Source organism: Schistocerca serialis, chromosome 5, assembly GCF_023864345.2.
Source record: "Schistocerca serialis cubense isolate TAMUIC-IGC-003099 chromosome 5, iqSchSeri2.2, whole genome shotgun sequence".
Taxonomy (NCBI): Eukaryota; Metazoa; Arthropoda; class Insecta; order Orthoptera; family Acrididae; genus Schistocerca; species Schistocerca serialis.
Window position 1 is genome coordinate 665,439,880 of NC_064642.1, and position 72,089 is coordinate 665,511,968.

At 42.1% G+C, this 72,089-nt stretch overlaps 1 protein-coding gene across 1 annotated transcript; it reads right to left on the reverse strand.

Moving 5' to 3' along the window:
* Positions 1-17,148: 17,148 nt before the first annotated feature.
* On the reverse strand, positions 17,149-57,492 carry LOC126482166 (putative gustatory receptor 28a). Its single transcript, XM_050106144.1, has 3 exons — positions 56,758-57,492; positions 24,819-24,995; positions 17,149-17,502 (listed from the first exon to the last, which is right to left on the reverse strand). The coding sequence occupies exons 1-3, from the start codon at positions 57,490-57,492 to the stop codon at positions 17,149-17,151; spliced, it is 1,266 nt and encodes a 421-aa protein (XP_049962101.1).
* Positions 57,493-72,089: the final 14,597 nt, after the last annotated feature.

Sequence of the window (72,089 nt, forward strand, 5' to 3'; positions counted from 1 at the left end):
CGGTCCATATACAGTTCGCAAAATTATTCATGATAACACTGTTGAAGTAGAAACTCTTAAATCTCGACGCTCTAAGGGAATACATCATATATCGAAAGTTAAAATTTTTGTGGAATGACATACTTTTGGGAAACTAACAGTTATACGTAAACACACGGAGAGTACAAGGATACCGCGCCGTGTTCTGGCGGCGGCACATACTCAAAGCAACAGTAAGTCTGCGCGTCGCACAAGGCAGTCGTTGACCGCAAACAATTACTTCGTACGTCACGCGTAGCTACAGCTGATCGAGCGCTGAGTTCGAATGCACTGACAGCCGTAAACAAATACACAGCCTAATTTCTCTGATTAAATTCAGTATAAAGCTATAGTGACTTGATAAATTATGTTACTAACGTTCAGTATTTTTCAGGATACAGTTGTATAAAATATTTAAGAACTTCAGGTTAATTCTGTGTGTGTCCGACGTTAAGAGGACTTGCTATCGAGAAATTTTCAGGAAGAATGTAATTTCGAAGAAGAAACTAATAAACTAAAAAGGTAACTATTAATTGAGTTTATTTTTCAGGTAACATATTTCCACTTAGGTACGTACTTTAGACGTAATTTGCTGCTCGCGATTACGTGATTCATACTTTGTGCTAAATTTAATGTTCTATGAATTTACTTGTGAAGCGACGTGCTTGCGTACATTAACTGATTTGACAATGATTGATTAACGAACAGGGTTGTTGTTTGTGTATATTATGCACTGCATGGCTGCTACGCTTTTTCACTGATGTCACATTTTTTAAATTATGTGCCTGCTGTGCTTATTTATTTAAATTATAATTGTCACCTGATTAGTTGTGCTGATATGGTTATGTATGTAAGTTATACATTGTGATTTATCTGCTTGCGCCTTCATGTTTACCTAATAAGATTACATATGAACATTTATTTGCTTATGCTGATATGATGCTAATGACCTGTTTATTATGTAAGATATATATATTTGCGGCTTTGCGTATGGATTGCATATTTACACATTTCTGTTTTGTTGTCATTACTACTCTTTAATTTGGTATATAGAAAAGCTGATATACTGTGTACAAACATAGAGTTTAGGTCACATTATGGTATTAATTATAGATTGTTCGCTTGGCAGAGCCTCGTGGTAGGAATTGTGCTGCATCCACTTGTTGACATTATGTTCTCTACTGGTATATTGTCTCGCTATTGCAAGTTTTGCTTACGCTCAGTGCTTTATATTTTAAGATAAGAAAATTAACTGCTATAATTCTACGAACGACATTGGTACAAGAAACTTCATTGAAGTCACATGAGCTGGAGGTTTTATGGAAGCTTTATAAAGTTATGCTAATAGGAATGAAGCTAACGACATGACATACTAACACTAGGTTTAGACCACTGACAGTAATTACACTGCATTCTTCGTGAGCAATTGAAATAGTAAGTGACACTTGACACAAGAAATACTCCACATGTTTGCTTCTGTTTTGCCATGATTCTTGAAGTGGTGTACACACTGTGAAATATTAAGATCATTCACATTCCGTACTCGTAATTACTTACTGACAGTTATTCAAACTAAAGGCTGTTAGAGGTCACGTATGCATTTCTTTTATTTAATGATGGACAAGGTAACCAAAATGTATTTTATAATTCATAATGAGTAGAAGATTTGTGTCAGATGGATTACACAGAAGTTGTGTGTGGACATTGTGTCTTTGGATTGTATGGGATGATGAATTGAACTTTGCACTAGGATTTTATCTGTACTTGTTCGAGGAGACTGACTAAAGGAAAGAGTTGTTATGGAAGTGAAATGATATTGGCGATAAGGTTTGTATGTGTCGACGTATTGAAGAGGTATTATTGACGTACTGAGATTGTGTGAACTTGATGATTATTGGAGTTTTGGTGGACAAGAGGTAAGGTAAAAGATTTTGATGATAAGGTTTATATCTATCGACGTAAGAGGTATTATTGAAGTATTACGATTATGTGATGCTGATGATTATTGGAGTTTTGGTTGATAAGAGGTAAAGTAAGTGAGGAGCATATTTTTTATGTTGGTTTATATGGAACAAGGAGGATGAAGATGGCAGACTAGAACACCCAAGTGGAAGGAAGATTGTCTAATCACACACTTTGTTCAATCACTAAGCAGTATATACTTTCTTTTGGAGAGAGGAAGCATCTGCATATCTTGGCACATTGACAGTTGTTCAGCAACTGTACATTTCATTTGGCTTGGCAAACATTAGTCTTGACATGATGACTATGACGTTGACTACTTATTATTGACTGTTATACATTGCTGCCACTACTACTTGATACACATGTCGAAAATCAAATCTTTGACAGAATTGCATTTACACAGTTACAGAGTAGTACTTAATGTGGATGAAAGATGAGTGAGTGTGTTTTGTGGGTTTTCCTTTCCTAATCCCAAATAATTGGTACCGACCTACCTCCTAAATATTATTTTACTTGTTTGTTGTGACTTGCACTAACACCCATAAATATTATAGGTTTACTGATATTGATGTATTTGTAGTATTTAATATGACAATTATCTGATATCATTTGTGTGTTTATTATTATTTGTATGTTTAGTGTAAGAGCATTGATGATAATTTTGTAAAAGCAATTGTGTCTTCAAACTGGTGCACGTGCTTGCACCTGTTCAACATGATGGGTGCCACTTGGAAATATTTAATTTCTACTGATAAACTCTGATGAACTGTCTGATTAGTGATAGTGAATATTATGGACTGTTACCTGCATTTGTTCAACATGATGGGTGCCACTAGGAGATGTTTAATTTCTGCTGAGGAACTCTGATGAACTGTCTATTTAGTGAATATTATGGACTGTCACCTGCACCTGCTCAACATAGCTGGGTGCCACTGTTGGAAATGTTTCTACTGACATAATGTCACTTGTTGCTGTCTGCACCTGCTCAACATTGCTGGGTGCCACTGATGGAACTACTTATACTGAAATGATGTCACTTGTTGGTGTCTGCACCTGCTCAACATTGCTGGGTGCCACTGATGGAACTGCTTCTACTGAGATGATGTCACTTGTTGCTGTCTGCACCCGTTTAACATTGCTGGGTGCCACTAATGGAACTGCTTCTACTGAGATGATGTCACTTGTTGCTGTCTGCACCTGTTCAACATTCCTGGGTGCCACTGATGGAACTGCTTCTACTGAAATAATGTCACTTGTTGGTGTCGGCGCCTGCTCGCCATTGCGGGATGCCACAGTTGGAGCTGTTTAAATACTGCTGATGAAATGTTATGAGACTGCTATTTGCAGCTGTTGACCATTGCTGGGTGCTACTGTTGGAACTGTCAACTACTCTGAGGAGTGCTACTTGTTTATTGAACTATTGAAAGGATATTATGTGAACATTTGTATAAACTGATTTTGTTGTGTATTCACTTTTTATGAAATGTTATGAGACTCTTGCCTACACCTATTCGTCATTGCTGGTGCCATTGATTGAATGATACTTGTGTAAACTATTATGTAAAATCACATGTATGCAAGCATTTGTATTCCTTACTGAATTTTATATATTAGGTTATTGAATGGTCAGTGCAAAGCCAAAATTTATCTAGTTATGTGATATTTACTTATTAATATTATCTTTAATTCTTGTCTGTATTTTTTTAACGAATTTGGTGGTATTTTCACCACCAATGCTGGCAAAAATACCATCAAATTCTAGCCTGTGGAGGAGGGGCATATGAAATGTGGCTACACTGAGTCACAGCGCCAGAGATTGCGCCAAAGAGTGTTATTCCGCCGACTCCACTGGCAGTGCTTGTTCAGAAGTTGTGGTGGTTAGTGCTTTGCTGAGAGGATGTTGATAGCTGTACTATTTGAGGCCATGTCGTGTGCAGTTGTTTTGATGGGCTAGACAGCAGATGTTGTTCGAATGGAGATGTTGTAATGATCAGAGTGTATTTTTAGTCAATATATACGAAGGTAAAAAACATTTTTATTATTTTTTTTATTTTTTGTTAAATTTCCTAACGAACAATGCCTCTTGTTCACAGGTTCAGTCAACAAAGCATCTGGCTTGTTTTCATGTATTAGACTGTAATTCGGGTTTCTGTGTGCAATTATAGTATTTCAGTTTTTTTAATTAATTAATTCAGTGTAAATGGTATTTAAAATACCTTGTCTTATTGAGGAAGAACCGTGCCAGATATGTACGTTGAATCACACTTCCACACACAGAACAGTTACAAATGTGCTTTGTTGTTCGTAGTTTTTGTTTCGTAGCTTTTATAGTTGCTGGGGACTTATTTAATTAATTGTGGTAACGGAAATTTCCTTTCATTCTTTGTTGTTATTCCATGCAGTCAGATTGCGGAGTAATAATAGTCAGGGCCAACCGGTCATGAGACTGCGTAACCGGACAGACAGCGACTAAAATTAAAATTATTTGCATTCTATTTAATTAAGCCCCCATGCACCATGCACCAAAGCTTAGTCGTCACAATGCTGCAAGATATAAACAAAATGGAGCAGACCGTTGATAAGCTGCACGTGGTGTGGCGATTCCTTTTCTGCAGTTGAAAGGGAACATCCCATGCTGAGTGTTTGGCAATGTAAGAAATTTAATTTCTTTGAGCTGATAGTATATTCTGTGATTACCCTTTCTTAAGATTAGTGGTAACTACCACTTCTTTTAAATATTAAGGGCTAATACAAGTTAGCAGTAAGAAATACTGTGAACACGTGGGGTTAGTAGAGAGGTAATCTAACACCGTACACAAATTGCTAACAGTCCTTCCAAAGTGTTTGGAATTTTATCAGCAAGGACTAACAGCATATGATAAATTGAGAGACCAACTGCTTGGACTGTAACGAACTGCCCCGGCGAAAAAGAATTCTTCAAAGAACTTTAAACATTCAGGAGAGGAGATGACGATGTTTTCGGGACACCTGTTTTTCAGGCATACATTGCTACAGTGGTGGAGTGTGCTTTGTGTATTGCATCATTCGCGAGGGTATGTGCTAGCGCCAAAGTAGCAGAAGAGCATAGTGTCCCCATCTGACTCATCAAAAATGTCACATACATTAAAATATTCCCAACTGCGAATATGGACCGCCATCATCTGTAGAACGGAATGATGACAATGAAAATTTGTGATGGACCGGGTCTCGAACCCGGATTTCCCACTTATCGCGAGTGGTCGTACACTGCATCGTAATTCCGAATAACGCAGGCGCTGCAATATCGTAACCGTATGTGCTCACCACATGAGATCCAGAAGAGAGGTTTGAAATTTGGTCTAAACCATTGGAGCAATGACTGCTGATCAGCAATTTTACGCCACCATTTTCAGACAAAGAATGAAAGTAAAAATTTCTTTTTTTTTGTCAAAGGGTAGGGAGGCGGAGGTGTAATTCAGGCCTGGCGATGTTGCCCCCTGACCTCTTCACGGTCGGATAATAGGGGTCTGCATCTCTTAGCTAGGATGGAGTGGCGGAGTTTCCCTTTTGTTTATTTATTTAATCCCAGATCGGACAACGTTGGAGAAGAGGTTAAAGTGTTCTGGTGCTAGTTTATGTGGGCTGCATAGGTCGGCAGTGAGATGCGCTCGTCCATATGACATCCCCAGAAGGTGGGGACGGAAACTGCAGAGGCAGCGAAAAGACTGGAAGACACAAGCAGGGGAGAGACAAGGTCCATCAGACACCAAATTGATTTGGCGGGAGAGGTGGTTAGGAATATTCAATGCCATTAGTTGACGCACATGGTCTGGTAAATGGGTCGCGCTCCAAGGCTGATTTGGCATCCTGTAACCTGCACCAAACGCCAGGGCCTACTTTGTCATCGTCGCCGTAGAGGTATCCAAATTATGGACTGGTTGTGGCAGCTGGGAAGTACATTTGCTCTGGAGAGATGCATGTCTCAGGTAACCATTGTCAGAGAAATGTGGAGATATCAGAGGTCAAAGATTGATGGGCATGTGAGGTGATGGATGTCGTAATGGTTGGTAGGCGGGACACAACAGGATATACAGTTGCGTGTAACTTCTGTTGTTTGGCAATTTCTCCATTGGTAACCTAATACCATGTTGCTCGAACATATGTGGCGAGATAAATTTTGGGGGTTATGGCCCCATACATTTGACCAAAGGACTGAAGAGTACTTGGACTATGTTGCATGACATTCGTCGCAGCGGGGTGAGATAGATGGCTTTGGCCGTATTAGGATGTGTGGTCGGGGGTACAGGATGCACATGACAGTAGGCTGCAATTATGGTCAGAATACGTGACATGGAGGTATGAATGTGACCAACCGGCACTGGTGGAAAGACATGCTCTGGCTTGAAGACGTCTAGCGAACTGAGTGTATCAGATTGTAGCCGAAGGCCACTTGCGAAAGGAGTCCAATCGTGGTAATCGCGGTGCAATAATGGCAGGAACTGTGTAACTTGCAACTGTTTCGATGCATCATAGCGACTGATGCATACCACTCAACTGAGAGAGTTGAGAAGGCGGAGTAGATTGTTGTAGATTTCTGCGCGCTGAAAATTAGTGGCTGTCGATCGGAATGAATAGGGGGTGAAGACATTGCCCAGATACACGATGGTCTCCTGCCTTGTAAACAGTGCTCATTCGGTATGTGGGACGCCACGTCCTATTGGCAGCGCTACAGATTTATTCACGTTTATCGAGCTGCCTGTCGCTGTGCTGTATGTCACGACTGCTTCAATGATCAGTCGTGTTTCCACTCCAGAGCGGAGGCCGACGAAGGAAGACGTGCTGTAGTTATGTCATTCCCATCAGCACAGATTGCAGGTTCCCAGTGACAGCTTCCATCACGAAGGAGTATAATAGGTTTGATATTGGACAGCCTTGACATACAGATCGCACTATCGGAATTGGACACGTTAAGCGACTGCAATCGTGTATGTGGGATCTAACTCTGTCATGTACGCCATGTACGACGATGAGGAAGGGGCCATCTCAGTGAATAGGAAACTGTGGTATGCTTTGTCGTATGTACTATCGCGGTCGTTTGCAACCATAGCTACCCGGAGCTGGCACTTCGGGCTAATGCTACATCTCCATGACCATCTCCGGTTGCAGTCTGCGTAGTCACCTGACCACATCTTGTCGTCTCTTGCAGTGAAAGGGTGCTGAGAAGAAGCGGACGAAGGCGCGCCGCCAGATCGCTGGCAAAGATTTTATAATCTGCATTAAAGAGGGTAAGTAGGCAGTAATCAGTGAGCGCTACTCCACGTCATGGCTTATGTGGAGGAAATGATTGTGCCCATGATGAAGCCGAGAGGAATTATGTAGACTTTTGTGTAAGGTTCTGATACATGCTGGTCCATCTTCTTCCAGAAGACATGATAAAACTGTACTGGTAAATCATCCATTCCGGAAGATTTGTTAAACGCAACCTTGTCAATGGTAGCTTCCATTTCGTCCCTGGTAATCAGTTGCCTCAAATGCGTAATCTCCATCGAGATGGTGAACGTGATGTAGGGCAAGACCGGACCAGTGGCTGTCCCATCAGCAATCCCGATTCCGTAGATGTTCCGGTAGTGATCGGCGAAAGTGGTGAATATTTCAGATTGCTGGGTGAGAGTTTATGCCTTTTGGATGACGATTTTGGTTATGAGCTGTTGTTGCCGTCGTCGTCGGTTACGGGTTGCGGTATGATGCGTGGTAAGTATCTACTGGTACAATGGGTCCTGTAGACGCATTCTCACGAAAATTTCCTGTAGACGACATCGGGCAATCGTTACTATGCGCACCATAATCCGCTGCTGAACTCTCTAGATGACGGCGATGGATCCTTTGGTGTCTAAGTATCGTAGGATGGCGTAAAAGTGTTTGTCGGTGTCATTCCGCCATGTCCTTCCCGTATTGCATAACGGCTTGGCAAATAGGGCATGACACAACGTTATCACTACTCTAAGAAAAAGATTGAATAATCAACGAAAGGATAACGTCCTACGAGTCAGGGCGTGGAATGTCAGAAGCTTGAAGATGGTAGGGAAACTAGAAAATCTGAAAATGGAAATGCAAAGGCTCAATCTAGATTTAGTAGGGGTCAGTGAAGTGAAGTGGAAGGAAGACAAGGATTTCTGGTCAGATGAGTATCGGGTAATATCAACAGCAGCAGAAAATGGTATAACAGGTGTAGGATTCGTTATAAATAGGAAGGTAGAGCAGAGGGTGTGTTTCTGTGAACAGTTCGGTGACCAGGTTGTTCTAATCAGAATCGACAGCAGACCAACACCGACAACGATAGTTCAGGCATACATGCCGACGTCGCAAGCTGAAGATGAACAGATAGAGAAAGTGTATGAGGATATTGAAAGGGTAATGCAGTATGTAAAGGGGGACGAAAATCTAATAGTCATGGGCGACTGGAATGCAGTTGTAGGGGAAGGAGTAGAAGAAAAGGTTACAGGAGAATATGGGCTTGGGACAAGGAATGAAAGAGGAGAAAGACTAATTGAGTTCTGTAACAAGTTTCAGCTAGTAATAGCGAATACCCTGTTCAAGAATCACAAGAGGAGGAGGTATACTTGGAAAAGGCCGGGAAATACGGGAAGATTTCAATTACATTACATCATGGTCAGACAGAGATTCCGAAATCAGATACTGGATTGAAAGGCATACCCAGGAGCAGATATAGACTCAGATCACAATATAGTAGTGATGAAGAGTAGGCTGAAGTTCAAGACATTAGTCAGGAAGAATCAATACGCAAAGAAGTGGGATACGGAAGTACTAAGGAATGACGAAATACGTTTGAAGTTCTCTAACGCTATAGATACAGCAATAAGGAATAGCGCAGTAGGCAGTACAGTTGAAGAGGAAAGGGCATCTCTGAAAAGGGCCATCACAGAATTTGGGAAGGAAAACATACGTACAAAGAAGGTAGCTGCGAAGAAACCATGGGTAACAGAAGAAATACTTCAGTTGATTGATGAAAGGAGGAAGTACAAACATGTTCCGGGAAAATCAGGAATACAGAAATACAAGTCGCTGAAGAATGAAATAAATTGGAAGTGCAGGAAAGCTAAGACGAAATGGCTGCAGGAATAATGTGAAGACATCGAAAAAGATATGATTGTCGGAAGGACAGACTCAGCATACAGGAAAGTCAAAACAACCTTTGGTGACATTAAAAGCAACGGTGGTAACATTAAGAGTGCAACGAGATTTCCACTGTTAAATGCAGAGGAGAGAGCAGATAGGTGGAAAGAATACATTGAACGCCTCTATGAGGGTGAAGATTTGTCTGATGTGATAGAAGAAGAAACAGGAGTCGATTTAGAAGAGATAGGGGTTCCAGTATTAAAATCGGAATTTAAAAGAGCTTTGGAGGGCTTACGGTAAAATAAGGCAGATGGGATAGATAACATTCCATCAGAATTTCTAAAATCACTGGGGGAAGTGGCAACAAAACGACTATTCACGTTGGTGTGTAGAATATATGAGTCTGGCGACATACCATCTGACTTTCGGATAAGCATCATCCACACAATTCCGAAGACGGCAAGAGCTGACACGTGCGAGAATTATCGCACAATCAGCTTAACAGCTCATGCATCGAAGCTGCCTACAAGAATAATATACAGAAGAACGGAAAAGAAAATTGAGAACGCGCTAGGTGACGGTCAGTTTGGCTTTAGGAAAAGTAAAGGGACGAGAGAGGCAATTCTGACGTTACGGCTAATAATGGAAGCAAGGCTAAAGAAAAATCAAGACACATTCATAGGATTTGTATACCTGGAAAAAGCGTTCGACAATATAAAATGGTGCAAGCTGTTCGAGATTCTGAAAAATGTAGGGGTAAGCTATAGGGAGAGACGGGTCATATACAATATGTACAACAACCAAGAGGGAATAATAAGAGTGGACGATCAAGAACGGAGTGCTCGTATTAAGAAGGGTGTAAGACAAGGCTGTAGCCTTTCGCCCCTACTCTTCAATCTGTACATCGAGGAAGCAATGATGGAAATAAAAGAAAGGTTCAGGAGTGGAATTAAAATACAAGGTGAAAGGATATCAATGATACGATTCGCTGATGACATTGCTATCCTGAGTGAAAGTGAAGAAGAATTAAATGATCTACTGAACGGAATGAACAGTCTAATTAGTACACAGTATGGTTTGAGAGTAAATCGGAGAAAGACGAAGGTAATGAGGAGTACTAGAAATGAGAACAGCGAAAATCTTAACATCAGGATTGATGGTCACGAAGTCAATGAAGTTAAGGATGTCTGCTACCTAGGCAGTAAAATAAACAATGACGGACGGAGCAAGGAGGACATCAAAAGCAGACTCGCTATGGCAAAAAATGCATTGCTGGCCAAGAGAAGTCTACTAATATGAAATACCGGCCTTAATTTGAGGAAGAAATTTCTGAGGATGTACGTCTGGAGTACAGCATTGTATGGTAGTGAAACATGGACTGTGGGAAAACCGGAACAGAAGAGAATCGAAGCATTAGAGATGTGGTGCTATAGACGAATGTTGAAAATTAGGTGTACTGATAAGGTAAGGAATGAGGAGGTTCTACGCAGAATCGGAGAGGAAAGGAATATGTGGAAAACACTGATAACGAGAAGGGACAGGATGATAGGACATCTGCTAAGACATGAGGGAATGACTTCCATGGTACTAGAGGGATCTGTAGAGGGCAAAAACTGTAGAGGAAGACAGAGATTGGAAAATGTCAAGCAAATAATTGAGGACGTAGGTTGCAAGTGCTAGTCTGAGGTGAAGAGATTAGCACAGGAAAGGAATTCGTGGCGGGCCGCATCAAACCAGTCAGTAGACTGATGGGGAAAAAAAAATTGGCCGTTCTATAGGTGAGAAGTCATCGTTTACAAGTTTTGCAAGACTGTCGACAACGGGACAACGGCAGACCGGTTGTGATCAAAGGAGAATCGTGCAGCTGTATGCACTGTGGTCGGAGAAATCCAGCGGCACAGTTCAGCGTCTTGGACATCAGATGCTGCATCCTAGCAGACGTAAATTCTATGACGTCGACCTACCGAATGGCTTTTTTAATGTATGGGGCCGTGACCATTGCCAAGCTTCTCTTCTCATATGTCACTGAGTCTGAGGTCTCGGACGATCGTGTGGATTTCTTCTCAGGTACTGAAGTGAGAGCCTGATATTTCTGTTTGCAAAATACAATTGAATTCGACTCATAGTATTCAGCTATCGTAATACCTCAAGAGCACTGTCTTCGGACTAGAACGGCTCTCTTCCGCCAGCGGATGATACCAGATGGTGCATAGATGTCGATGATATGCATGTCGATAGTGGTGAAGGCCATGCCTCGTCATGTTGGAAGAATGGTTCCTTAACGAACATATGCAGACACACCACTGCCAAGACATCACCAGAAGAGGTATGTGGAAAGTATTCAGCAACGTGAGACCGACCTTCAGATCTCTGCGAGATCAGGGAGATCTCCACCATCATCGATGCACAGCTGTACTCTTTCCACCACATTCGGCAACGTTCCGTGTAGTGTATACCGTCCCGTGTTGCTTATTTCATGTGTAATTGCCTCACCGAGATCTACAGTTGTCTGTGGTTTTCTACACCCAGCTTTTAAGATACGCCCACAAGAAAATATCTAGAGGGGGTGGGAGGGGGGTGAAGGGATGGCGGTGGGGGGGGGGGGAGGAGTTGTGTCAAATGATCGGGGGACCACCATTTTTTTTTGTGATTATTTGGTCACGAAACAAACTGCTTACGAGTTGCGTGGAAGCGTTAGCCGTGTGACACGTTGCTCTATCCTGTTGTCTCTGAGTTCGACGTAATCCAGCTGCTCCACAAATGTACTGAAGATGCCCGTATAAACTATAATGTCTACGTCGTATAAAAGAGAAAGAGCTAACAGTACTGGAAATTAAGAAGGCTTACCACACTCTGACATTCTCAACATTCAGTTATGCTTCGCGGATAATATGGGGGTTTACACCACCCCAGTATCTGCTGTTTTGTGTGTTAGTGTAACCTGAGAGTTGATGTAACTTGGTGTAACCTGGGAGCCTCATCCGTGAACCGTATTATGGAGAGAATGTCTGGACCTTGAATATGAAACCCATGGAACCATCGACAGTTACACCTTCTTTTCTCATGAGCTGTTTCTTGCATTGCGTGCATCATGTGCGCTCTTTGTGGTCAAATGCCGATTTCCTCGCAGTTCTAATATGTGCCATAAGATATGCCCGTGTCCTGGCTCAGTCAATGCAATGAATTCCTTGGAGAGTTTTTAAAGCGTATTCTAACATTATGAAGTCGATAGTGCACACTGAATTTTCTCCGGATTATCCGTTCTGCTGTAATCAATGAGTCGGTCTTCCAATAAGTTTTCACAATTTAAAAAAATCACAAACCACGGCAGGTGAGGCTACGAACGAACTGACATGAGTCGAGCGAGAGCGGCATTGTACTGAACAAAGGACCTCAAGTGCAGAAAGAAAGATCAACTTTCCAACAAATAGCGGTACTTCAGATTCTCCCAGAATTACTGAGATCATTTGTACAAGCTTTCGGAACGATAGTTTGACCCATTGAAATAGTTCAGGTTTATATTCATCGCTCTTTAGTAGTCGGATACTAGCCGAGCGAACGTTTCTCGCACAAATGAAGACCAGACTACTGCTATAAACGGCACTATGTAACAAGTGACCTGTACAATTTTCCATAGTGTAATAGACAAATGGGGAGCTAAAATTTCATCTGTATTTCTAATTGTTCTGTTTGAATGAACATTTACCAACATAAGGTTCTTCCACTTAAAATATGATTTGGACAGGACTGGTTGCACAATGATCTACAGAAAACCTACGGCAGTACCTCAGTCAATGTCAGGAGTAAAACTAGATGGAAAAAAAGGCAATGAAAATGAGAGTAAACTTTTGATGGGCACGTAGCTGAAAACGGGAGTGTTTTTTTAAATGAGAGGGATTTTCTTTAACTCGAGAGCTGTGATGACTATCACTGCAGGTTTTAACATAATTTTTCCCGTTATGCTTTAAATTGATTGTAAATTTTGCTGCAGTACCAAACATACTGGGTGATCAAAAAGTCAGTATAAATTTGAAAACTTAATAAACCACGGAATAATGTAGATAGAGAGGTCAAAATTGACATACATGCTTGGAATGACAAGGGGTTTTATGAGAACCAAAACAAAAAAAAAAAAAAAGTATTGGTAGACGCGTGAAACATCTCTTGTGCGCGTCGTTTGGTGATGATCGTGTGCTCAGCCGCCACTTTCGTCATGCTTGGCCTCCCAGGTCCCCAGACCTCAGTCCGTGCGATTATTGGCTTTGGGGTTACCTGAAGTCGCAAGTGTACCGTGATCGACCGACATCTCTAGGGATGCTGAAAGACAACATCCGACGCCAATGCCTCACCATAACTCCGGACATGCTTTACAGTGCTGTTCACAACATTATTCCTCGACTATAGCTATTGTTGAGGAATGATGGCGGACATATTGAGAATTTCCTGTAAAGAACATCATCCTTTCTTTGTCTTACTTTGTTATGCTAATTATTGCTATTCTGATCAGATGAAGCGCCATCTGTCGGACATTTTTTGAACGTTTGAATTTTTTTGGTTCTAATAAAACCCCATGTCATTCCAAGCATGTGTGTCAATTTGTATCTCTCTATCTATATTATTCCATGATTTAATCAGTTTTCAAGTTTATACTGACTTTTTGATCACCCGGGACATCAATTAATATCAAATTTCCGCCCCTCACTCAGACTGTGTAGAATAATTTCAGACACATTACACTACAGCCCAACAACACAAATTTCCGTAACGAAAATTGTCTTATTTCTAGTCATAGGAGTGAAATTGAGCATCTGATGAGCAAAGTGAAACGCTGTGTATAAGAATTCTTAGGTGGAACTGAATAATCTGTTTGTGTTACGGAACTTTTAATCAGAAATACACTGACAGACCAAAACATTACGACCGTCGTTGGACGCCGCCTGACGGCGTTGCGGGCACGTGACGCGGTAACAAAAGTATGTAAGCGGAGCAGACACGGACAGGGTATCACACAAGCGAAGATATGAGCTACAAACGGGGAAATCCACTGAGATAAGCAACTTTGAAAAGGGGCAGATTATGATTATGCAGAGCCTGTTAACGAGTATCTCGAAAACGGTGAAGCTGGTCAAATATTCAGAGGCAACTGTCGTGTCTACGGAAAGAGGTAGGACAGCGAAACTACCATTAGGAGCTAAATGGTCGGACGCCACTCTTCACAGAACGTGGGGATCAGAGGCTTGTGTGCTCTGTAAAGTAGGATAGATGGTGATCTATGCATAATGCCGGTGCCCCCACAAGTGTTTCGGAATACAGCGTTCATCGTACCCCTAACCAGCGACATCGTCTATTACGATTGCAGTAGACACGGGACCTTCGGGAACTGACTGTTGATCAATGGAAACGTATTGGCTCTTCGGGTGAATCACATTTTTGCTACACTATGTCGATGGCCGTCTCCAAAACACCGTCTTGTAGGTGAACAGCGCTTCAAAACAAGCGCTGCGCCACGGACGCCAACTAGTGGGAGACTTTCTCTTGCATTGCATGGAACCTGTGGTAGTAATCGAAGACACGTTGACGGCTGCAAACCACCTGCATCCCTTGATGCTTAATGTCCTACTTAACGAGTATGTCACAGTGCAGCAATATAGTTATCCCTTTCTCAGAACCAGAACCATGCTACAGTGGTTTGAGGAACGTTATAGTAAACCTACCTTGATATCTTGGTGACCAAATTCACCTGATGTAAATCCTATGGAACCAGTCAGGGCGCTCATACGGTGCCATCACCGCGTACACAAATCGGCGCTCCATTATTTACACGAATTACCTGACCTGTGCATGGACATTTTGCCACATACCTCCACACAACTACCAAGGAACTGTCGGATCTATTTCGTTCCAAAGGCGGACAGACAAGCTATTAAGCAGGTGGTGGTAACGTTTTGCCTCACCAGTGCCAATATCTCATGTTTTATTTGACTCAGACATTTTTAGTACACTATAACATGCTTGCTTTTGTATGTCCATCCTTTTAGCAGGAGGTCTCTGGGACGACGGCCGTTTACTATCGTGACAAAAAATAAAAACATCTACAGTAGTCCTTATGATTTTACCTTATTTTGTCGCTACCAGTTTCAAACGCTTTATTTCGTCATATTCAGGGTGTTTTGGTGCTGTACAGGTTGATACGATCCCCATGCATAACCCATCATTATCTGTGAATCCTGGAATGTTGGCAACTGATGAGTTATGCATGGGGATCGTATGGACCTGTACCGCACCAAAACAGCCTGAAGGTCACGAAATAAGCGTTGAAACTGGCAGCGACAAAATAAGATACAATCATATGGACCGCAGTAGATCTTTTTACTTTTTTTCACAATAACTTATGTCGTCTTGTTGAAAATTCCATTATTGCATGTAGGAGAGATGGGATTGTAGTTTCACAGAACTCTGGATAACAAACTGCGAGTCAAGCTTATAGGTTAGCATCTATGCAGGATGAGAGAGAACACTGTTCTTCAAATTGAAATGGAGGTCATTTGAAAACTGACCATAATGCGTTACAGAAAGTTGAAACAGGAAACAGCTAGGTCGAGAGAGAAGTGCGGCTGTGTCTAGTATGGCGCGTGAATCAAGCAATGTTGCAGATATTTTGTAAAATTTGTCAGCTGTAACAGTGAATATCCTTTAATATAATGGAACTTTCAACAATGTGCTCCACTGCACACTTATATTACAGTCATCATGATAATATCATATGGAACCAATGCATCGGGAGAGTTCTGTTCCTTTCAAAGACATTGTTCCTCAGTGTTACACCACTGATAAATACTTTCATTTTCGTTATTGGTGGAGGTTCGCACAGGCAACACTCACAGTGGCAATATTTTAAATCCTTAAATTAAAGTCTAATAAAATTAGGGTACCTTGGGCTGTGGTAGACTACACGTTGACATCACTATATTTAATAAACCATACTCTAATATTGTCATCACGTAGTGGCATACTGTGTTTGAGTTCTGAAGTGTCAGAATGTGGCACTGCAATGGTGGCAATATCAGATTCATGTTGTTCCACATTTGCAGACTGTTAGCTGTGCAGACTAATATTCAATTGATATCACGCAGAAAAACCCACTACCACAAAATATCGAACGAACCCACAAAGGCAGTGTGTGTGTGTGTCTGTGTGTGTGTGTATGTGTGTGTGTGTGTGTGTGTGTGTGTGTGTGTGTGTATGTGTGTGGCAGTGTTTCATTATTATACAATATTTATATGCCTTATTTATAAACCAGCATTTAGGACAGAAGCAAACAACAGTATACACGTTGAGATATTGTTTGGACTACAATGTAATTTATTGAAAGGGTAATTTTAGATTCATCTAAAAATTTGCGTTTTAGGGAACATCCAGCAAACTAGGTTTTCGTTGCATAGGATATTGTTAACAGATCATTGCTTCGAGCTATATCCAGACTCAGTAACAGAATGTCTCATTCAATGCTGTAGATGTAAACAGCTCTATGAACAACATGGAGAAAAGCATGATACAAACTGTCCTGTCTTACGGTACATTTATTCACTGGGTCTTGTGCTTGAGCAATGGTGATGTGCACTTACTGCTGATACATGTTTTCAACGTTGGTATCTGCTTGGTTAACCTGGTTTTATGGTGTCAAGTATCATCTCCATATTTTGTCAAGTCAACAACAGCATATACCTTTATGGTTAATTAGCACTTATAGCACGTGAGGTTGTTACAATAGATATTTTTCCACTGTGACTATGGTCCATGATCGAAAAGGTTAGTGAATAAATGTGTTGTGAGGCAGCACATTGTCTATCACGCATTTTTCCCAGTACATTAACGCTGTTGAGAGTTGCCTGAGGAAAAGAATTTGACATATGAACAACACTAGTATTTTCAAGTTGATTCCACCTTCTAGTCCTGATTGTCCACGTGTGTATGAACATCTACAAAATTTGAGTACTGCTATACATCAAACTACTAGTATCAATTCCATTACGAGAGGTATGAAGGCCCTTATATATTTTTGGTATCGTTGAACTGCAAATAAATCACAAGGTAGGTGGTGATGGCACCTGCCATGGAAAGGAGTATGGTGAGGTCAACCGTGAAGACACCGGCAGCGGTGAAGCGGAGACGGTGGTGCAGCAGCTGCTGCGAGAACAGCTGCAGCTGGTCGCGCAGCTGTGCGCCAGCCGCGCCGGCGCCCGCGTTCGGCAGCAGCGCCTTGTGCACCAGAACAGCTGTCTGGCGGGCCTCGGCGACAGCGGAGCTGCAGCACCACGTGACGGCCAGCACACAGCTGACGTGCAGCACCACCCAGCTCAGCAGGTTCAGCATCAGCAGGTCCACTTGGCTGGGGGGGATAGGCTGCCAGTGACACACAAACTACACTGAGCGACACTGCTAACCTCTCATACGCCCGACTTAGGAACTATGAGTTTTTCAAAAGGAGAGGTCACAATGACTGTGACCCAAGACAACATTGACTATTATTAAATAAAACCTACAACTGTACCTTAACGCTGTGTTACTTTCCAGCGTATTAATTGACATATTGTCTGCCAGACTTGAATCACCCAAGGTTATGTACTAGGCCGAGGCCTTTTACAGTGTGGACAATTGTCAGAGACATGGCCTGTGAAGTCAATTTCTTCAGTATCGTTCCTGTTTCGCTATCATGTACAGGAATTATGCAAATCTTTACTAACAAATCAAGATACATTTAAGCATTTCAGAAAAATGGCGTTTATTGTTTGGAAGAATAAAGCCAAAATAATATAAATGCTCAATATATAATACTGGTTTACAAATTCACAGCAGATGTAACAACATAGTTGAATTATCTTATAGATTGTATGCTTTACTTTACAAATGTGAATAATGAAAAGACAATCCTATGACGTAACCATTACACGAATATCGGAACAAAACGTGCGCTGCCTCTCCAGCAGGCCTCGGCAATTATATACCCATCTGAACTGAATGTAGCTGTGTGTACGTCTTACATTCACCTTCTCAAATGTGTTTATCAATTTGCTTCATTTAGCTTACCAGGGAAATCACCGTGTGGAACAGTTTGATACACATGGCAGCCATGTGTCAAATAAGACTCAGTTGTGTTCCCATCCTCCAAACGCTTTCCAATCTCTTTCACGTAGAAGTACAGACAACAATTTTCAGAATGAAATGGGAACCAAGTCCTCAATAGTCGTGTTTTATGACAAAGACAATACTTTTTTAACTTTTGTAAACAAACTGTGAAGCTTGTATTTGAGTTTTAATAGTTGGGTGAGGTGGGAGAAGACGAAAAAGAAAAGGTAATGGGCACTTTTCAACAGAACTCATTTGAAAAAGAATCCGGGAATGTGGATTCATCTTACATTTTCTGACTTATGAACTGGACAAAATAAAAATATAAAAATGGGCATAATTCCATTTAAACGAACTCAAAATCCGGTCCTATAAACCACTGATTTTAAGTTCTTAAAGTCAAATCGTTCATTCTTCCGCAGCAATGCTGCCTGCGGTATAATGGAAGAAGAAAGTAAAAAAAGCAGTATATTCACATTAACTGGAGATCGAATGGCAGTGATGAAATCAACATAGAAGAATAGGCATAAATTTATAATTATTTTCACGTTATAATAAGAATCTAAGCACCAAAATTTCGGAAATCTCCGTAGTTAGTATCGAAGCGGATATGCTATGCCGGTTGGTCGACTGAAAGAATATACAATGACCTGAAACTTGAAAACGACTTTCCCAGTTCGATTAAATTCAAAGAAAATCTCAATGATCTCTATTCTTCCTCTCGAAACATTAATCTGGAAGAGAAAGGACAAGAAAGACCTATGCAGACTATAGCAAAAGATTGTACATCAAGATTCATTCCTTAAGTCCGAAAGGTTAAGTATGTACACGAAAAGCGATGTGAAATCGCTATGGCCATATGTGTCACCACGAGTACCTCGAAATCATTCTAGTAGATATGAGTTCACCCTGCAGCATGGCAGAATGAGGATGACGGTGATGTAATGCCCAGAATATTGAGAAAAATTGTTAAGTGCAGTTAGGACAGCTATAATGATATTGCAGGCTTTATAGACACGATTTTTGGTACAACTGAATCTATGACTGTATCTTAATATAGAAAGATATATAGCTGTATATTCTATTACATGAATACTATACTGAGTATAAATCTGTTTTGAAATATTTTCCTGAAATGTAGTGGAAAAGTTAACCAAGCCCTAGAAATCATTACATTTTACCGTTCCAAACAGCAAATATGATGAGTTTGTGAACACAGTATAATACAATCGTCAATCTACACAAGCTCTCAAAACTGACAGTAATGGACTTGGTTGTATTTAGTATTGGACCCTCCGAATTGTTTTAAAATGTAGCAATACAAAAACGGTAGTTCTGTATGCTGAAGTTCACTGGCTACATTAATTTCCCTACAGATAAAAAATCTGAAACGACCCATTAAACATGAAAACGGAAAGACCCAGCCTACTGACACCTGACAAACAGACGTCGCGCGTAAAACGGTTGAAGGGGAGGCGCAGGGAAGCAGTGGGGTAACGTGACTACAGCAGATAACTCAGAAGTAGTGACTGTAATCAGGAAGCAGGAGTATGGGACAACTGTTGCTGGTAACAGAAATCGAAGAGGACAGAAAATATTAATGTCTTAATTTTCTCTGTATGATGAGTAAAACTCAACATGTCAAAAATAAAAGTAACCGAATTAGGTAGCGCATTGTTTACCACACTGGATTCGCATCAAAGGCCTGGTAATAGCTTGGGTGGAGATTCGTATCTGAATCTCTTCCGTGACCCTATCAGAATCCACAGTAAACCAACATGTATACACGCTACGTCGCAAGCTCAAGATGAAGAGATAGAAAAAGTATATGACGATATTGAAAGGGTAACACAGTACGTAAATCTGTAAGTCATGAAGAAACCAAATGCAGTTGGAGGGGAAGAAGTAGATGAAAGGGATACAGGAGTAACAAGCTTGGCACAAGGAATGAGGAGAAAGGCTGAGTTCTGTATAAATTTTAGCTGTTAGTAACAAGTAGTCTGTTAGAGAATCACAAGAGGAGCAGGTATACGAGGAAAAAGCCGGGTGATACAGGAAGACTTCACATAGATTACGTTATGATCAGACAGAAATTCCGAAATCAGATACTGGATTGTAAGGCGTACCCAGGAGCGGTTGTAGACACAAATCACAATGTAGTAGTAATGAAGAGTAGGCTGAACATACTAGTCAGGAAGAATCAGTACGCAAGAAAGTGGGATACGGAAGTACTAACGGATGACGAGATCCTCTTGGAGCTGTCTAAGGCTGTAGATACAGCAGTAAAGAGCAGCTGAGTAGGCCGTACAGTTGAAGAGGAATGGGAATCTCTAAAAAGTGCCATCACAGAAGTTGGCAAGAGAAACATAAGTACAAAGAAGGTACGTACAAAGAAAACATGGGTAACAGAAGAAATACTTTAGGTGATCGATGAAAGAAGAAAGTACAAAAATGTTCAGGGATATTCGGGAAAACAGAAATACAAGTAGCTGAGAAATTAAATAAAGCGTAAAAGCTAAAGCGAAATGGCTGCATGAAAAAGTGAGCAAATCGCAAAAGAAATAATTGTCGGTCGTACTGACTCAGCATATAGGAAAGTAAAAACAGACTTCAGTGAAACTAAAGTAGGGATGGTGACAGTAAGAGTGCAACAGGAGAGAGTGCATAGTTCGCAAGAGTATATTGAAGGCCTCCATGAGAGGGAAGATTTGTCTGATGTGTCAGTATAGAAGAGATAAGGGATCCAGTAATACAACCAGAATTTAGGATAGATTTGGAGGGCTTAAGAACAAATAAGGGAGAACGGATAGATAACATTGCATCAGAATTTCAAAAATCATTGGGGCGAGTGACAATTAAACGACTATTCATGTTTGTGTGTAGAGTGTATGAGTCTGGCGTCATAACTTATAACTTTCAGAAAAATATCATCCACACAATTACGAAGACTGCAAGAGCTGATAATTGCGAGAAATGTCGCACAATCAGCTTAACAGCTCTTGCATCCAAGTTGCCTACAAGAATAATATACAGAAGAACGGAAAAGAAAATTGAGGACGTGTTAGATGATAATCAGTTTGTCTTTATGAAAGATAAAGACACAAGAGAGGTAATTACGTCGTTTCGGTTGACAATGGAGGCAAGATTAAGGAAAAATCAAGACACTGTCATAGGATTTATTGACCAGGGAAAAGCATTCAGCAATGTAAAAAGGTGCAAGTTGTTCCAATTTCTGAGAAAAATCGGAGTAAGCTATAGGGAGAGACGGGTCATATACAATAAGTACAAGAGCCAAGAGGGAGTAATAAGAGTGGACAACTAAGAACGATGTGCTCGGGTTAAAAAGTGTAATCTTTCCCTCCTAATGTTCAATCAGTTCATCGAAGAAGCAATGATAGAAATAAAAGGAAGTTTCAAGAGCGGAATTAAAATTCAAGCGGTTAAGGTACCAATGACACAATTCACTGATGACATTGCTATCCTGAGCAAAAGTGAAGAGGAATTTCTTGTTCTGCTGAATGGAAGGGGCAGGGTTATGAGTACAGGATATGGACTGAGAGTAAATTGAAGAAAGACGAAAGTAATGTAGCAGTAAAGGGAACCGCGAGAAACTTAACATCGAGCTTGATGACCACGAAGTAGATGAAGTTAAGGAATTCTGCTGCCTAAGCAGTAAAAAAATAACCAATGACGGACGGAGCAAGGAGCACATAAAACGCAGTCTAGAACTGGCAAAAAGGGCATTCCTGGCCAAGAGAAGTGTACTAGTATCAAATACAGGCCTTCATTTGGGGAAGAAATTTCTGAGAATATGCGTTTGGAGAACACAATTGTATGGTAGTGGAACATGGACTGTGGGGAAAAAGGAGCAGGAGCGAAGCGAAGCATTTGAGATGTGGTACTACAGACGAATGTTGAAAATTAGAATGACCGATAAGGTAAGGAATGAGGAGGTTCAGCACAGAATCAGGGGCGAAAGGAATATGTGGGAAACACTGACAAGGAGAAGGGACAGGATCATAGGACAAACTGTAGAGGAAGATAGAGATTGGAATATATTCAACAGATAATTGAGGGTGTAGGCTCCAACCCTACTCTGAAATGAAGATATTGGCACAGGAGAGGAATTCATGGCGGCACGCATTAAACCAGTCAGAAGACTGATTGTAATGGATGAGGCTGGCCTCTCTCTAATCCTCTGGCCTTCTGTGTCGAATAGCTACCAGCAAAGAACTTGGCGCATCATTGGTTTTCGAGCAAATGAAGCCTCTGGTTCATAATAAGTGAATGCTATGTTAGCACTGTGTGTACGATTCCACTTACTGTGCATAACGCAGTTTGAACTCGACCTGTAATGAAACGTGATATTACTCACCAAGGGTTTGGACATCAGAAGAATAGCTGCCATCAATGTATCTAAAATATTCCACTGAGGTAGGGAGCGGACCTATGACTTACAATAGACAACTATTCCCTGTAATTGTATTTATTGCAATCACTTTTGCATATGCTGGATCATTACAGTGCACAACAGCAACCTCAGGTATCGCCTGTTCAGATAATGATATACTGGTATATCAATCAATCAGTTGGAGTTAAAAATGAGAAATCAATAACAGTCAAACTGAAAAAGGCGTTAATATAGAATCTCTCTAATAGAAGTTTACCGCAACAAGAAACATCCGCTTTGCATACGGTGGTCGGTCGGCAGAATAGTCCTCAGCGTTCCAGCAACCTTTCGACGTCAGTGAGTACAGCTATTAGAGTAACCTCATCTACACCTTCTGTTTTATCCTTGAAGATGTATGTTTCATCATAATCTTAGTTCGAAAGCATTCCTTCAATCCTTAATATCCTATGTAAAAATTACACTACTTGCCATTAAAATTGCTACACCAAGAAGAAATGCAGTTGATAAACGGGTATTCACTGGACAAATATATTATACTAGAACTGAGATGTGATTACATTTTCTCGTAATTTGGGTGCATAGTTCCTGAGAAATCAGTACCCAGAACAACCACCTCTGGCCGTAATAATGGCCTTGATACGCCTGGGCATTGAGTCAAAGGGAGCTTGGATGGCGTGTACAGGTAAAGCTGCCCATACAGCTTCAACACGATACCACAGTTCATCAAGAGTAGTGACTGGCGTATGGTGACGATCCAGTTGTTCGGCCACCATTGACCAGACGTTTTCAATTGGTGAGAGATCTAGAGAATGTGCTGGCCAGGGCAGCAGTCGAACATTTCCTGCATCCAGAAAGGCCCGTACAGGACCTGCAACATGCGGTCGTGCATTATCCTGTTCTAATGTAGGGTTTCGCAGGGATCGAATGAATGGTAGAGCCACGTGTCGTAACACATCTGAAATGTAACGTCCACCGATCAAAGTGCCGTCAATGCGAACAAGAGGTGACCGACACGTGTAACCAATGGCACCCCATACCATAACGCTGGGTGAAACGACGAATACACGCTTCCAATGTGCGTTCACCGCGATGTCGCCAAACACGGATGCGACCATCATGATGCTGTAAACAGAACCTGGATTCATCCGAAAAAATGACGTTTTGCCACTCGTGCACCCATGTTCGTCGTTGAGTATACCATCGCAGGCGCTCCTGTCTGTGATGCAGCGTCACGGGTAACCTCAGCCATGATCTCCGAGCTGATAGTTCACGCTGCTGCTAACGTCGTCGAACTGTTCGTGCAAATGGTTGTTGTCTTGCAAACGTCCCCATCTGTTGACTCAGGGATCGAGACGTGGCTGCACGATCCGTTACAGCCATACGGATAAGATGCCTGTCATCTCGACTGCTAGTAATACGAGGCCGTTGGGATCGAGCACGGCGTTCCATATTACCCTCCTGAACCCACCGATTCCATATTCTGCTAAAAGCCATTGTATCTCGACCAATGCGAGCAGCAATGTTGCGATACGATAAACCGCAATCGTTATAGGCTACAATCCGACCTTTATCAAAGTCGGAAACGAGATGGTACGTATTTGTATTCCCTACTCGAGGCATCAAAATAACGTTTCACCAGGCAACGCCGGTTAACTGCTGCTTGTGTGTGAGAAATCGGTTGGAAACTTTCCTCATATCAGCACGTTGTAGGTGTCGCCACCGGCGCCAACCTTGTATGAATGCTCTGAAAAGCTAATTATTAGCATATCACAGCATCTTCTTCCTGTCTGTTAAATTTCGCGTCTGTAGCACGTCATCTTCGTGGTGTAGCAATTTTAATGGCCACTAGTGTATTCACTTCGCTGCGGAGTGTGCGCTTATACGAAACTTCCTGGCAAAATAAAATTGTGTACCAGACGAGGCGTATGATGTATTTCAGTAAGTAAAGGTGGTATGGGGAGTAAAGGGGGGGGGGGGGGAGAGGGGCGTTCCTGACTGTGTTTGGGTAGCTCAGTCGGCAGAGTAATTGTCAACGAAAAGTATATGCTGCGAGTTGGAGTCTCTATCCACAACACAGTTTTAATATGTCAGGTATAAGGTAAATGAAATATGTAACAAATTTTAAGTGCCTCTATAGGTCGTGTGAAACTATAACAGCGCTTAGCTGCTTAACGCATCTCACCTGGTATTGTAGCTTGAGCGCTAGTATTAGGTTGAGCAGCGATACGCAGTGGATGAAGTGGGCGGCGACAGCACTCAGTACTGGCAGGCCGAACGCTTCGTTAACGAGTCCTGCTGTGTCGAACAGCTGACCGTGCACTTGGCGCAGCAGATGAACCTCTCCAGAGTCGTCAACGTTCTGCGGGCAGAGGCATTTATATTCTTAACACCAGATTCATTATAACCTCACCATACCGTATCACTCCCAGGGTGGGCGTTTGAATCATTGGGAAATGCTGACAGAAATAAGAAAATATTCTACTACACAGCCCGTTTGCTTAACTCGGACGCCACTGTATTACAGAACCGTTGCTAGACAAGCCATATACAAGTGGGAAGAAGGCTTTTCCCATTATATTTAATCTAGACAGAAATAATCTAAAAGGAGGTACCAGAAAGACAGTATTCCTTATAAAAATTCGCCATATAATATTAAAGCAGTCTGTAATACATAAATGCTAGTTATAACTCTTCTCGCTTCTCCTTATGTAGGATCAACCACGTTTGTCAACAGAACAACTAGTGACATCTAGTATAAATTTGAACAACTGCTTACATTTAAAAAATTATAATGGAATGGGGCTATGTGAATCAGTTTTCGTAGGTTTTTTTTGAATCGGAATATAATATGTATTTCTTCTTTATTAAAGTATCCATGTAGACTAATTACAAAGAATAATGTCTCAAACATCACTGCAAAAGTATGTCTTAGCAAAATTTTCGACATCGCTCGTAGACATGGAGCTATTGTAGGAAATGCTGTGAAGGGATTTGAGTGCATGAGAATTTTCCCGTCATTCCAAACAAATAACCGTCACACAGATTCCTTTCTTCACGCACATTCCTAAGTGACCAATTCTCTTCTGCTGTCACAGGATCAGAAGTAAACCCACGCTCTCCAAATATTTCTAATCCTGCAGGTAATACGGAAGTCGGAGCTCAGCAGCATCATCTTCTCTTGTTTGGCCAATCCCAACAAAAAACACCGAAACACCGCGTGGGAGGAGACAGAATAATTCAGCATGTTATTTGATTTCACCATTTCAACTCAATCTAGCAAGAGGGAAGAGAAAATTGCATTATGAAAACTACTGATGAAAGGAGAACAGTGACTGCAGGAATCGTGGGATTTTCAAGGGAAACCTTCGAATTCAGATGAAAACCCATCTTCATCAGCACACGAAAACGGAGGAAGAAAACGAACATCATGCATTCTGAAACATCAAACGTTATGATCCTAGATCTATCAAGGAAAGGGGCCGGCCGAAGTGGCCGTGCGGTTAAAGGTGCTACAGTCTGGAACCGCAAGACCGCTACGGTCGCAGGTTCGAATCCTGCCTCAGGCATGGATGTTTGTGATGTCCTTAGGTTAGTTAGGTTTAAGTAGTTCTACGTTCTAGGGGACTAATGACCTCAGCAGTTGAGTCCCATAGTGCTCAGAGCCATCAAGGAAGGGGAATCGATCAGGTGTGATAAGTGCAAGGTGTGGTTCCACGAAATTTGTGAGGTGGGTGCTGGTAATAAGCAATCCCACTCCAGACAACTCACGTTAGGGCTACTGGAGCAGTTAAAAAACCTAAACTACCGTATTGTAGTTAAGCGTGTGACAGTTTACAATGATCCACGTTGCCCCCATTTACGACACAAACAGCTCCACATACTTTTAACTGTTCCACGGTGCCAACATTTTGCTGTTTACAATGAAGAAGTGTAGACCTCGAAGCAGTGTACCGTTATCACACAAAACCTGTTCACTATTACAGTTTAACGTGTGTAGTAAAAAATTTATTACCTGTATGAGGCCCAACAAATTGAAATAATTCACTTGGCTCCACCTTACCCTATGTTCAGTAGGCATTACCCAGGAATTACGCTTGAGGGAACACTTTGTATGTCATAATAGTAGATAAACTGAGGATCATCACTTTGCTAGGTAGAAAATGCTGTTGAAATGTTCAGAAAAAACATTTCAGAACATGATATCAAATAATGTAAGCCGTCTCTACCGAAATCATGTGTCATATGTAAAATATCTCCCATGAACCATGGACCTTGCCGCTGGTGGGGAGGCTTGGGGTCTCAGCGATATAGATAGACGTGCCGTACGCGCAACCATAACGGAGGGGTATCTCTTGAGAGGCCACACAGACGTGTAGTTCCTGGAGAGGGGCAGCAGCCTTTTCAGTAGTAGCAAGGGTAAGAGTCTGGATGATTGACTGATCAGGCCTAGTAACATTAACCAAAACGGCCTTACTTTGCTGGTACGGCGAACGGGTGAAAGCAAGAGGAAACTACAGCCATAAATTTTCCCAAGGACATGCAGCTGTATGGTTAAATGATGATGGCGTCCTATTGGATCAAATAATCGGAGTTAAAATAGTCCCCAATTCGGATCTCCGGGCGGCGACTACTCAAGAGGATGTCATTATCAGAAGAAAGAAAACTGGCGTTCTACGGATCGGAGCGTGGAATTTCAGATCCCTTAATCGGGCAGGTAGGTTAGAAAATATAAAAAGGGAAATAGATAGGTTAAAGCTATATATAGTGGGAATCAGTGAAGTTCTATGGCATCAGGATGAAGACTTCTGGTCTGGTGAATATGGGATTATAATTACAAACCCAGATAGGGGTCATCCAATAGTAGGTTTAATAATGAATAAAAAACAGGAGCGTAGGTAAGCTACTACGAACAGCAAAGTGGACCCATTATTGTAGCCAAGATAGACACAATGCCCACGCCTACCACAGTAGCAAAAGTTTATATGTCAACTAGCTCCGAAGATCATGAAGAGATTGAAGAAATGTATGATAAGGTAAAATAAATTATTCATATAGTGAAGGAAGAAGAAAATTTAGTAGTCATGGGGGACTGGAATTCGATAGTAGGAAAAGAAAAAAACGGTAAAGTAGTAGGTGAGTACAGAATGGGGATAAGGAATGAAAGAGGAAGCCGCCTGGTAGAATTTTTTGTAGAGAGTAACTTGATCACAGCTAAAACTTGGCTTAAGAATCATGAAAGAAGGTTGTATACGTGGAAGAGGCCTGGAGACACATGAAGGTTACTGATAGATTATGTAATAGTAAGATTGAGATTTAGGAACCAGGTTTTACATTGTAAGACATTTCCAGGGGCAGATATGGACTCTGACCACAATCTATTGGTTATGAACTGTAGATTAAAACTGAAGGAATTGCAAAAAGATAAGAATTTAAGGAGACGGAACCTGGAGTTTGCAGAGGGTTTCAGAGAGAGCATTAGGGAACGATTGACAAGAACTGGGGAAATAAATACATTAGATGAAGAACGGGTAGTTTTGAGAGATGAAAGAGTGAAGACAGCAGAGGATCAAGTGGGTAAAATGACGAGAGCTAGTAGAAATCCTTGAGTAACAGAAAAGATATTAAATTTAATTGAGGAAAGGAGAAAATATAAGAATGCAGTAAATGGAGCAGGCAAATAGAAATACAAACGTCTCAAAAATGAGATCAACAGGAAGTGCAAAATGGCTCAGCAGGAATGGCTACAGGAAAAATGTAAGGATGTTGACGCATATTTTACTAGATGTAAGAGAGATACTGGCTTTTCTCCACGCTCAAACAACAGGGAACTGACATGTATCGAGATTAGAATATAGTGCATTGATAATGGCTAGGCACTATACGAAATCTGGATTTGCCAAATAAAATCTGCAAAAAATGGACGACTGATTGCTAACGTGATGGTATTCTCATCTTTTGTACTGATGTCAATGGCTTAGTTATTCCTCAATGCTTAGAATCAACGATTACGTGTCTAAAGGGGCACCGTTACAACATTGCTGAAAGTTATTAGCCGAAAGAAAAATCGTTATTAAATGTGGTTAGTTTATTGGTCAATAAACTTATTATTTAATGTTTACGCAAAAGCTATGCAACATCCGTTTTCGTTGCGCTTGTTCTACGTAACAGTGTGCGTGCCTCTGTGTTTATTCAGGTTAATATGAAAAGTCAGACTTCGTTTCCAAAATACTTTTTGAGGTGTATAAATATTCATACTTACTGCAGAATCGAAAAGCTCAGGGTTTTACCTTCACTGTTCACAGGAGGAATTCACGTATCCAACACACACATCTATAAAACAAAAACATTCAGAAAATATCTCGAGTGTAGCACTTCGCATCTGGAACAGAACTACCGTCTGTTCTTTGCATAGTTGAATATCCCGTCGCCTTTGTAAAAACTGACCTTCGGCTTTTTCTTATTTTCGTCATCCAGACGGTTTTCCTCCCACAAGTTAACAGAATGATCATTACACATCCGCTTAGTTCAGGCACATCTTCTTTTTCTTTCCTCGTCTATTCACCATCTGTTTCCCACTTCTCTGAGCTCCTCTGGTCCCTCTGTAATCTATCTTTCACTCTCTCTGACGTCAGCATTTTAAAATTTCACTCTATATTTAGTGATGAGCCAAAATACTACCAGCCAAATTATTGCCACAGTGGATACATCGTTTCCCGTCAGATCACTGAAGTTAAGCGCTGTCACAGATAAGACTGTCCGTAAGGCTTGTAAGCTCACATGACATACCTGAAATGTTACCACTCTCATTATTACGTCAGATAGGTAATGCACGTAGTACGTCCGTCGTATTCATGATTTCCTCTTCAGAGTAACATACTGTACTTGTTATTTAACACAAAATGACATTAAAAGTTTAAGTTACTGATGAGCAGCTAGTTGAGAATACGTATGAACTTAAAATGACACGACGAACCATCTCGTTCTGCCTTTGGATTTAAACCCAGGTGATGCAGACTAAGATTTCATGACTGACAGAAACTAACAGTCATTCCTCACTAGGCATACAGAGAGTGATATACCTCGAATTTAGACAGTATCACTTAGCAAATGTCAACTTTAAATTACATAACGTAAACATTTTTAACGAATGCGAGTTCCTGCCCAGCATCTATTGTCCCTGTTAACGAACTATGAGCCGGCCGGAGTGGCCGTGCGGTTGTAGGCGCTACAGTCTGGAACCGAGCGACCGCTACGGTCGCAGGTTCGAATCCTGCCACGAGCGTGGATGTGTGTGATATCCTTAGGTTAGTTAGGTTCAATTAGTTCTGAGTTATAGGCGACTGATGACCTCAGAAGTTAATTCGCATAGAGCTCAGAGCCATTTGAACGAACTACGAGAGATGTTAAATATTGCTTCTTCACAAGTAACTTTTTTGAAATGGCGTGATATAAAGCTTTGTGTTGGACAGGGATTGGAATCCAGAACCTAATCGGATTGCTATCGAGGCACAATCAACTGTGACATATCGGATTTTCTCGGCAGTAGCTAGACGTTTTAACTGAAATGACGAGACGAAACATTACTTTTTTCCTTCCCAGGACTCCAACGCGGCACCTATCGCTGTTATATTCTAGAGAAAGCGAACGTTAAATATGGGTTTGTTACACCAGCAGCGACATATGAGCATGTTTGAACTAGAAATAATATGACGGAGAGTACAGTGCTGACTGGGAATCGAACTCCACACATATCTTTGTTGACTACACACAAAGAGACGTCAGCTACCGAATTTGTCGCCACCAGCGGCTCGGAATAACATCCTTGAACTTACAGTGATCTCTCAAATAGTTCTGTGTCTCACTGGGAGTCAAAACCGTCAGATATGGTTAGTGTTGACAAGTAATGAAAATGCATTAAAAATCAAATTTATTAACCATCAGGAGATAGGTGTTCTCATGCTAGAGCTTGATAATACGTAATGAAAACTTTAGTGCCGGGCCAGGAATCGACCCATTTACGTGCAATGTGTTGATATGTTGAGGAGTCTGCAGTTTTGAAGAAACAACAGACAGTAGTCGACTGTATGGTCACGAAGGGATCAAATTACACGTTAAGGGCGGTTTAAGTTGCATTCCAAGTTCAGAACCAATTTTATCGGCATACAGAAGCTCAAATAAAAGATAGAATAAGCGCCCTGTGACCCTACATAGCGTTTGTTTCGTCACTAGAAATAAATAACTAGTATAAGAAAGGTTACTGGTGATAGAATTCCCACATTTCGCCACTGTTGACTTTATTGGGGTTCAACCTAACGTCTACTTGGTAGAGAAGGAATATCATGTTTAATGTGAATTTCAGACCACAATGCGATTATAACTTCTCCGTTGGCGTAACCAGAAGAGAATAGAATCTGTATCTCCCTATTAAAAATCATTGGAAGACGTTGGAATCGAACCCAGACCATCACCACAGCAACCTATCGTCAATCCAACAGACCACCAAAGCCTCTTCTCTGAGAGTCATTTTCTATCATAACACCGTTGCGGCACACTCGATGAGAATTCTGAAACACAGGCTCCCTGTAGCGGTTTGCAGCATGTTCAGTACATTCATTTACTTGGTTGACCGAATCGCCATGAATTAGCTGCCTCAGCTACCCTGTGCAAACATTCGACTCCATTTTGTAATCACGAAATGAAATCAATTAACTGTCACCTACACATAACTGCCAACAGTGCAGGATGCAGTAATTTAAATAAGAAGTGTTCCCTTCTATTTGAGCTACTCTATGGCGCTATCTGTTTGTTGAAACCGTCGTGCAGTGGAAAAGAAAAGCTGTAACTGTCTGTCTCTCACAAGTATTGACCCGGCCATATGTATTATCTCACAGCACTGTGGAATGCGGAAGTTCTGGAGGAACTGTTGTCGACTTCTGGAGCTGCTGCAGCTGTATGACAACTCGTAGCGTAACGGTAAGTGTTGCGCACTGTAGGTAAGGCGTCGTGAGTTCTATTAAACTACTTGTAACATTTTTGTAATACGCAATTCTGCTGTAGTCTGCTGAAGTTATCAATCTATTGGTACTTTGAACATAATTCCCTTCACTTCTCAACCCAAAATAGTCGCATGTGGAAAAAGGACTAACTTCTGCGACATTTTGTTCTTTTCAAGTTTAATAGATGACCAGGCAGCAAGTGCATCTCGAAGCTTTTGTATTATGTATGGGGAGAGCACATCGTGCCAAAGTAGTCGGAAAAGTATTTTCTACATTATCTGTCGTCTGGTAGTGGCATTTTAAATTTCTTCAATCCTTGTTTGACAGCTTTAACTCAGAACAAGTTTTCTACATGCATGTAATCAATAAACTGCATGTGCATTGTCAGACTGTTATAGATAACATCAGAGAATTCGCATATATCGTTGATGATTAATTTCTCTCTCATGTTTAGTATTGTTTTAACAACACTAATAGAAACCTTACGAAAATTGGGCACTGTATTATAAGAAATGAAATAAAACTACCCACGATAACCGTACGACGAAAGTCTGTTTTAATACAACTGAGTATCTGCACACAAGCGTGCCTCTATCGGCACGAATTAGTAAAATTCTTCTCACTTAGATTGCGATTGGGACTGTGTTTAATTGGTATGCTGTGTCATACTCAACAGGTATGCAAATATGGCATTTCATAAATAAAGTTATGTATTCCTAGAAACCCAAATTTGCTTGTCAGCAGTGGAAAGATGCGTCACCTGTTGTGCAGCATTCTAAGTTTTTCGCCATTGCACTATATGTTGAAAGCTTTTTGTTGCGATTTCCTTATCGATGTTTGATCTGACTGCTTGTAGCTCTTACAGAAGGGATGAAAATGTTACAGTTAGCGAGACTGCAACCGCGACCGTAACAGGCGCTTTTTCACATGTCAGCACGTCAGCGAAGAGGTATGTGTTGAGCCTTCCTCTTACGAGGCCAGTAGTGGCTAGAAATCGTATACCGATATTTAAAGGAAGAGATTAGTTGCGATTTCCACGTTTAACGGCTTTCCTGAGCTGAAAACCGTCAATTTTCAATCTCAAGCGATAATAACTCAGACTATTCAATGGAAATGACAGAAAAAATCAAGTGAACTTTGAGGCTTAATTCCGTGCACACCAGGAAGTAACTCGTGGATCACAGAGTTGCCAACCAGACCTTGCCTTGTTCTCAAAACTCAGTTACAGTACTAGCAGGAAGAAGACGAACAAACCTACGTGATCCTACAGCGGGCTAGAAAGTGACCATAGCTGGCTTCTCAAAGACGCGGCTGTTACGGCATGGAATACGTAATGCGTCTGATTGGCATTTCTGTAACTAGGTTTAGGGACTCGGGTGTAGTTACTAATAATACTCAGAACTGACTGCAAACTATGCATCATAAATCAGTAACTCTAATAGTTGGTTTCATATTTCATTCGTAAGTGTACTCAAGACTAAGAAACATATTCACGAACGTTTTCGCGCATCGCCGATAGTCGAGCAGACCAAACAAGTAAAAATAAGAAAGGAATGTATGTGTGTGTGTGTGTGTGTGTGTGTGTGTTTGTGTGTGTGTGTGTGTGTGTGTGTGTGTGAGAGAGAGAGAGAGAGAGAGAGAGAGATAGAGAGAGAGACAGAAGAGACAAAAACTAAGATAACAAACACTTTGCACCTCGATAGATTGCATCTATGTGCAGTCTTGTGATCATACAAGTAGAATTTCATGAATTTCACGTGAATGTAATAAAATTTTGGTGCGAATGGAAGCTGTGAGAAACACATTTAACTAATTATTCTCTACCACGTAATAATTAATTTATTTGAAAATTCGGAAGAGAAGACACAAATAATTATGCCCATTAAGACAGAAACTAAAGTGGAGATGCGGGCACTGTGCAGATTTGCGCTTTCTCATCTTCAGATCTATACAAATAATGTATACTAACCGGCGTATTCATTGCTTTCGTAATGGTTCCCTCTTCTTTATTCTTCTAGTGATGAGCTGTATCCACACCATGAGCCTGATTGTTTCTTTGTATCCTTCCATTTACTATCTTTGTGTATTACTTATCGGTGTTCAAAAAGCAAAATGTTATGCCTTTTCCCACGAGGTATTAAAGCGAGGTCCCAAGGAGGCTAACTATTTATAATCAAAATAGAGTTAGACGCCAATTTGTCTTTCGTCATGGTGTTATGCTTTTTTTGTGGTCTTCAGTCCTGAGACAGGTTTCATGGTCTCCCTCTACGAGTTTTATCCTCCACGCTGCCCTCCAATGCTAAATTTGTGATCCTTTGATGCCTCAGAACATGTCCTACCAACCGATCCCTTCTTCTTGTCAAGTTGTGCCACAAACCCCTCTTCCCCCAGTTCTGTTCGATACCTCCTCATTAGTTATGTGATCTACCCATCAAATCTTCAGCATTCTTCTGTAGCACCACATTTCGAAAGCTTCTATTCTCTTCTTGTCCAAACTATTTATCGTCCATGTTTCACTTCCATATATGGCTACACTCCATATAAATACTTTCAGAAACGACTTCCTGACACTTAAATATATACTCGATCATAATAAATTTCTCTTCTTCAGAAACGTTTTCCTTGCCATTGTCAGTCTACATTTTATATCTTCTCCACTTCGACCATCATCAGTTATTTTGCTCCCCAGATAGCAAAACTCCTTCACTACTTTAAGTGTATCATTTCCTAATCTAATTCACTCAGCATCACCCGACTTAATTCGACTACATTCCATTATCCTCGTTTTGCTTTTGTTGATGTTCATCTTATATCCCCCTTTCAAGACACTGTCCAATCCATTCAACCGCTCTTCCAAGTCCATTGCTGTCTCTGACAGAATTACAATGTCATCGGCGAACCTCAAAGTTTTTATTTCTTCTCCATGAATTTTAGTACCTACTCCGAATATTTCTTTTGTTTCCTTTACAGCTTGCTCAATATACAGATTGAATAACATCGGGGAGAGGCTACAACCCTGTCTTACTTCCTTCCCAACCACTGCTTCCCTTTCATGTCCCTCGACTCTTATAACTGCCATCTGGTTTCTGAACAAATTGTAAATAGCCTTTCGCTCCCTGTATTTTACCCCTGCCACCTTCTAAATTTGAAAGAGAGTGTTCCAGTAAACATTGCCAAAAGCTTTCTATAAGTCTACAAATGCTAGAAACGTAGGTTTGCCTTTCCTTAATCTTTCTTCTAAGATAAGTCGTAAGGGCAGTATTGCCTCACGTGTTCCAGTATTTCTACGGAATCCAAACTGATCTTCCCCGAGGTCGGCTTCTACTAGTTTATCCATTCGTCTGTAAAGAATTCGTGTTAGTATTTTGCAGCTGTGGCTTATTAAACTGATTGTTCGGTAATTTTCACATCTGTCAACACCTGCTTTCTTTGGGATTGGAATTATTATATTCTTCTTGAAGTCTGAGGGTATTTCGCCTGTTTCATACATCTTGCTCACCAGATGGTAGAGTTTTGTCAGGACTGGCTCTCCCAAGGCCGTCAGTAGTTCCAATGGAATGTTGTCTTCTCTGTGGGCCTTGTTTCGACTCGGGTCTTTCAGTGCTCTGTCAAACTCCTCACGCAGTATCGCATCTCCCATCTCATCTTCATCTACATCCTCTTCCATTTCCATAATACTATCCTCAAGGACATCGCCCTTGCATAGACCCTCTATATACTCCTTCCACCATTCTGCTTTCCCTTCTTTGCTTATAACTGGGTTTTCATCTGAGCTCTTGATGTTCATACAAGTGGTTCTGTTATCTCCAAAGGTCTCTTTAATTTTCCTGTAGGCAGTATCTATCTTACCCGTAGTAAGATAAGCCTCTACATCCTTACATTCGTCCTCTAGCCATCCGTCCTTAGCCATTTTGCACGTCCTGTCGATCTCATTTTTCAGACGTTTGTATTCCTGTTTGTCTGCTTCATTTACTGCATTTTTATATTTTCTCCATTCATCAATTAAATTCAATATTTCTTCTGTTACCCAAGGATTTCTACTAGCCCTCGTCTTTTTACCTACTTGATCTTCTGCTGCCTTCACTACTTCATCCCTCAAAGCTTCCCATTCTTCTTCTACTGCATTTCTTTCCCCCATTCCTGTCAATTGTTCCCTTATGCTCTCCCTGAAACTCTGTAAACAAAATTTAATACCTACTGCGAATTTTTCTTTTGTTTTCTTTACTGGTGTTAAGTCGACAGAAATAGTTGGGTGTTATTGCCTGCATCACCGGCATCCCACTGTCGTCTTCTCTTATTAAGACTTTCATATTACCCTGAACACAAGACGCCGAGATAAATGATTATATTCTCCGTGACGAAACATCCCCACATTCCATTCATCCTGATCCATTCGTTACGTGCATCGACAGCAATGAGTGATAGGATAGTTGTTGTGAGGCGACGAATAACAATAAAATGCTAGTAATAAAAAATCAGTAATCAAGCATGTTTACTGTATTATAGACGATTAACAAAATACCCAAGAAAGGCTGAGTGTTTAATTGGCCTACTGCATAGGTGTTCTTACCACTTTGTTATTGAATTCTGTTCTGGTTGTTTACATATAGAAAATAAATAACACTGTAACCATACATATCGATAGTTCAACGAGATATTACCTAACAACTATCCTTGCTTAACATCATGAGACGAACATGGCGTCACCGAGCTGATAGTCGAAATAGCATTATGTTTTCTCTCTGTGTCTCCCTCTGCCTTTTTCTATTTATTTTTTGATGAAAGCATCGAGAAGCGCGAATAATAAGCAAGTAGGCTTATAACCTGTTTACAGTTCTTTTTATTGGGACACATAATGCAAAAATACAACTTTTAAGTGTACTACTGCGTAATTCCAGTTATTCACAGTCTATTCTTGAGCTTGCTCGCATGCAGTGGGGTGAAACCTATCACAGAAGCAAGCAAAACACTAATATTTCTTGCACCGTTCGCAACACACAAATGAAATCTCGCTGCACTGACTTGTTGTCCGATATATTGCACGGTAAACATGTCTGATTCATGTTGCTAAATATAACTCTATCAGATTTCAATTTGCGTACCACGCGTATAAAAGTATATCTTGAAATACGCAGAAAGTCACATGGAGGTATTCGACTGAAACATAGCCATGGGGTCGACAGCATCGTCATCTACCACCTTGACAACACGAACGGTGACAGTGCTCGGCCGGTTACTTACGTTTACTGGTATCAAAGCTACAGCATGAAAACACAAAAATGTTAATAATCCGAGGATCATTAACGTTGGAACCCGTAGTAAAGTAAAGCAGTCATCAGTGGGAAGAGTGTTTTGAACACTACAGTGCTTTAATGGGCACGGTCTTGTTGGAGGTGGTATGCCATTGCTTTCCTCCGACCCTTGAGTTGACTTACCTACCCAGTTAACATGGGAACATACCGTTTAACGTGGCTTTCAGTCCACAGCACAACTCGGAATGTTTCACATCAACAAACACTGCCTGACGGGAAATAAGTGTAAAATGGCACATATGAATCGTGGGCCTGACGAGGGATTGAACCCGAGAACTTCGTATCCATAGTCTTGCTCTCCATCACTTTGCCACCATGCAGCTACTACTGTGGATTCTGCTTGGCATTAAAATTAAGGATCTCTCATTTGTGCCTGCGTTGGCACATGCGTGTCCCTTAGGAGACCTTACCTATGGGATTACCCTCGTAAACGTGTGTGTAAACGCCTTCCAATGCCCACTCAAGGAAGACAGATACACAGTCTAGCTTCAATATTATAAATACGCCTCAGTTTGTGGATGAACTCAGGTATTTAGCAGTGATGTACCCACTGGTGTTAGACTCGTTTTCAACCAATGATTACCACAGATACAGAAACACTACTTGTGGTACCTCTTAGACAAAATACTTACATAGTGCTATCAGACGACAAGATCAAACTGACACAAACTGTGGGACGTTGGTTTTACAACCTTCGTACCTGCATAAAGGGCTTTTCCTATTTGAGATATCTGTGAACGTTGCTGCATAAGACGATTTAAGAAGAAACTAAATTCCTTCAGCTACGCCAATGTTTAAAGAAATCGTCTTAACGTCACCAAATCGTGGTTTGTGAATCGTTTACCGGCCGTACTCTGCCGCATTTCGCTGGCTGGAAGGCAAAAATCTTACTGACAAATTTCACAGAAGGAAAAGGGGGACGAAATTTCTCCCACTGGAAGGTCATGTTGTTTTATTTAAATGATTACATAATCAGGTAAAACGAACAGTGAGGTTGTCAGTATAAGCACAATAACTGTTGTCAGTGTGATGTTGCACCGCCCAGGGCCTGTAATTATAAAGGGCCCGTTTAGGTCAGGCATGTTGTATACAGAAGTGGAAGAGAGAGCACCACTAAATTCTATAATCCGTATGCACTGCATACACACGTAAATTACCGTTACAGTGTACTTATGGAGCCCAATGAGCGAATTGCAAATTTTCCGGTGAGAAGAGCACTGGGAAACAGTCTTCGCTACATTAGGTTACTTAAACTGGTGTCACTCTGAGCTAGAAGTTATGGTCAGCGACTAGATGTAAGGACAATGATTCTGATGCTAGTTTTTGCAACTGTGAAATACTTTCCCACATTATAGAAGCGAATATTAAATTTGAACTAATATTGCGAAAATTTTGTATTTGGATACTTAGTATGAAAATCTTTCTGTTTATTACAAAGGACAACAATTGATTTCCTAAGACATTGTCTGTCATACACAACTTGAAACAGGTCACGTCGAGCAAATCATATGGAAGAACTGACAGCGACGTATATCGGAAGGCAGTAAGAACCCTTGGCTTTTGGTTTGGCAGTATTCGACAGCCATTTCTAGGCGCAAGTGAATGAAGAAAGGCAGCACGTTTTTGTTATCAAGTAAAGTCTTTATCAATTAATTTAGTTTTAATGAAATCTACGAGTAATTGCTGGTGTATGATATTAACATGAAAAGGATTCCGTAATCAGGGAAAGAACCTGTTCTTGGGCAACTACTTCTATAATGATCAAAAGGCCTTAAATTATCTTCAAGCACATGTTACAGCAGCAGTATGAAGAAAATGATAGTAATAAAGACGGTAATAATCGAATTATCCGGTAACTTCACACTTCACAGTGGATTTTCTCGAACTAAGAAATTTCCTGAATTAGTGAAAATTTCAAAATGGCTTCACATTGAGGCTATGATGTTTTGAAGAGTCTTTACATCCTGCTGACGTGAGAATAGCATAATCTCTGCGTCAGAAGCTTGCTTCTACTTAACCATTTAATAGACTCGCATTTTTTTCCACCGTGACTAATTTTGTAAGCTAAGAACTTCATCCGTTACAGCACACTCCTGGGGCTGGGAAATGTGGCCACAATGGTCTGGTGGGACGAGCTATCACAGGTGCAGTGCGTGGTTTCAGGCATTTACTTTTAAGAGGCACAAACAGATTTACTTTACCTCTGGTAACCTCATGAGAAAGATGTTGTAATCCAGAATCCGTATTAAACATCACTTTCCTTGATTCCCAACTGGGCAGAGTCGGTTTACGTTGGGAAATGACATAGGTGGAGGTCATGGTAAACAGAAACACTGTTGCCAGTAAACTTACTTACATTAGAAAATTTTATTTTATTTGATGAAAAACGAACAGGGCTCTTATTTTACTTGTACTTGATTGAACAAGAGACGTTGAAAAATTTGGTTCTGGACTGTGATTCGAGTTCGTATCTGCTCTTTCGAGGATCTGAATCTCTCGGAACAGTATAGTTCAATCATTTCGTTCCTTTTTCCAAGATTGCAATATTCTCTAGGTCTCCTCCAAAGGTAAGTATGTGGGTCCGATTCCTGATCCAGTACAAAAATATTTTTAATTTCATTTCAAGCCCTATCACGTGCACACCGGCCTGCTAGTGAAAATTAACGTGCATTTTGCGAACAATTTCTGGTCAAACATGCACACATCTTACTGTTATTGAGTAAGTAATTGATACTTAAGCTATATTCGTGGATGATAATAAAGAGTAATAGGAGTGCGGCTCGATTGTTGCTCCGGCACAAAAATTTGTATCCTTATTTAAGGTTCAAACACCTAGCAGCTGGTAAAAAGAACCGATACAAAATATTTGATTTTGCTTAGTTAACAATCGGATTACGTGTTGGGTTCGTATCTGCGTCACAGAACTTCACATCATCTTTAAAAGGATACACACTTTGTTATTTCTAAATGGAGGTATATTAGACATCTTTCGTGGTCAGTTTACAGGGATGAAAGGCTCTTGATAGGAGTCCCGGTTTATTACAAAAACTTTTGTCTTTTAATTTAAAGTTTAGATTTGGTTACTGATATTGGCGAAAATTTCGGTAATTCATGACCCTTCACGGTTAGTCAGCAATATGATATGATTAGAGTAGATTAGATTAATACTTGTTCCATAGATCATGAATATGACATTTCGTAATGATGTGGAACATGTCATTTTAATGAAAGATTTCTTTTACATACCGGTATTCAATTACTTTACAACCATTTTCTACCCTCTCTATTATAATTTTTTTATTTCTCTCTCTCTCTCTCTCTCTCTCTCTCTCTCTCTCTCTCTCTCTCTCTCGAGTCCCTAAACCTAGTTACAGAAATGCCAATCAGACGCATTACGTATTCCATGCCGTAACAGCTGCGTCTTTGAGACGCCAGCTATGGTCACTTCCGAGCCCGCTGTAGGATCAAGTACGTTCGTTCGTCTTCTTCCTGCTGGTACTGTAACTGAGATTTGGCAAAAGGCAAAGTATGTTTGCCAACTCTGTGATCGACGATTTACTTCCTGGTGTGCACGGAATGAAGCCTCAAAGTTCACTTAATTTTTCCTGTAATTTCCATTGAATAATTTTTATTATCGCTTGAGATTGTAAATTTACGGTTTTCAGCCCAGGAAAGCCGTTGCACGTGGAAATCCCAACTAATCTCTTCCTTTAGATTGCGGTTTACGATTTCTACCCCTACTGGCCTCGTAAGAGGAAGGCCCAACACATACCTCTTCGCTAGGTGTGAGGGGACGCGCTGACATGTCAAAAAGAGTGTTATGGTCGCGGTTCCAGTCTCGCTGACTGTAACATTTTCAACCCTTCTGTGAAAGAGCTACAAGCAGTCAGATCAAACATCGATAAGGAAATCGCGGGAAAATGCTTTCAGCTCATAGTGCTATGGTGAAAAACTTACAATGCTGCTCAACAGGTGACGCTTCTTTCCACTGCTGACAAGCAAATTTTGGGTTTCTAGGAATACATAAGTTTTTTTTTATGAGATGCCATATTTACATACCTGTTGAGTATGACACATCATACCAATTAGACACAGTCCTAATCGCAATCTAAGTGAGATGTAATTTACTAATTAATGCCGATACAGGTACGCTTGTGTGCAGATACTCAGTTGTATTAAAACAGAATTTCGTCGTACGGTTATCATGGGTAGTTTTATTTCATTTCTTATAATACAGTGCCCAATTTTCGTAAGGTTTCTTTTAGTGTTGTTAAAACAATACTAAACATGAGAGAGAAATTAATCATCAATGATATATGCGAATTCTCTGATGTTATCTATAACAGTCTGACAATGCACATGCAGTTTATTGATTACAAGCATGTAGAAAACTTGTTCTGGGTTAAATCTGTCAATCAAGAATTGAAGAAATTTAAAATGCCACTACCAGACGACAGATAATGTAGAAAATACTTTTCCGACTTCTTTGGCATAACGCGCTCTCCCCATAGATAATACAAAAGCTGCGAGATGCATCTGCTGCCTGGTCATCTATTAAACCTGAAAAGAACAAAATGTCGCAGAGTGTTAGTCCTTTTTCCACATGCGACTATTTTGGGTTGAGAAGTGAAGGGAATTATGTTCAAAATTCCAATAGATGGATAACTTCAGCAGAGAGCAGAATTGCATTTTTTAAAATGTTGCTGGGAGTGTAATAGAACTCACGACTCCTTACCTAACGATATCTGACGGTTGTGACTCCCAGTGAGACACAGAACTATTTGAGAGATCACTGTAAGTTCAAGGATGTTATTCCGAGCCGCTGGTGGCGACAAATTCGGTAGCTGACGTCTCTTTGTGTGTAGTCAACAACGATATGTGTGGGGTTCGATTCCCAGTTAGCACTGAACTCTTCGTCGTTTTATTTCTAGTTCAAACATGCTCACATGTCGCTGCTGGTGTAACAAACTCATATTTAACGTTCGTTTTCTCTAGAATATAACAGCAATATGTGCCAGGTTGGAGTCCTGGGAAGGAAAAAAGCAATATTTCGTCTCGTCATATCAGTTAAAACATCTAGCTACTGCCGTGAAAATCCGATATGTCACAGTTGATTGTGCCTCGATAATAATCCGATTAGGTTCTGGGTTCCAATCCCTGTCCAACACATAGCTTTACTTCACGCCATTTGAAATAAGTTACTTGTGAAGAAGCAATATTTAACATCTCTCGTAGTTCGTTCTAATGGCTCTGAGCTCTATGCGACTTAACTTCTGAGGTCATCAGTCACCTAGAACTCAGAACTAATTAAACCTAACTAACCTAAGGACATCACACACATCCATGCCCGAGGCAGGATTCGAACCTGCGACCGTAGCGGTCGCTCGGTTCCAGACTGTAACGGTTAGAACCGCACGGCCACACCGGCCGGCTCGTAGTTCGTTAACAGGGACAATAGATGCTGGGTAGGACCTCGCAATCGTTAAAAATGTTTACGTTATGTAATTTAAAGTTGATATTTGCTTTACTGATACTGTCTAAATTCGAGGTATATCACTCTCTGTATGCCTAGTGAGGAATGACTGTTAGTTTCTGTCAGTCAGGAAATCTTATTCTGCATGAGCTGGGTTTAAATCCAAAGGCAGAACGAGACGGTTCGTCGTGTCATTTGAAGTTCATAGATTTTCTCAACTAGCTGCTCATCAATAACTTTAACTTTTAATGTCATTTTGTGTTAAATAACAAGTACAGTATGTTACTTTGAAGAAGAAATCATGAATACGACGAACGTACTACGTGCATTACCTATCTGACGTAATAATGAGAGTGGTAACATTTCAGGTATGTCATTTATCGCAGTAAATGTGAGCTTACAAGGCTTATGGACAGTCTTATCTGTGATAAGGTGTTCCCTGATATTTGTAGTATCGTGGTATTACTTTACACCTTGAGTTATTGAGATAGAGAACAGAGTTTTCTAGTGATCACTTGTTGAATCCATTTTCAATAGCCACACGACTGTACCAATGGGCGATTAGATGACCTGCTAGACAGCTGCGTTATGTGGGTTGCATGCGAATCAGGCTAAACGCAACTCAGGTTCTTCGGATACTTTTGAGCATGACTGTGCATCAGGTGAATTTGATCGCCGAGGTATCAATGTGAGTTCGCTATGATGCTAATCAAATCACTGTAGTAATGATCTGGCTTCGAGACAAAGTCGATTACTACTGAAAGACGACATCGGCGGCGGCGAAGACATCAAGCATGAACGGATGGGTGTTTCACAGCTGTCACTGTGTCTTCGATTACTACAACAGGTTACATGGAAGTGCAGAATAATATATCCCATTGCGTAATACTGCTCTCACCAGACGGAGTCCGTGGCATGCTGCACATTTCGAGCCACCGCTCACCCCGATGACGGCTTTTTGGTGACGGCCATCGACATAGTGTAGCAAAAGTGTGGTACACCTGAAGAGCCAATAGCGTTCCTGTTGATCGACTATGGGGTCAACGTATGAACACGTAGGGGTGGTCAGCTGCGGAGCTCCGTGTTTAACACTATACGGAGAACCGTGTGCTCCGAAACACGTGTGTGCACCAGCACTGTGCTCTTTCAGCAGACATGCCGCAGATCACCATCTATCTTACATTACAGAGAACACAAGTCTCCAAACCCCACGTTCTGTGAAGGGTCGTAGATGTCCAACTATTGTTTCAGCGTCTTTTATAACGGTACTTTGCGGGCAGGCGTGTCAATTAGCATCATATTAATTAAAATCGGGGAAGAATTAAAAAGGGGAAAGTAATATGAAACTTTAATAACTGCACAGTATTAGTAAGAAGCAATATAATGAAAAGTAATAAAAAGCAAAGACCAAGCGGGACAGAAAGATATAGGGACGCGTTTGTTTTTTAAAACATATAAAAGAACATGTAACACATTATTGAGATCTCCAGCTCCAGCTATCGCGATCGGGCTAGTCGATGAAGAAGTGGTACGTGACTGCGAAATTCGTCAAGGAGATTATTTAAAGACTCTTCAAGCAAGTTTAAAATACATTACGTGTGACGAAGTGATCAGAGACGTTTATTTTCGGGTGAAGTAAAAATGATTCCGACAACATAATTCGAACTTTGTGTTAGCTGGTAAAAATACTCTTGGGAAACTATTATGGCTGTGGAACCCACGAAAATTGTACGCAACGGAAAGCTATAGTTTACATAATTCCGCATTTTTTAAAATTGTGAAACGCGTGTGCGCCGAACGTTAAGGGAATCTTATCCTTGGACGGTTGTGGGGTTAACTGATACAAACAACGCGCCAGCATAAAAATAGTTCGCTTATTAACTACCAGATATTAATTAACGGGGACCTAAATTACTAAAAACAGTGCGTACTCCGTTAAATTGAACCCCGCGTGTGAAAGATAATCACATCGAACACTTCGAGAGCGAAGAATAGACATATAAGTGCCGAATTGATAGCCTGGGTCGTGTCAGTATTTGGACATTATATGGCACGCGTTATTCAGAACACGATATCCACCGTTCTAATACTGAAAAGAAGGATAGGATCAACACCTCCAATCCCGATTCATATTTCATATTTAGTTAGTGAAAAGAAAAGTGTTATTAAACAAACTAGACTTCAATTTTATCCACGATTTTGGCTCCATTACGTAGTCTTGACTACATGATAAACAATAACTGTGGAAGTTGTATGCAACGTATCGTCATAATATTTAGCCAACCAATATTGTGGGACACCAAAAATGTAAATGCATGAAATTGTTCTTACAGCGGATGTATTATGTGTGAGTGCGACGAACTATATTGAGAAACTGAACGTCCATTACGTACTTGCATGTTTATCTGCGAACATGGTCTTTGTCGGTACATGAGCATAGAGTTCGAATAGAATCCCTGGAACATTGCAAACCATTCAGATTAATCGAACATCTAAATACGCATAATGCTGGTATCACCAGGATGTGTTCTTTCTCCTCACCCTCGTGGCGGTAATTGAAATAAGAGTCATCCGGGAATAACATTTAAATCAACTGACGACCATTGAGCTAGCGTCACGAATTTTCAAACGTCCACTGCCATGTATGAAGGCGAATGACACCACGAGTGTTAACGTCGATCGAGGGGTGTCGTCGTGATAGTATTGAATGACATTGAGCGGTCACACTTCCTGACTCGTTCTGTAGATGCTCACGCCAAAATCACGTGAATACTCGGCGAGCATCGCCGTTTCCGAGATACTCGCTCTGCGTCGTAATGTACCTCTTGTCAGTGTTGCTTACCTGACTTTTCCATTTTCAGCCCGTATCTTTGCTAGGGTGATCTCCTGTCCGTGTTAAGCTTACATGCTTCTGTTGTAGCACTAAGTGACCGTAGCGCCAACAGGCGGCATCCAATGCCACTGCAGGCAGTCGTCGTAATGTGTTAGCTTATCAGTGTACCATGCACGCGGCCAGACGAAAAAACTGAAGCGCCCAGAATGGGAGGTTAAAATAAAAAGAAATTCTGCGGTTTGAGAAGCTGTATGATGTCTATGTAATGATGACGAAGCGGAACTGACAAACAACTTGCAGTATGAGCCCACTTATGAGTACAAGATTGCATCCCCTCTGACAAAGATCCATGCACTGCTTCACTTGTGAACTGTTTCATAAAACCATTGTATCCTCTCCTGAGGCATTGTGGCCCACAACTGTTGTAACTAGTTTATGATATCCTGTATAATGCCTCAGGAGTTGAGTTGACGACCGAGATGGTTCGATAAAATTTCCTTCGGTGATAAATCTGGGGATCTTTCTGGAAACTGTCGAGTGTCAACGCGCAGTTCAAAGGGAAACTTGCCATATCTGGACGTGCATTAACCTGTTGAGAAATGGCACCACACTACTGCCGCATAAGACGTATCACAGAAGGGCGCAGCATTTTAGCGGGGTACCATTATGCTGCAAGAATTCCCTTAATCTCTACTAGCCATGACCTGAAGTCACACCGAATGGCTCCCCACACTCGTAAAGTCGTTCCAAGTGTAACACATTGTACCTCTCTGCAAGTTTGAAGCCTCTCCGCAAGTCGTAGCCATTTTCGCCGATGACTGACATCCGAGGTTTCTGAAACCACGATTCGTCGCTGTTAATAATGTGAACCAGTGATCAGCAGCCCATCCATCCTGTTCACGGCACCCCTTAAACGCCACCATTTGCGTTATTCTGCTTATGGCAGCCTACGCTTGGGACAGTAATCTCGTCGTTCGGCTGCTGCTAGTCTCCGTCCAATAGTGCAGGATAACACTGATTACTACAGGGCGACGATTACTTGTTCTCTGATGTCAGATGCAGATGTGACGGGGTTACGATGCGGTTGGTGCCCATTAGGGCTATCCTCGCTTTCAATTGTGATACGTGACGGACCGGAACCACGACGAGGAGTGTGCCTGCCCTAACGTCGGTATGCAGTCTCACATCGGACCGTGGTCACCTCCGAACGCCCCCATCAAAATGTGGATATTGTACGAGGGTTATCCCAAAACTAAGGTCTCCTATTTTTTTATAAGTTCAGAATTCAGTTTGTGTGTCGTTTGGTCACACTGTTATGAAGAGTGCTTCACGCGCTGTGTGTAAACATGCGCACGCCGCGCTGAGGCGCTCAGTCTTGGCTTCGCAGCCGTTGAGAATGGAGCTCCCGTGGGATGTTACCGCCATGTGCGATTTCCGCGCAGTTATTCGATTTTTTAACGCAAAGGGCACTGTGCCGATTGGAATCCATTGCCAAATGACGGAAGTGTATGGTAAGTCGTGCATGAATGTTAAAAATTGTTCGTAAGTGGTGTAGAGAGTTTGCACTTGGTCGGACCGAAATTCACGACGAACAAAGGCGCAGACCGTCAGTTTCTGAGGAGACTGTGTTTAAGGTTGAGCAAAGTATGCGTTAAGATCGGCGGATTACCCTGGATGATCTGTGTACGTGGGTTCCTGACGTTTCCCGAAGCACCGCTCACAGAATTTTAACGGAAACTATCGGAAGGTGTCGGCAAGATGGGTGCCACGCATGCTGACTGAGGACCACATGCGGCAACGAGTTGACGCTTCCCGCGCATTTCCTCGCCACCTTGTAGCCGAACAGGACATCTTAATTGATGGACTCAACTGTCGCGGGTGACGGAACCTGGGCATACTACTTTACACCTGAGACCAAGCAACAATCACGCCAGTGGCGGCATCCTTCTTCGCGAAAGCCACGGAAATTCAAAATTCAATAAAACACAGTCTGCTGGTGAAGTCATGACAATGGTTTTTTGGGATCGGAAAGGGGTATTGTTGGTCGACTTTATACCCACTGGGACCACAATTAACGCTGACAAGTACTGTGAGACTCAAACGGGCAATTCAGAACAGGAGAAGAGGAATGTTGAGCGAGGACGTTCACGTTCTCCATGACAAAGCTCGCCCACACATCACTCGGCAAACCGTTGCTCCCCTGCAACAGTTTCAGTGGAACATGATCACCCACCCACCCTATAGTCCTGACTTGGCGCCCAGTGACTATCAACTGTTCCATAGGTTAAAAGAACAATTGGTCGGGAAGCTATTCAGCTCCGACGACGAGGTAAAAGAAGAGGTTCATACCTATATGAACAGCATGGAGGCGAGCTGGTATGACATGGGCATACAAAAACTGCCACAGCGTCTACAAAAATGCATCGACAGAAATGGTGTTTAACTCGAAAAATAGCTACATGTTCAAGCTGTAAATTGATTTAAACCATTGTAGAAATAAACCGGTCCATGTACTTATAAAAAAATAGGAGGCCTTACTTTTGGGACTACCCTCGTATTATGCTCCTAGCCGGAAAAAACGAGAGCCGCAATGAGGCGCCTTTTATACTCCGTCAGGTGTCGATAACGTTGCTCCATACGACTGCGAACCAGCACTGTGTCTTTCACAGCGGTCACTCAACATCTGACGTTGCTTACGCTCTATATTTAACAACACTAAACATGAACAAAACTAATATCATCTGATGACCGTTGCACCTGAAACAGTTAATTGCAATTCAGATTATTCACGTAACTGTCAACAGTGTGTACGTTTACAACGTTACCTGAAAACGTACTACATATTCTGGGAGCTTAACTTTTTTCCAGATAGTGTATGAAAAGCATAACAGAATTCTCTGATGAAAAGTTGTTCTTGAAGCAATATGTCAATGAATAACCTGTTCTTTGTATCTGATAATATTCTCCTGAAGATAAGAGTAGTTGTTGAAACGTTGCACAGGGCAACACTGCCCCTCAGGTAGAGACCATAAAACATTATCTGTGTAATACATCTACTATAGTAATTTCACTGGCACACATACGAATACAAAAAGAAAGTGCACTGTGTCCCTTTCTAACAGCGGTGTTATGAGACCATTGCTTTTCACAATATATATAAATGACCTAGTAGATAGTGTCGGAAGTTCCATGCGGCTTTTCGCGGATGATGCTGTAGTATACAGAGAAGTTGCAGCATTAGAAAACTGTGGTGAAATGCAGGAAGATCTGCAGCGGATAGGCACTTGGTGCAGGGAGTGGCAACTGACCCTTAACATAGACAAACGTAATGTATTGCGAATACATAGAAAGAAGGATCCTTTATTGTATGATTATATGATAGCGGAACAAATACTGGTAGCAGTTACTTCTGTAAAATATCTGGGAGTATGCATGCGGAACGATTTCAAGTGGAATGATCATATAAAATTAATTGTTGTTAAGGCGGGTACCAGGTTGAGATTCATTGGGAGAGTCCTTAGAAAATGTAGTCCATCAACAAAGGAGGTGGCTTACAAAACACTCGTTCGACCTATACTTGAGTACTGCTCATCAGTGTGGGATCCGTACCAGATCGGGTTTGACAGAGGAGATAGAGAAGATTCAAAGAAGAGCGGCGCGTCAGGTCACAGGGTTATTTGGTAACCGTGATAGTGTTACGGAGATGTTTAGCAAACTCAAGTGGCAGACTCTGCAAGAGAGGCGCTCTGCATCGCGGTGTAACTTGCTGTCCAGGTTTCGAGAGGGTGCGTTTTTGGATGAGGTATCGAATATATTGCTTCCCCCTACTTATACCTCCCGAGGAGATCACAAATGTAAAATTAGAGAGATTCGAGCGCGCACGGAGGCTTTCAGACAGTCGTTCTTCCCGCGAACCATACGCGACTGGAACAGAAAAGGGAGGTAATGACAGTGGCACGTAAAGTGCCCTCCGCCACACACCGTTGGGTGGCCTGCGGAGTATAAATGTAGATGTAGATGTAGATTAAAGTTAACGTCATAATCTAAGCGTAAGTAACAAATTGATAACTTTAGTATTAAAAGTACTTTATCAACGGGAAAACTATGTGGTTTTCGGCAGAAACAGTTACAGTATCAATTTTATTCACCATATTAGCTGAGACTGAAGACAAATGGAAGACTAATTATTTTGCAAGTATTTCAGGATCAAACGTCAGGGCTGTATTGTGCGTACTAGAAACTACGGTGAATAAACAGCTTTTTATGTACAAGTGGTCTATAACGAAAGTAAAGTCCACTTCTGATGAATTAAATACTTACTTTACCAGCCACATACATTAAATTTTCTGCTACGTTTTAACTTTTGAAACTTTGCTCCATAGAGCCATATCGCCAAATCCCCTTAATCATGGCCGGCCGAAGTGGCCGTGCGGTTAAAGGCGCTGCAGTCTGGAACCGCAAGACCGCTACGGTCGCAGGTTCGAATCCTGCCTCGGGCATGGATGTTTGTGATGTCCTTAGGTTAGTTAGGTTTAACTAGTTCTAAGTTCTAGGGGACTAATGACCTCAGCAGTTGAGTCCCATAGTGCTCAGAGCCATTTGAACCATTTGAACCTTAATCATGAAAAGAGTGGCTACATTACTCTGGGAAAGCTGATGTATGGATTAAAGAGAGGTTATTATAAAAATTGTAAAACAGAAAAAGGTATTATATTCAGTATCTAGTCAAACGTATCCGAGTACGCCTACGAAATGCGGAACTGACCACTGGACGTCACGAGAGGCCTTCCCGACAATATAAAACAAACCGGAAATTATGCACGATATGCTGATCTGCTAGACCATCATACTGTGTTCTGTCCACCGTGAGTTGACACAGTCGGCACAGGTGCATTCAGAACGAGCACTTTTCTTAGTCTCTGCGCCGAAGAGCCTCCACTAGGAATCAGATGTCAACTACTCACAGCGTGACAGGAGTTCTATACTCCGACTGACCTAAAGTATTTGGAAAACATTATGTAATTCGGAATTTAGCAATAGATGTCACGAAGGGCGGAAGTCAGTAAAAAAGAGAGCGGGGAGAGTTGTCACAATTAATAAAATGTTCTGGGCTATTATACCATGGTCGAATGGGTTTGACCTTAAAACCCGGCATTTCGTCCCCATCCTCGGACGGCTTTCTCAAGTGTGATCGTAGCTTTGTTGGATGTCCGATTTATACCCTGGCTCGCTCACCAGGGTGTGAATCGGACATTGGGTAAACCTACGATCCCTCTTGAGAATGTCCTCCGAAGATGGGGGCGAAAAGACGGGTTTTAAAGTGATATCCATTGGACCATGGCATAATAGCGCGGAACTTTTTATTAATTGCGACGTTTCCGATCGTGAAAGATAACATTTAACAAAGGGGAGTGTTGTGTTGTTAGTGGGGAAGCAGTAACAGCAGAATGGGATGGTCTGGAGTGCTGAGTGACTTGTAACGTTCACTAATCATTGAGTGTCACCTGAGTAGCAAATCCATCAGCGACATTCGAATTCTTCTAACGCCCTCCAGAGCATCTGCTGGTGGCGTGGTTTTGAAGTGGAAACCCGAAGGAGCAAACACGGCTGAATCAAGTCGCTTATGGAGAGAGACAGGCGAGCATATCGAAACATTTCATTTAGCTCAATGACTGTGCGTAAGGAATGAAAAAGATTGGGCTACAATGATCCAACAGTTCCTCATAAACCACACATTTATGTAGCCAGTGTTAATCACCGCTTGAGGTAATGTAAAGAGCGACTTCACTGGAATATGGTGACTAAAAACAAGTGACTTGCTTTGATGTATCACGGTATACGTCGTGATAATTCAATAGAAGGGTTTGAGTTTTACGAATGCCCGGAGAATGTTCGCTGCCGTCATTTATAGTGTAACAGTAAAGTGCGGAGCAGGTGATGTTGCGGTATGGGGTTGCTTCTCTTCGCGAGAATATGGTCCTCTCAATGTGCTAAAATCGGAGGATATGAACTAACTTAACTCTATCGTTTACTGTATACAGAAGAGCAACGGTTCGGAGGCGATGATAGTATCAGTATGACGTTACACCCTGTCATAAATCAGCATCTTTGAGGTAAATGATTTGTGGACAATAATACACTCCTGGAAATGGAAAAAAGAACACATTGACACCGGTGTGTCAGAACCACCATACTTGCTCCGGACACTGCGAGAGGGCTGTACAAGCAATGATCACACGCACGGCACGGCGGACACACCAGGAACCGCGGTGTTGGCCGTCGAATGGCGCTAGCTGCGCAGCATTTGTGCACCGCCACCGTCAGTGTCAGCCAGTTTGCCGTGGCATACGGAGCTCCATCGCAGTCTTTAACACTGGTAGCATGCCGCGACAGCGTGGACGTGAACCGTATGTGCAGTTGACGGACTTTGAGCGAGGGCGTATAGTGGGCATGCGGGAGGCCGGATGGACGTACCGCCGAATTGCTCAACACGTGGGGCGTGAGGTCTCCACAGTACATCGATGTTGTCACCAGTGGTCGGCGGAAGGTGCACTTGCCCGTCGACCTGGGACCGGACCGCAGACGAATGGAGACGTGTCGTCTTCAGCGATGAGAGTCGCTTCTGCCTTGGTGCCAATGATGGTCGTATGCGTGTTTGGCGCCGTGCAGGTGAGCGCCACAATCAGGACTGCATACGACCGAGGCACACAGGGCCAACACCCGGCATCATGGTGTGGGGAGCGATCTCCTACACTGGCCGTACACCACTGGTGATCGTCGAGGGGACACTGAATAGTGCACGGTACATCCAAACCGTCATCGAACCCATCGTTCTACCATTCCTAGACCGGCAAGGGAACTTGCTGTTCCAAGAGGACAATGCACGTCCGCATGTATCCCGTGCCACCCAACGTGCTCTAGAAGGTGTAAGTCAACTACCCTGGCCAGCAAGATCTCCGGATCTGTCCCCCATTGAGCATGTTTGGGACTGGATGAAGCGTCGTCTCACGCGGTCTGCACGTCCAGCACGAACGCTGGTCCAACTGAGGCGCCAGGTGGAAATGGCATGGCAAGCCGTTCCACAGGACTACATCCAGCATCTCTACGATCGTCTCCATGGGAGAATAGCAGCCTGCATTGCTGCGAAAGGTGGATATACACTGTACTAGTGCCGACATTGTGCATGCTCTGTTGCCTGTGTCTATGTGCCTGTGGTTCTGTCAGTGTGATCATGTGATGTATCTGACCCCAGGAATGTGTCAATAAAGTTTCCCCTTCCTGGGACAATGAATTCACGGTGTTCTTATTTCAATTTCCAGGAGTGTATCACTGAAGTAACTTTTGCTATCCGCAGTACATACTTGATACCAACGTAACACTTCTGGGATGAAATAGCACCTTGACTTCGCTACAAACCTAGCGTGCGCCTCGCGGGGTAGCCGCGCGATCTCGGGCGCCTAGCCACGTTTCGCGTGGCTTTCCCTGTCGGAGGTTCGAGTCCGCCTACAGCCAGCAAGTATATTTCCAATGTGGCGATTGCTATTTATTGCGGGTGGGCAGCTGTCGAGCCCTTAGCCGCTGAAGGTGTGGTTGCTACGGTATTCGTCGCTGCGAAGCACTTGTTTGTGTGATTTACGCCACACTATGGTAAATAAGTGCTGTGTACCAGGCTGTACTGACAAAAACCAGACGGCATGGGTGTGTGTGTGTGTGAGTGTATGTTGTGCTTAGCGTAAGTTACTTAAGTTAGATTAAGAAGCGTGTAAGTCTAGGGGCGGATGACATCAGCAGTTTGGTCCCATAGGAACTTATCACAATTACCACCTAGCGTCCATCATCACTACCAATCTCCGCTTTCAGATCTTGAGGAATAATACACTGCTATTCCTTCAAAACATTTAAACACATCACTAAATGTATGTTCAGGAGAGTTCAAGCCATCATAAAGGCGAAGCGTGGCCTTCCTCTTATTAACGTCCACTAATGAGTGTCTAAAAACGTTCGATTGGAGAGTGTACATAAGCAACTACGAGGAAAACATGATCGTAAGAAAAGAACTGTTCTCTGAGGAAGCCTTTCAGTGTTGCTGTGGAAATCATTGTATTATCAATTTAGTTTCATTCTCGCACTTCAAAAATGTGAGAAATCTTTGGGACTTAACTACTAAGGTCATCAGTCCCTAAGCTTAAACACTACTTAACATAAATTATCCTAAGGACAAACACCCATGTATGACCGAGGGAGGACTCGAACCTCCGCCAGGACCGGCCGCACAGTCCATGACTGCGGCGCCTAAGACCGCTCGGCTAATCCCGGGCGGCTCTCGCAGTCCATTCCATCTGTTTGTGACAGTAAACATACCGCACAAAATAACTGCGTAGGCATCCGCGGCCACAGTCAATCGACACAAAGTTTTCTGGGTGTGGTATCGCGTCATAATGTATAAAACTGCTGCTGCTGGAGGAAAACCAACCTTTCGGCGACGGTTGCAGCGGCCCTCGTCTGGGTCTACAGGTGCGCCCTAGCTATGCAGTGCCCCTTAAAAATGGTTCAAAGCATTATGGGACTTAACATCTAAGGTGATCAGTCGCCTAGAACTTAGAACTGCTTAAACCTAACTAACCTAAGGACATCACACACATCCATGCCCGGGGCAAGATTCGAACCTGCGACAGTAGCGGTCTCGCGGTTCCAGCCTGAAGCGCCTAGAAACGCTCTCCGGCCGGCAGTGTCCCTTAAAATTGGTTGTTACTGTTCACTGCGCATGCCATTACATACAGACAGGTATCTGCGCGCAAAATCCTACCACCACCCAGCGCAGAAGAACTCGGTCATTCGTTCTTTGGCAATTCGTGCACAGCGCCTAAGTGATGCTGAAAGCATAGCACCTCAGCTTAAAAGGCTACACACAATGTTTCTAGCCAGTAGCTACAGCCATAATTCGATTCACGCAGTCTTGTCGACGAACACAAGCAAGAAAGATAAGCAATAAATAGACAAACTGCAGCCAACAGTGCGCTTACCTTATGTGAAAAATATTATTCATCGACTAAGCAAAGACCTTTCCCCCGGTTGGGGTGCCGCCTGTCTTCTATAGTGGTCGCAGGATCCATAGCGTGCTAGGCTCCACTAAGGACAAGGTGGATGCATTAGACACTGCAGGCGTGGACAAGGTGGAATTCGAATGTGGCGAGGCATATATCGGCGAGACTGGAAGGCCAATAGCAACGCGCATTCGGGAAAACGAGCGCTATATTCGTATATGGCAACACAACAAATCTGCAGTGACAGAACATCAGTAAGACTGCATAAAAGAAATAAAATTCAGCAAAGCCTGTGTGTCGGCCAAGCAACCGGTTATGACGAAACGCAAAATCAGAGACGCCTTCGAAATACTTAAACAATCTAATAACATAAATAGGCGTGCCCCATCTTGGCTGCCAGCAACCGGAACCCAACAGACCGCACTGTCAACATGAGGCACGAGCACTACCGGCGAATATCTGCCGGCGCGCGGCCGACGTCCAGCAGCTGGTACAGAGGATCCAACTTCTCATTCGACAGTGGCCACCAATCATGGCACATAACACAAGAGCCGGTAGACAACAGAGGTTACGGTCTCCCTCCACCGCAACAACCTACTAAAATAAAGTTCATTCTCTTTCTTTCTTAGGTGACCAATGGAACTCCCTTTTTAAAATTATGACGTATTGGCATGTGCGTTGAACAGACAGAAACAACAAAGTATAAGGGACACTGCATAGCTAGAACACACCTGTAGACCCAGAAGAAGGCCGCTACCGCCGTGGCCGAAACGTTGGTTTTTCTCCAGCAGCAGCAGTAGTTTTATACATTATGACGCGGTACCACACCCAGATAACTTTTATGTCGACATTCTGCACCAAAGTGACACATTTGTCAGTAAGAAGTGATTAGACATCGCTATTAGTAGAAAACACGTTTCTACAGTATGTCTATTGCTTTTTAGCTTTCCCAAGTTTAAAGCACTTGATCACATGAAACAGCTATGGACAATCTGAAAACACTAAATTTTAATAGTTTCATGCCAGATCTGGAAATAGTGCGATTCCTTGCCGTTAAGAGTCCTAATTGAAGTAAGTGTTGCAGGAGGAAGCAGTTAGGAAAAGGGACAAAAGACTGCAGAGCTAGTTTTCTATCGAGGCAACAGAGGGCCTAACGATGGTAGGAGCAAATACAATATAAAATGCAGACTGGAAATAGCAGGAAAAGCTTTAACGAAATACGCAAATATGTTACGTTTTAGGAAATGCTTTGCCTTGAAAAGAAATTGATAGTATATAGTGTAGGCAGCAAGAGAACAGAAGCTTTAGGAACGATGGAGTAAGTACACAGGTGAAGATCATATGTGTAGACTGGCTATGAAAGGAAGGGGTACTAAACCTCACTGAGTAGAGAGAAAAATTATGGCACAAACTAGAGAAAAGAAGGGATAGCTTCCCAGGGCACATGCTAAGGCGTTAAGGAATAGTCAAAGAGAGGTAAAATGGTAATGAATTGGCTACAATTAACAGTTTCATGTGGTTGGATATGCAGAGACAAATACTCGCACACTAGCGCTGGATAAACTAGCGAGAAGACCAGCTTCAAGGTAGCCTTACGACGAGGTTTCTGTAAACAACGAGCTTAAAATTTGGTGTATGCAGGATGTCCAAGAAATCTTGCCATGAACTCCAAGGGTTAGAAGTGTGTGTCTTGAGGAATAAATGGAGGACAAAAACCTTTCTCCGGAAAGGTCACGCAATGACGCTGCAGTGCGGCGAAGTTATATGTGCCCCTTGCCACGAGGCCACGAATTTGCGGCAAATGTGACTGCATGACGGCGGACCGTATGCGGAAGGTCTTGCAATATTGTTTGTTATTCAGTGAACGCGACTGATCGCCAGTGGAGAAGATGGATCTAACTGGTGCCTAGAAAGAAAGGCTTGTCTCCTATGAATGCGCCAGTGGATGACGGTTCTGGAGACAATTTCCCATCTGAAATCTATTTTTCTCCTGAATACCGAAAAACATTCATTATTGTAGGGGGTTCCAGGAGAAAAATAAACTGTAGATGGAAACCCTGGCCCAAAACTGTCATCCACTGAGGCAACGAAGATCAGATTCATAAGAAACAAGGCCTTTCTAGGCAGTAGACAGCCCCATCTTCTTCATTGGCCATCGTGGCAATCAGTCATGATCCCTGAATAACGACCAACATTGCAGATAGTTTCCCCTGTTGCCAGTTAGTGTAAAGACTCACATTTTCTGCAAGAGGGGTAGCCTAATGGCAGGCGGTGGTGCCTGTAATATGGGCGCCCTATAGCATCATTGGATGACGTTTCCAGACACGAGTTCTATCCTTGATTTGTTCCTCAAGACACCATCTACATCCCCCTTAATTCTGTTGCAGCATTTCTGGGACACCCGGCAGACAGGTTTGAACTCAGGACTTTATCACAGCATGGCTGGAAATATACCAGACTCACCTTGGCTTGCCGCATCACTGTATCAATAAAGAGTCTCCTGCTAGGGCGGCCGTCGTCGGTGGTTGCTACCATGTCCGTCCAAGGTGTTGACCGCTTTAGGAATGAAGCTGACTCTGCTCTCAGCCACACCGATCTCAGCCTTTGGTTCACTCGTGCATAGCGACACTTCAGCAGCAGCACCAGGTTGAAGAACTGCGTTTCTGACATTACGACCACAGTGTAATAGGGATACGGCGCAGCAAAGTAGTATAGGTCGAAGATCTTCATGGACTTCTTCCACGTCCAGGTATCACACACGAAGAGGAACAGAAGCGTAGGAACCAGCACTGCTATTTCTACCATAAGAATCCTGAACACTTTCCTGAACTCCGCTACGGAATCAGTCAGGAGAACTCCGTCGATTTCGATAATCTTATTTAGAATATCCTTAACAATCTTGTAGTTGGAAAGAAACCATTTGAACAGAATCAGTGTGCCAGATGACGTAACCATTACGATCTCAATCATATCGTTCAAGTCGACAGTCGGTATGAAATGCGTGGCCTCGTCTCGTTCTGTTGTGGCTAGAACGCCCAGTACAAATGCAGCTGTTACCAGTACAAGTGGATAAATTCTGTCATACAGAGCTGAGGTGAACTTACTGGTTTTAGGATTGAAAGAAAAGGGAGCCAGACCAAATATCCTGCTCAAGTAGTATAGTGGTTTCACGGCGCCGAATAAGTTGTCTACCATCATGAGGGATTTTAGCTAAGGTCAAACTCTTATTTTTACGGGCACAGATGTACTCTGCAGTGCCCAAATTGTTTATTTCCTGATGACTATAGCTCCTGTAAGTATATGCTACAGCTAAATTATCTCTTGCGATGCTCAAAAGCTGAGAAAAGAGCGTTAGGAACCGTCAGTCACTACTGACAAGGAACCGTCATTCACTACTGAAACTGTCGGTGTGAAGGTCCTGCTACAGAAAATTACAATCCCGTTAATTGAGGTATCCAATATTGATAATGCATTGGAAGTACATGTCGTTAACCAGTTTGCTTTTAGAATTTGATGCAAGGATAAACGTACCATCATCATTTCCGTTTACGTTTCCCTTTTGTTTATTCTCACAACAAAGAAAATATTTATGCGGCTGGAGAAATATTTTGTGGCGTTACAATGAAGTAAGTTCAATAACGGTGCCTTTCTTATACTTTGCAGAATGGTCAGAAGCATTCACTCACGAGTAATATTGTTTCATTACAGTAAAAAAAATTCGTTTAGGGGCCTTACACAAGACGAATTTGTACTGTGGAGCTCATTCTCATCTTAAATATCGTAGTCATTGAGTTCAGGGATAAAAGAGCTGTATAGCACGTTTTTAACTCGCGAACTGCTTGAGAACTTTGCTAATCATCGAAACTTAGGCGTGCAGTACTTTTCCTGAATTACGTAAAGCCACACGGCTAGTAGCGTGCTTTATTCCTTTGCAATGCGAACGTGTGCTCCATCTCTGATAATTAGATCATCGACGGAAGGACAACACTGATACTTATTTTTCCCTGTTGAACACTTCTGTCGTGCACGTTGTACTGCTTAAGAAAGCATATGTAGTACCACACATCACCAGATGTTTCATTTTTTTTGAATTTTCTCCTCATTAACTTCAACTGGCAACCCTATTCCCTTTTTATGTTTTTCTATACTTACTCAGAACTGAATGAAGTGCGAGCATTGTACTCATGGAACTTACGGACTATTCGCAGAAGTGTGATAGAGAATTTGTGTTGTATTATTATATTACGAATTGCAGGATATACTGGAATACGAAAACCCAAACACTTCACTTGCTTTACTTCAGTCTACAAAAAGTCATAGGGTGAGTTTATATTGGTGATGATTTCTTTACGTCGGAGCACCATGTAACACTCTACGTGACGGAACCACCATTCAGCTACACCACAATAAAATTATACACATTCAAGGTCTGACATTCATCAATAATTTGGCCCTGACAGTGAACCTGAGGTGGACACAAGACAATAGATTTTTAACTGCTTTAAGTATCTCCCACATAAACTAATCTACAATGGTTACGGGGACGGATTTCTACTGCAATAACAGATGCTCAGTGTGATTACACAGGTTAATTGTTGAAAAACACAATGGTGAAAGTCGATTGGAAAAGATAAATAACTCTTAATTAGGATGAGTGATTAAAGTACTGCAGTGCAGTTAAAGTCAGGAATGGGTGATGTCTCTATACCACGGTTCCCTATTATAATGTGGCACTGCTAATAATAATTCTCTGCAATGACAGGAATTTTGAATGGCAAACGCGTGATTATGTCATACGTATCTCGAGCAAAGACTGCTACTGTTAGAAGAGGCGAAAGCAGTAATGTAAGAAATTCCCCCGCCCCTCCCCGCCCAACACATCTATCAAGCTGGAGCAGCACAATGCTTACCACACACCATGGGGAGTCTGCAATGCCGTGACTTGACTGCTCGACACAGGATCAGATAATGTGTCTCCGAACCAGACACGGAATCGCAATACCACACGAACCAAGGCTCTTCGTCAGAAAAGTCACTCAGGTCTGCCTTATGGCAAAATCTGTCAGAGTCGTCTTGCGGCTACCACACAACACACCCCCATCTGATTATGATTCACACTTTAGCAGTGTAATCATAACTGTCGTCTGTCTCTGTCCTCCCTCGACCCACTGCCCATTCTCCTTTTCATTAATTTCAGGAAACTAACACTTAACGCGGAGTTGCTTCAAAAACCACAATCTGTCAATGGCATAGCATGAGCGGCGCTTTTCACCAATTGCATCTTTTTCGGTACTGTCTCCCTAAAACAGACAGGCAGATGCTTTTCCACCAATCTTCCCTCTACTGTGGCATCGAACATGCACCGTCCAGTACTCTCTCTGATGTCACAGTAAGCTCGCCAATCAAGACGTAAATTCACCAACCTGACCCTCAGAAAAATGAAAAGTTTCCGAAACAACTGTGTGATGGACATCTAGCCGCACTGATGCATTATGGAAACAAAAGCAAAATGTTTTTACACTGGCTCATATAGTGTTGTCAGGAAGGCCCACGGAAGAAAATTGTCTGGGCTACTTGTGAAAGCCGAAGCAAGCTCTCTCCTCCAAAACTAAGCTAACCTTCACCTGAACAGACCAACGGAGCTGACCGACCGCCGTGTCATCCTCAGCTTCACAGGCGTTACTGGATGCAGATATGGTAGGGCACGTGGACAGCACACCGCTCTCCCGGCTGTATGGCAGTTTAAGATACCGGAGGCGTTATTTTTCAGTCAAGTAGGTCCTCAATTTGCCTCACAATGAGGCAACAATTCCTTCACCTCGGAAGACTGCACGCTAAATTACATTACAATCAACAACATGTCGAATTAATGGACAGATGGACACCCATCCAAGTGCTGCAATGTTCCAGGCAGTGGTAGATGAGGTCAGAACGAACTGCAAACGATCATCTATTGAACTATCTTTATCAGTGGGCGCAGTCGCTGGGAAGCCTAACTACGAAGTGGTAGCTTTATTTTCATGTTATTTATGTTTACTATCTTCGATGGTGTCTTCATTCTGTTTTAGTTTTCCAGGCTTGATTAACTATAACTGCTCGCACATTGATATCTATATCAATAAAAAAAAGTGCAGCCCAGCAGGACAGCGCATAACTGTGTTCTAACGGGAACCGGTGCTACCACTGCAGCAAGGAAGCTCTCTCCCCTGCATGGATCAATTACTAGCAAGTTATTCTGTTGCGACTCGGTATGGAATTAGTAAGATCTGAGGCGGCTGCCTGTGCTTGGTAATGTCGTGTGTCTTGTTAAACACGGGCCTGTACAGGACACTGGCGAACACCTTGCTGCTTAAGACCCATTCCTTCCGGTTCCTCCTACAGCGAGGAAGCTGTCTCAAACACTCCACCCATCATCCCATATACCTCATCTCGATCCTTCGCATCCTCTAAACTGCCAGAAATAAAGTGGCCGTTCTGCTCTCTGCACTGTTAACCATCACCCCACCCGACAGAAAGCTTAGCCTTGTGAACGACACCCTTCCAACATAAGCACAATTCCTTCACCTCGGAAGACTGCATGCTAAATTACATTACAATCAACCACATGTCGAATCAATGTCAATCCTATATACTAGTCACCGAATTGGAAAATTTGCTCCTTGAGGCGACATGAGTGCCCTGGTGCATTCAGTCCATAATTGTGATTAGGTAAAAGAAACGTGAGCCCAAAGAACTTGCCATCTTTCAAGTCCGCCAAATGCACCTGTCACTCACTCCGTGTATCACCCCTTGGGTAAAGAATTTTGTTTTTATATTCAAGAAATTTTTCGTAGTTACATCTGGGAGGAGATATTGTATATTTTTTCAGATGAAAAACACCTAAGATACAGCCTATCTAAAATGATCATCTCAACAACCAGCCTTCATGATGAGAAATGATGCTTACGACGCTTCAATTTATAGTATAAATGAGCTCTAGCATTGTCATTATGACTGCATGCATGCATGGACGTCAGAAGAACATGTCATCGTAATTTTTCAAAATACAGGCACTGCTCTTGTGCGACACGGAGGTATTCGTTGCATACTAATAGCAGAAACTTGTCTGTAGCGAAATTTCATCCAGTACATATTTTCAGAAGAAAATGTGGTCAAATAAAGGAAATGTAGTAACATTGCAATCATATGTATGACAAGCAACTTCTTTCAGTACTGAGAAGATATACTGCCAATTAGGGCAGTGGGTGGAGTTATGATTTAGAATATTCTCGTTCAGTTCTATGTCTAGCGATATCTCCCTCCTAATTTTAGACTGTGTGATGTGATATATTGCTGGTTAATCGTAATACAGCAATTAAAACAGGTCTATCAGAAAACAGCAGCAAGTATTTAGTGATAACACAAAAATGAGATTAGAAATCGTTATTCACTACCACTTTTAAGTTGTTATGTTACCTTTTCTCTTCCACACGCTTCACCCTTCTATGCATTCCGGTCCAGTGTAGACGTTGCTTCCCCTTGCTTCAATTACATCTTTCTCCTTCTTCAACTACGCGAACTTCTTTTATCGTAGGTAGTTTGCCTGCAACCACACAAGTCAGACAACGTCATCGTCTAAGTCCATTCTTTCACACTATTGAATGAAATACATTCTACTTTGCTTCGGTTTGCTCTCCTGTCATTCTTTGTGTCGCTTAGCACTGACTATCATACTTACTACTTTCAAGTCCATATACCTTTTTAGGACGTCAGCAGCATGGTTAGCGACCAGCTTTACAGGTAATTACCAAACTCTGTTACCAATTCTATTATCATAATATTTTCAGTGTATTACTATTATTATTATTACTATTATTGTTATTGTTATTATTATTTATACTGTTATTAACGGCTACATCGATGGAAACCTGTTATTGCTAGGTAAACGGTGTGACTGAAATCTAACATCTTTCATTACCAACAGTGTTAGAATGAATATTGTAGACCATATGTTTTCTTTCTGCAGGTCTTTAAACATACATGTAGCCGATTAGTTGTTGACAGCATGGTTGACAACGTGATATACTAAGCGACCGTTTTTCAAACGACTGATTACTCATAATCAATGTTTCTCCAAAAGCACTCCCAAAGAATTCTGAAAATCACTCCACTCTCTTTGTCAAGGAATGCTCTGCTACTTAGAATTTAATTTAAAAAACTCAAAGTTGAGTTTCATAAAACCTTATTGTAAAAACGTCACCAAATCAACCTTTAAGACAGAAGGGTTTCGTTGCGCTTTACCATAGCTACAGAATCGGCGTGATCGAAGCAACACAACGTAGCTCAGTGTACAGTCATGCACATATCGTACTTTCATCTTGTATAAAACAGTGCGGGCAGTAGTATGGCGCACTAAGAGATCGAATACGCAGATATGCATTTGGTCTTTCGTCCATCTATTAACAGGCCTGCTGCTGTTCGAGAGTGCCCTGCTAAGTATACTTGTCGACGTAATCAATACAATAACATGTGTCGGTTTTGGTGCCTCGATTTCGGGTGACAAGTTCTCACCCTGCATGATGATCATTCACAAGATCTCGGCCACGGAGTAGTCATAGTCCAGGTAATGAAGAAGCCGTCCTAGAAGCTGCATATCACATCTATTGAAACTGCGTGCACGTACGAGTGTATTTTCATTACGCATAACGCCCATCATCTTGGATACCAACAGGTGACAAACCAAATAACAGAGTAAAGAACCGTACATATCTCACAATCAATTAGTCTGAAGAAAATGTTCCACTTCCTACGCGGCCAAGGTTTTGGTTGCCACATGATAGTGCGATTGTGGATTGTAGATTAGGAAGAAACGTGACACGGTATTTACGCTGAATCCTTCCTCGGAAATGAACCGGTTGTGAAAGCTCAATTTTATGGCCTTCTGCTGACGTAAATCGCCAGGATTCTTTCTGCAGGGCAAGCAGAACAACAAGACATATTCATATCCGTCGTTGAGCAGGGAACAATTGTTAGTGCGTTTCCCCGCAACTGCGCATGCTTCTATGCTGCGAGAAGTTCAGAGAAGTATGATCAAGTTACCACTGGAAATGAAGGGACACGCTAAGAGCATCTGATCTGAAGACTGCTTACGTGCTGTGAGAGAAGGGTTGTCACTTAAAATCTACTAGCTGACCAAACTATAATTGCCTGCGTACCATTTAACAATTTTCTATTTGAAACGAATACAAAAATTGACTTCGTTTGTTGTGTAACACCGAAAAATTTATTTGCATTCATTCGTGAAAACATCTGTGATGGTATGAAACAATCGTACAGAGAAATACACTTACGAGCCAAAATGTTATGACTACCTACTTAATGACTTGTTTATCCGTCTCAAACAAAATACACACATCAAAAAGTTTTGCATGACCCTGATTCCGAGAGCTCTGAAACTTGTAAAAAAACTGGATTTTAGATCAACATAAACATCACTTCCACCCCTATTTATCGCTCATGAAAATCACACATTGCATGTTGTACCGCCATCCATACAGCGAGACCTTCAGAGATGGTAGTTGGTAGTGCAGACTGTTGTACGTACCGGTACAGTAGAGTCTCGATAGTTCGAGTTTTCAATAATCCGAGCCTCTTAAAAAAAAAATACAACGATCTACTTTTTTTTCTGACATGATAAATAATGAAAACATCATTGCAAAAGATAGATAGCCAGAGTACAGGTTAGTGACAAAGCAGACAACAATTCAATCAACACCAACGATTAGCTCGCTGCCCGGTTCCACGAACATCTGTTGTCAGTATGGCACGAAATACCCCAAATGCTGCCGGCTGCCGGCTGCTACCGATCAAAACTGGGGAGTTCATACGCTGCTGTAGTTCCCAGTACCTGTACTGTACAGTGTTGTGTGTCGTTTTGGTTGTTGACTGTGTGAACCGTTGTACACCTTACAAAGATGAGTGCTGTAACAGAAAAGAGGAAATTTGTGCCTTTTCATCTAAAATTAGAAGCACTAAGACGACTTGACAAAGGAGAAACAATAAAAAAACTTGCCCTCGAATGTGGTGTCGGTAAAGTTGCTGTTGGTGACTGGTGAAGAAACCGACTTACATTGGAACAGTTTTCTTCACAGAAATGCTCACACGAATCTCTCAGTCGAAGAAGTATAAAGAAGTGAAACTTCGAAAAAACAATTAAGGCATTGTTCACGTGGTTTACCCAACAGAGGCAGAAGGGTGCTCCGATTTCTGGCCCAATCTTGCAAAAAAAAGCTTTGTTTTTCAGAAACCAACTGCAGGAAGGAGATGACAATTTCGCCACTAGTGTGGGCTGGCTCGAAATGTGGAAAAGAGGTATGGAGTGCGTCAACTAGACGTATGTGGAGAAAAACTTTCTGGTGACGCTCAGGCCGTTTCAAAATTTATCGTCGAGTTTAAAAAAATCATAACTGACGAAAATTTGTATAATGAACAAATATATAACTGTGACGAAACTGGGCTAAATTTTAAAATGTTACCAACGAGAACACTTGCTTCTTGTGAAGAAAAAAGTGCTCCTGGGTACAAAAAAAGCAAAGAGCGGCTCACAGTTATGGCAGCTTCAAAAGCAACTGGAAACCACAAACTAAAACAAATTGTGATTGGGAAGTCTGTCAAGCGAAGAGCATTCAAGAATGTACCCATGTCAGCTCTTCCGGTTGTCTATACACATCAGAATAATGCCTGGATGAATCAGGAAATCTTCAAGGACTGGTTTTTTAACTCATTTCTACCTGACTGCAAGAATTTTTTAAAAGAAAGCGGACTGCCATGCAAAGCAGTTTTGCTCACGGATAATGCGTCCTCACATCCAAGTGCGGGAGAACTGCAGTGCGACGGTATCCGCGCCTTGTTTTTCCCACCAAACGTTACCTGTCTCATTCAGCCCATGGATCAGGGCGTTCTGGAATGTCAAAAAAAAAAGTATCGACGGTGATTGCTACAGTCAATCCTTATTCCGAAGACAACGAAAGCATTGTAGGAACTTTGAAGAAAGTGACTTAGAAGGACGTCGTGTACTGGATTAGCGAAATTAAGTCAGACGCAACTTCTAAGTCATGGAGGAAAATTCTACGGGAAAGTATGCCAGACACAGAAACTGAAGATTTACCGGATGAGGACGATCAACCATTGTGTAATTTAATCATAAGTTTGCCAGGGTGTGAAGAGGCAGAAGAGGTGGAAGTAGGCGAGTGGTTAAATTCGGACGAACATTTGGAAGTGGCAGACTCTTCTATAATTGACACGGTTAACATTCCACCGCAGTGTGAGAGTGACGAGGATGACGAGGCAGAGGCTGCACCGAAGATGAGACACACCCATGGCTACTCTGCTCTCGAGGCCGCCATGTGCTACATGGAACAACAGCCTGAGGCGACACTACCTGATGTACTGCTCCGGAGAAGGCGGCGTGACATTGCCGCGAGGAAACGTTGCAGGTTCAAATGGTTCAAATGGCTCTGAGCACTATGGGACTCAACTGCTGAGATCATTAGTCCCCTAGAACTTAGAACTAGTTAAACCTAACTAACCTAAGGACATCACAAACATCCATGCCCGAGGCAGGATTCGAACCTGCGACCGTAGCGGTCTTGCGGTTCCAGACTGCAGCGCCTTTAACCACACGGCCACTTCGGCCGGCAAACGTTGCAGCTTCGCCAAACAAAAGACACTTTACTATTATTTGTCTAAATAAATAATTATTGTTATTCTGCCAATGCAAATGCATGTGTAAATGCTTTTATTTTAATAAAGTTCATAGTTTGACCTGTATTACTTACAACATCATAATATTTCTTTTTCTCATTTAAATTTCGATAGTCCAAGTTTTCGATAGTTCGAGGAGGTTCCGGTCCCGTTCACCTCGAACTGTCGAGACTCTACTGTATCTCTAATACCCAGTAGCACCTTCTCAATGCACTCACCACATACGTAACTCTGTGGACTTCATTGACAAACTGAAATCACCCAACCTGTATAATTCTGATTGTTAGTTTCGATGTAGTGTCGTTGTTGACAATGGTTCCTGTTTTGGAATCATTGTATCTCATTAGAAAGACTTTCGATAAAAAGATTTCAGCTTTATTTAAACATGTTTTGACCTCGACATAATTTTTATTCAATAACGAAATTTATGAACAGACTGACGTCGCCAAGGGCAGTCCTTTGTCACCCTTGGTGGCCTACTTCTTTACGGAGGACTTGGAGGAGAAAGCGCTGCAATCTGATAGCTTGAAACTTAGAGTGTTTTGGAGGTATGTTGATGACACGTTAGTAGTGTGGCTCCAAGGTGAAGACAAATTAAAAGAATTTTTAAATCATCTGAATTCTATCCACAGACAAATTCAGTTCACAATGGAAATCGAAAATGATGGATGCTTCCCATTTTAGGATGTGCTGGTATGGCGTAAGGATGATGGTACTTTTGGAAACGCAGTGTATCGAAAACCGAGTCTTACGGGTTTATATTGACGTGCAGATAGCTGCCACAATCCTTCGCAAACGATGAGTGCACTGAGAACTCCTGTACACTGAGCACAGTTCATTGCTGACGATGGCAGTCTGGAGGACGAGCTATTACACCTGAGAAGAATTTTTGAAGTCAACGGGTACCCTCCTCAGCAGATACGTAAGGCACTACAAATGAAATCAACAGTGGGCACAAAGAAAGCGGAAGAAGACACGGAAGGTTTTAAATCCATGGCTTTCATGCCATACGTGGGAAGCTTTTCGTCAAAAATAGGACGGGTCCACAGTAACACAAAGTGAAATTCATTTGTCGCAGTCCACCAATGACTGCAGCACTCCTGGGTTTCTTTAAATAAGACTTGGTGCTTCGGAAGCTTGCGCTTTATAAGATCCACAGTGAGCGCGGCCGTTCATACATCCGTCTCTTACAATCTAATAAATCTGCATATACTTATGTGGATATGGCATTTGTTCTTTCGATGACCTGCAGCTGTCTAGAACGAAATTAGAATTATATTAATACCTTCATCTGTTGAGGGGCGTTGATATCTATCAATGAGGACAGGTGAAAATGTGTGCCCTGACCGGGACTCGAACTCGGGATCTCCTGCTTACATGACAGACGCTCTATCCATGTGATCCACCGAGGGCACATAGGATAGTGCGACTGCAGGAACTATCTCGCGCACGCCTCCCGCGAGACCCACATTCTCACCTTGTATGTCCACACACTACAGTCGTAGTGTCCCACCCCAGCACACTTATTACTAGTGGAAGACATTCTTACCAAGTCCCTTAAGAGTTCGGGGAATACGTGCGCATCCGGAGGATGGCCGGTATTGCCAGAACAATATGCAAAGGATATGGTGTCTGTTTTTTCGGACATGTCCGAAAGAACAGACACCATTGATGATCTGCAGGTGTCTAGAACGAAATTAGAATTATATTAGTACCTTCAGCTGTTGACAGGCGTGAAACCTTGCACAGCGAGCATAACTATTTCCAGAATCTTAATCGTAATGCGAAATACTCGATAAGAGAAACAATTTATCACAAATTAATGTAAAATGTGACAACGCGTTCTATGCATCAAAAGTACTGAAAGTGTTATCTCATTCATGCCATTTATTCAAAGAAAATTACACGTACAGTATTATATACTTTATTATTCACGATACATTACTAAGTTTTCTTTTAGCAGGAAGCTTCTATAATCAACTCAATAATACCTTAGTGGTCATGTGTTAGCTGAGATCTTCCACAAACTCCTCGATATCGTTCTTATCCACTTGTAGCCCCATGCTCTTGGCCGAAGGCACAAACTCGTTGACTACAAGCTCCAAAGATAATAACTCAAATGCCTCAGAGTCAGATTCGACAGCGAACTCTGGCCAATGTTTCTTCCAAGCAAAAGTGAGGGTTCTCTTGACAGCCCCTTCCTACACCTTTACGATCATCTTGACGCAGGCAACGATGGTGAAGTGATATTTCTAAAACTCTCTGAGAGTTAGAGTTGTTGTTGTTGTTGTTGTGGTCTTCAGTCCTGAGACTGGTTTGATACAGCTCTGCATGTTACTCTATCCTGTGCAAGCTTCTTCATCTCTCAGTAACTACCGCAACCTACATCCTTCTCAATCTGCTTAGTGTATTCGTCTCTTGGTCTCCCTCTACGATTTTTACCCTTCACGCTGCCCTCCAGTACTAAATTGGTGACCCCTTGATGCCTCAGAACATGTCCTACCAACCGATCCCTTCTTCTAGTCAAGTTGTGCCACAATCTTCTCTTCTCCCCAATCCTATTCAATACGTCTTCATTAGTTATGTGATCTATCCATCTAATCTTCAGCATTCTTCTGTAGCACCACATTTCAAAAGCTTCTATTCTCTTCTTGTCCAAACTATTTATCGTCCATGTTTCACTTCCATACATGGCTACACTCCATACAAATACTTTCAAATATGACTTCCTGACACTAGTTAGAGTAGTATCCTCATTTAATTCAGAGCAATATTTTAAGAGTGCTTTGGTGTAGAGCTTCTAAAGTTATAAATAATCTGCTGGTCCTTAGGCTGGGGTAACGGAGTATTGTTGGGAATTCATGAACTGAAATTCTACAAGGAGGTGGTGTTGTAGAACTGGAGAATAGCGAAGAGCGTTATCTATAATAAGCCAGACATGAAATGGCAGATTCATCTCAAGCAAATGTTTTTCCACCGAAGGACCAATCACTTCATTCATCCAGTCACAAAACAGATCACGTGTCACCCAAGCCTTGTTGTTGGACCTCCACATTCCGTTTAACCTGCTCATCTGGACTTTACACTTCTTGAAGGTTCGTGTAGTTTCTGAATGGTGAACAAGCAGAGGTTTAATTTTCAAATCTCCGCTTGCACTGGCACAGAATAACATGTGAGACGGTCTTCCAATCTCTTTTCACCAGGCCATGCATTCTCCTCTGCTGTTATAGAGGTCACTTTTTCCAGAATAGACCCATCTCTCCACAATTAAAAAGCTGTTGCGACAGATAACCGCCAGAATCTACTGGCATGTGGAAGTTACTGATGAAGTTCTCGGCCGCCTTTGTGTCAGAGCTGACTGCTTTGCCGTGCCTCACAATTCTGTGCGTGCCGGTTCCACTCTAGAACTTCTCGAAACACCCTCGGCTTCCTCTAAACTCTTTTTCGGCCGCCGGCGATCCTGGCGTCTTCTTAACGAGGTCGACGAAAATCGTCTCGAATTCTTACAAATTATGTGCTCGTTAATAGCATCGCCTTGCAATTGCTTTTCATTTACCCATATAAGGAGCAATCTTTCGACATCGTCCGGAATACGAAACTCTTGTCACTCTATTTGAATCATCTGTCTCCTTAATCTTCTCCTAGTTCCTGAGGATAGACAATTAATTGATGTAGATCGATTTTGACCGAGTGCTAAATCAGCAACGCATTTTTCAGTGCTTTTGAGTTTCATTCTCCTATGCGTTTCATTTCTCTTATGCTCGTCTCCTTGAGGCATTATCTTCGGGGATATTTCTGCGAAGGTTATTAAAATTTGCACACGAAAAACACAGTGTCAACACAACTTCAGAAAAGCGTGTAATTACAAGCTGCACTAAGGTGGTAGCAGAACGAAAGCTAAACCCAGACTGCAGTACGTGCTAAAGACATTATTCATATGCCGCTACGTAATGTGAAAGCTGTTCATAGTGTTGATCATTTCCCCCGCAATGCACGAACGGCTGGTGACGTCACACTAAATCGTCGTCACTCGTTATATGAAACATCGCTCGTTAAGCGAGTCGTTCTCTATATTTTTTTTTTTTATACGTTTTGTTTCGCTCGTTATGCGAATTGAGCGTTGTGGCAGATGCTCGATAAGCGAGGTTCCACTGTTTTGGCAATCATTTTACGACGCAAGGTAGTCCGTTAGGGCGGCAAGTCGTCCCTTTATTGTAAGTAAGTTACAGTTTGATGTGGGTGGGTGTATTGCGGTTGCGCAGTGCTTGCAATTTGTGCGGCCCGGGCTTATTGGCGTTAATTGATGAGAAGTGTAGTTTTCTAAGACGGAAAGGTCGACCTGTTTTTCTAAACAGACTTGTGGCTGTATGTGTGACTGAACTGCGCTAGTGCTGTGTTGTGCAGAGGTGTTCCTCGGTGCGGTTAAGGGTTCAGGTCATTACTTGGAAAAGTTTAAGTTGCCATTCGGACATTTGTCGTGGTTTCTTTCTTTTTAGACCAAATGATCGTATATGGAGAATGTAGTCTTCTTATTGTCTTCTAAGAGGTTTCTTTTAACAGGTGTTGACAGTTTCCGAGGCTGACCTGAGAATTTATAAATTACTTGCTTAGTTATTTTTTTGTAATTTGTTGATAAAGTTAATATCGTTATTTTAATTTGGCTTACCAATTTTATTAAACTTATTTATGATTGGCCAGTTGTATTTGGCATCTGGGTGGCAACTCATTGAATGTTCTTCAAACTTCAATAGTTTTTGTTCTAAGGGGGGTTTGGACAGTCTTGTTAGATATAGGTAAGTCTTTTTTCTAACCATACTGAGCTATCAAAATGGCCATTTTTGTGGTGTTCCTGTTTTTATAGCAGGTGTGAAGATCTGGACACAGCTACTGCCAATAGTGATTTATGGGTAAAGTTTTTGGCTTCTGAGACAAGTACGCCAAAGATTCTGTCGCGTCCGATCCGCTGCAGCTAGATCGATGAAAGCGGTTCCCGCATTCGGAGCGACAGAGAACATCGACGTACCGGTCATCTTTGAGAGTTTCTACCATATTTGTCCATGCATTAAATCAATAGAGCAGTATCGATCAACCTCGTCATAATTAATATCCTGCCCATCATTACCACCAGTTAATCAAATCCTAGTCCAAGTAAAGGCGTGATGGAAAAGTTTTATGGATGCGTGTTTGTGTGAGCTCTGTTCATTCCCAGACAATGTAACACTATCAATCGTGGCTTCGCTGGCCGGTGTGGCTGAGCGGTTCTAGGCGCTTCAGTCTGGAACCGCGCGACCACTACGGTCGCAGGTTCGAATCCTGCCTGGGGCATGGATGTCCTCAGGTTAATTAGGTTAAAGTAGTTCTAGGTTCTAGGGGAATGATGACCTCGAATATTAAGTCCCATAGTGCTCAGAGCCATTTGAACCATTTGAATCGTGGCTTCACTTACGGAAAAAAAGATAGAGTAATTTATGGGCCAGGCCCTAGGGCATCATCACCAATAACATTTGCCACATTTCTACGTTACGGTTGGTTTACCTTTATAACTGCGTGTGTTTCGAAGTAAGTAGCAGCTAGTTTTTGACACTAATTGATTTCTTCACCTTTTTCTTTGCACTTTTGCGCGTTGCCAATCTTCGACGAAGAAGTTGATAGCTTTCTGTGAACAATAGGAATATGCGTTGACGCTTGTGACCAATTCTAGAAGACCAGTACGAAATGAACGGTAATGCAGCTGAAGGATGGTCTCCAGGTGTCTTATGACTTGCCAGCTACTCCTGTTTCCGAAGTGGTCTAGATCAAGAATCAGGCAGTCACCTAATAGTCGTTGGTGGCCAGTGAAGAGATCCATAGCGGTTTCAAGGGGCGGTTTAATCTTGGCTGAAAGACTATCCCAAATCTTAAAACTATTACGTTTGAAGCATTCAACTATACACCTAGGAATTACAAATACGAACTACATAAATTGGAAGGTGTGGGAAAAAAAAGTGTTTCATTGGGATGTAGAAGCTGCGAAAAATCCACTACAGACCATCTACACTACACGTTTTGGTCCT

Bases quoted from the DNA above. Each gene is read 5' to 3' on its own strand.
- LOC126482166 (XM_050106144.1), bottom strand. From the start codon at position 57,492: ATGATGGTAGACAACTTATTCGGCGCCGTGAAACCACTATACTACTTG. The intron at 24,996-56,757 runs GTGAGTCTGGTA...CTCTGCCCGCAG, and splicing joins CAGTGATGCGGCAAGCCAAG to AACGTTGACGACTCTGGAGA. The intron at 17,503-24,818 runs GTGAGATGCGTT...TGTCACTGGCAG, and splicing joins CGCTCAAGCTACAATACCAG to CCTATCCCCCCCAGCCAAGT.